This window comes from Dermacentor silvarum, chromosome 10 (genome assembly GCF_013339745.2).
Source record: "Dermacentor silvarum isolate Dsil-2018 chromosome 10, BIME_Dsil_1.4, whole genome shotgun sequence".
Classification (NCBI taxonomy): domain Eukaryota; kingdom Metazoa; phylum Arthropoda; class Arachnida; order Ixodida; family Ixodidae; genus Dermacentor; species Dermacentor silvarum.
In genome coordinates this window covers 140,870,094-140,941,541 of record NC_051163.1, presented here as the reverse complement: position 1 = coordinate 140,941,541, position 71,448 = coordinate 140,870,094, and the positions used below count along the sequence as shown (strand labels likewise).

General features: G+C 48.4%; 3 protein-coding genes across 3 annotated transcripts; 1 reads left to right on the top strand and 2 right to left on the bottom strand.

The window, feature by feature from the left end:
- Positions 1-36,564: 36,564 nt before the first annotated feature.
- Positions 36,565-44,345, top strand: LOC125941134 (uncharacterized). The gene is made up of 5 exons (XM_049658089.1): positions 36,565-36,795; positions 37,666-37,885; positions 38,196-38,353; positions 38,744-38,808; positions 44,237-44,345. Exons 1-5 carry the CDS (start codon positions 36,598-36,600, stop codon positions 44,343-44,345), a joined length of 750 nt encoding a protein of 249 aa, XP_049514046.1. The 5' UTR covers positions 36,565-36,597.
- A 2,197-nt stretch (positions 44,346-46,542) lies between these two features.
- LOC125941133 (uncharacterized) lies at positions 46,543-49,691 on the bottom strand. The gene is made up of 4 exons (XM_049658088.1): positions 49,681-49,691; positions 47,521-47,682; positions 46,728-46,980; positions 46,543-46,603 (listed from the first exon to the last, which is right to left on the bottom strand). The coding sequence occupies exons 1-4, from the start codon at positions 49,689-49,691 to the stop codon at positions 46,553-46,555; spliced, it is 477 nt and encodes a 158-aa protein (XP_049514045.1). The 3' UTR covers positions 46,543-46,552.
- A 19,666-nt stretch (positions 49,692-69,357) lies between these two features.
- LOC119431882 (uncharacterized) lies at positions 69,358-71,423 on the bottom strand. Its single transcript, XM_037699325.2, has 2 exons — positions 70,878-71,423; positions 69,358-69,950 (listed from the first exon to the last, which is right to left on the bottom strand). The coding sequence occupies exons 1-2, from the start codon at positions 71,017-71,019 to the stop codon at positions 69,496-69,498; spliced, it is 597 nt and encodes a 198-aa protein (XP_037555253.1). The 5' UTR covers positions 71,020-71,423; the 3' UTR covers positions 69,358-69,495.
- Between the last annotated feature and the right edge of the window lie 25 nt (positions 71,424-71,448).

Below are 71,448 nucleotides of genomic sequence, written 5' to 3'. Positions count from 1 at the left end.
AGCAACTAAAACATAAAACAAAATGTACTGCACAGACGTTCTGCGAGAAAAACTGGGCGTCCGCCAGCGTCACCGTAGCGAACGCGCGCTCCCTAGCAGACGACGCACTTGACAACAACAGCGAAATTGAAGACGTCGCGTTGTATAATTCATGCCTCAAATATATATGTTTAGCAAAATGGTGTAAACATAAATTTTCAGTTGAAATAAAGCACTATTTTAAGAGCCTACTATGCGCAATCATCCTCGGCGCCCGCAGCGAAAGTACGTTGAATATGCCGCGGAGCACGTCTCCGCCTCAATCCAGTTCGCTCGCAGCGCCCTCCCGCTATTTTTCCACACGCGGAGCTTCAGCGGGAGAGTGCCGTTCGGCCCACTCGACCATTGTCTAGTACACTCAAGGAGGTTTAAATAAAACTTGCTGGAGTGGAGGGGACGCCCCTGAGCTGAAGCCGCGCGCCGCAATGTTGGCATAGGCAGAAAGAGCGCCTTTTGCCACGGCAGCTGCAGTGCGTAGTCAGCGTGGTGGCGTCCGGACGTTGTGATCGTTGCATCGTGTGTGGCGTACGGCTGCACAAATCGAGCGAAAAAGGACTCTGGGATTACGTTTCACTTGTAAGTAGCGCATTTTGAACTTCATGAAAATTTCTCTGCCTGTCGCAACACATGCTGACAGCTCGCAATCTGTCGGCAATTTCGCATCTGACGGTCATTGTTTTTTCCAAACAGGTTTTCTAAGGACCAAAATGTGCGAAGCACGTGGGAGCGGGCTGTTCGGCGGGAAGGCTGGAAGCAAAAAGACGGCGATCACATGTGTTCGAGGCACTTTCGACCGGACCGGGCATACGATACGGCTGCGACCCGGAAGTTATCCGACTGTGTTTGAAGCATTTCCTAACCACCTGCAAAGGCCAGTTAGTACACATTCTTGTACTAATTGACATCACCAGTGCGGAGCGTGAATAGGAAAAGAACGCACCGTTTGCTATTCGCTGAAATTAAATAGCTGACCCCCTAGATTTCGTAATCGGCTGCTGTGTTGTCTTAATAGGTTTGCTCGGCACCACGAGGTGTTAAGTAGCGTCGTCTGGGCAGTATACGAGCAGCTGTTTTGTCTTACATTTGTGCCTTTTCTGTTCTTATATTTGTGGTTGCTTTACGCAATGCCGTGAGTAACGCAGACAACGTTGTTGAGGATGTGGCAGTTGCATCACCTACAAAGCAGCATTAGAAATAAATGCTTCATGTTTCTCAAGAGGAGATAACAAGCCTCAAGAAGATCAAAATTCTCAGCAGAGGAAGCGGATATTAACTAAAAAGAACGAGACTGCTCAAGAGATAATAAAGCATATCAAGGACCAAAAGTTCATGTCTGAGGAGGGCATGGACCTAGGTGCTCACTGCAGCCTTTTCCCCTGATATACAGCAACTCCTCAACAGGGCAGGAATAGACCACAAAGGCACGTATCCAGCTGCGTGTATTTGCGTTAACGCTGCACTTCTATGCTCCGTCAGCTTATGAGTATGTATGTACGCTCCAAGTTTAATGGAGCACTGCCAGCAGAGCGCACTGTACGAGAACGGTACAGTTCCATCAACGGGGATCCTGGCTTCACAGCTGAGTCACTGTGTTTCTTGAAAAAACTTGTCCACTGCCGCACGGAGACTCTGTACTGTACTTTGATCGTCGATGACATGTCAATCAGGAAACATGTTAAGCTTGTGAGCTACAAAGTGGTTGGATATGGGGATTTTATGGGATATATGGGCGTGGAACGCGTGATGACAGTGTGCCTGAAGCCAAGAATGCATCTGTGTATATGCGCCTTGGCTTGAACTTGCGAATTAAGTTGCCACTTGGGTATTTTTTAATTGTTTTTTTTTTTTGACAGGAGCAGAGAGAGCAGAGCTAACGAAACAGTATATTGAAAAGCTGACGTCAATAGGTGTTGATGTTGTTTCACTGACATTTGATGGCGCTGCATCAAATATCACCATGGCGAAGTGGCCGAGCTCTACATAAGCATCAGACTCCATCACGTGACGAAAGAAAAGAAAAAAGGAAATGAGTGCCGCAAAAGTGAGGTCTGCTGTTACGAGGCTAAAGGTTAAAGACCAGTGATACAGATTCTTCACCGGTGTTCATGCTTGCAAGGAGAACGCCAAAAGAAACAAAATAAAGTTGATTGCATTGTTATCTGCCATTTGAGTTCGAATTATTGACTACTTCCCCCTAAATGATCACCATAACCGTTAAAATACATGGTGGGGAGAAGCAGTCTGCGAGGCGGGCGCGCTGCGGCTCCCGTTTCTTGCCCATGGCAAGATGGCCGTCGGGCGCGCGGTGCGCGGGCGGGTCCGCATGGCACCAGTTTCCCGCGCGCACGTCACGGAAGCGGGCCGCTGTCATTGGTCTCCTTAATCCGCGGCACGCGGCAAACCGCAAAAAATCAGTGCAGGAGCGGTCCCTCCCGCGGCAAGAAAAACCTGTTTCGTGGCTGCTTTCGCGGCGCGCGTCTTGCCGCTAGTGTGTACGTGCCATTACACTCTCTCAGCAATCACGTGATGGCACAGCGGCGCGCGCGGCAACGCTCCTTCGTCAGACATCTCGTTGCAGCAGTCGAGTTAGTCGGATGGCTCCCAAGCGGCCCCGAGATGATTCCACGGCAAGCGGCTCGGAGAAGCGCCCCAAGAATGTGGTTTCCCTCGATACCAAACGCAAGAAGAAGAATGAGCGAAGCGCATGCGGCGCTAGTCAGTCGAATGGGCACAGGCTTTCGCCGAACACACTTTGGAATTTACAAAGCGTCCTTCAATTTTTATGGCCCTTGTACTTTATAGGGAACCTCACGGCGACGACGACGACGGTAGAAATCCGCTTGGAGTGTCTATATAATTGCTATCGCAATAAATGTCAAGTGAGCCCAAGTGAGCCAATAGAGGCAGGTGATGGCGTCAGTTAAGGCAAAGTTAATTAATTGCGAGTGAATTGAGGCACTAGAACCCACGACCTTTGGTGGTAGTCGAACCCTCGACCTTTGGTGGGAGTCTTAACACCGTTGGGTTGGTGTTAAGGCAAAGTTAATAAAGCCACAGTTAATTAAGGTAGTGTTGATTATGACACAGGTTTGATTAAGATAAACTTCATTATGGCACTCGAACCCACGACCATTGGTGGGAGTCGAACTCACCTTAATTAAGGCAAAGTTAATTAACGTGACAAAATAGCAGACAAAAAAGATTCAGTATGCGCGGCTGTGAAAGATACCGCTGATTATCGAATGTGTTTTTTTTTTTTTTGCGAAGCGCTTGTAAAGGTTGTGAGAATTTCACGAGGACTCCAAACTTAAAGGGTGCCTGAAACTGTTCGGACAAATTTTGCAGACGCGCAGGGTGCAGCTACAGTAAAACATTCGCGTCACAGTTTAAGAGAAGCGTCTCATATTAAGAGAGCTACGGATGATTACGAGTTGCCCTCCTCCCAAGCCGTGCATTTCCTCCTCAACTCGTTCGCCGAGTGATCGGGGCTAAGCTGCGCCTTCGCTGGCTCTACGTCATGTTGTGATGTACGCTGTCGTCTACTTCCGGTTGTCTTGGAGCCAGCGCGCGAAGGCTCTACAACCTCTCCGCTGGCCGCCCTCCCGTCGATCCCCAGTGAGAGCGATCAAGCAGTGTGCGTTGCGAGCGGTCTGTCGCAGCGCCGAGCGTGTCCGGTATTCCGGTAACCACAGGCGAGCTGGGTGTTTCGACGGATAGCCAGAGGCGCAAACTAAAGCGCCTTTATGCCGCCGTGATGAAGGAGCTTCGTAGATGTACGTGAGCGACCTGGTCGGCATGCACGGTCCAGCCATCTGGTGGCGCAGAGCTTAGCTAGCCAAATACAGAGCTAATATTACTGTAACCAATGTAGAACACTTTAAAAATATAAAAAGACAACGTGTTCAAGATTACGCTCCTGCCGAAAATTTGAGTCAGCAGCAAAGTAGAAAAAACTTAGTTACTGTTATTGACCCGTGGGCGCTGCCATGTTTGATCACGTGGTGACGCGTCCATTGCTTGCCTCAACTGCCTCCGTTGCCTCCTTGTTTACAATGGAAATGTATGACGCCGGCGCGGCTTAGAAAACCTCTGTTTTCGGAGATATCGTAGACGGTGACTAAGTGGACGACACGAAGCTTTGATCACAGCTTCAGAGAACAAGCAAAAGCGCTTTCGGAGCTAATTAAGCTGTCACAGACCCCGTGAACGAGGCGCAGACGCCGGACCAAATTCCAAAGCCGACTTATCAGCTTCCGAAAATAATCCCACGAAAGCAACGACAATTATGAGTGGGCCCTCTGATGCGCCAGCGAACGCCGGTTGCTGTCCAAAGACCGAGTCAGAGCCCAGAGTTGTCAAAACACAACAAAATATATTCTTCACACAAGGCAGTTACACATACATTGCACACTTAGGCTAGACACAACACAATACAAATAAGATGGGTATTAACAAACACAAGAAAATAATTCACGAGAAGCACTAAGAGTCCAACACGTAAAGTACAAAATAAATAGGAACACTACGTGTCCAATTGTATTCACCGTGCTGGTTGGTCTTGGAGTCAGACGATCTCGGCGTAGCTCGCGCAAATCTCGAAGAAGGAACTCCTTCCGGAAATGCAGACGCTCGATGAACCCGTCGACTAGCTTGCCGGGGAATCCCCTTCTTCCGCAGACGCTCGGTCTTCTTCCGCAGACGCTCGGACTGAACTCATTCCTGAATTCCCACTAAACGATTCTCGCACGGCGGTTATATAGCTGCCACAGGCGTTCTCGAACATTCTTATCGGTGTCGTGATCTCGTAGCATTGCCAAAGCTTGGGAAGCTTCTACTCTTTTCCGTACCTTCGACCGCCGCTGTCGGAGCCTACTCGAGGGGGGTGATGACTCATGCTGATGGCGCGCGTTCACGCTGTAGTTATCTCTTTCGACTCGCCGGGTGAGAAGGTGTCTCGGCGCGCGCGTGTGCTCTCTCTCTCTCTCTCTCTCTCCGGTAAACGTCGCTTGGTCGAGCCTCTTCCAGACGTTTCGGCGCCGTTGTTAGCGTTGTTGCTTGAGGCGTATGCGCTCTCCCCCTCTGTTGAAGTTGCCGCGGGGCCGGCGTGTTCTTTCGCTGGCTTGCGCGACACTCGGCGCGCGCTTGGATTACGCGCTCTTTTGTGAAATAAGCTATGTCCAAACGGCGCAAGCAGCATATATGGTGCTTGTTCTAAAAGTGGGGCTAAGCTATCCAGTATTCTAAGCTATCCAAACATTCCGCTCATGAATTCAGTCAGGATTAGTGCGTTTTGCTCTTTATTCGGCAAATATTTTAAAGCAGTGGCTTGTCTGTTTCTGACTCAGTGAAGTTCCTCGGTGCGGCCACTATCTGATTATTTTCTGCCTAATCGCTCGCGGGTGTGCTCAGTTCCGATAGATTTGTTCTTGCTGCGCACACGGCTTGAAACGTAGCTGTTTTGTACATTGTAATCATCATCATCATCATCATCAGCCTATATTTATGTCCACTGCAGGACGAAGGCCTCTCCCTGCGATCTCCAATTACCCCTGTCTTGCGCTAGCGTATTCCAACTTGCGCCTGCGAATTTCCTAACCTCATCATCCCACCTGACTTTCTGCCGTCCTCGACTGCGCTTCCCTTCTCTTGGTATCCATTCTGTAACCCTAATGGTCCACCGGTTATCCATCCTACGCATTACATGGCCTGCCCAGCTCCATTTCTTCCGCTTAATGTCAACTAGAATATCGTCTACCCCCGTTTGTTCTCTGATCCACACCGCTCTCTTCCTGTCTCTTAACGTTACTCCTAAGATTTACTCCACAATGTGGTAAGCTCCTGACTAGGAGCTTACCACATTGTAATACCGTGTAGCAAATATATATTACAGCTAGTAACTCGCTTACTCTTGTGGACCATCACGAAACATTCAGCTTCGACCATTCGTGCGCCATCGGTGCAGTCCGTCATTTATTGTGCGTATACAGTGCGCATATATTCAAGTGTGCGCACATGCACTTATTCTTGATACGTTGACGATAGAGAGTGGGCGTAAGTTTTCCTGCCATTTGGGCCAGATGTGTATATATAAAGAGCGCAAAACTTACAATGACAGGAAGCAGCGCTAATTCCTTTGTCATTGTTTAACGAGTGGAACTCATTCTTGCCGACGTTCTGGGGATGAAGCCCTTTCTTTGAAGGTTAGCGATACAAGGCTGGCGGATGAGCAAATTTCTGTATCCTCGAGGATACAGAAATCACGAAGTGCGCCGGTAACACGTTCGGACAGTTGCAGCAGCGGTCCGCGAACTTGGCCACACAGATTCATTCTATTTCTTAACATGCCAGTCACTATTTTTGCAGCCAACTACTGCGCACGTCTTCAATCCACATGATTCAACCTAGCATGATTGGAGCACAGTGTGTTAGCGAAAACTCAGTTGCATTTCCGACAGCTGATCGCACAGAAGCAAGGTAGAAGCGGTAATGGTTTCGTATTCGTGCGCGGTCGCGTGAACTACGGTTGCTGAGGAGATATATGGCGCGCCGCCATGAGCGCCATCTCGTTTCTCTAAAGGAAACTGCTCCGCGAAAAGGGTCAATAGAGGCTAGAATGGCTCTCCTAGTGTCGTGAAGGCGCGAGCCGAGGTGAAATACTTTGCTATGCTCCGACAGATGGCGCCGGCGCTCGCGAGCTCCGGCGCGCTCTGCAGCGGGCACTCGCAAGTGACAGGGTGCTTTCCGCAGGTCGCTACTCTTCGCAAGGGAACGCTCGTTCAGGTTTGAGGTCTCGACAAGCTTCCAAGCATCACAAGACGGTGCGCTTGTGATGTGTATCTTGTCTTAATCCCTGCTGCGCTGCCGTTTTAACCAGAGTGATGAAAGCTACTCAAGCAGCCGCAATAAAACGGAGTCTTACGGGAGAAGCGGCACCGAACAGCCCACAAATGTGAGGAGAAGAAATTGAATGCAATCTGTTCGTCTCGTGCACATACTTCATTGCATTTATTGCAGCTTTACAAAATTGCGCACTATGGTCTACAAAAAGAGTTTATGATGAGCGCTTTCAAATATATATGTTAGAAGTTTTTTTTTTTTGCACCACGAAGGAATGTATGTACAAAAGCAAAAGCATTTTCGCTAGACAGTGTCGTTCTACTGGAATCGCCTCATTTTCCAGAGCTTCTGCTTTAAATGTGTGTTTCGTTCCATGTTCTTTGCTTTTGTAAAGAACAGTGCAGGCCAGTGTTTCGACGGCTTCAGCTGGGTCGTTATTCGGAGCTCTGCGCTTCGCTGGCGGGGTGTGGCTGTTGTCCAGGTTTCTATCTGCTCCCTTTTTTGGCAGTTTCTTCTCGAAATAAGATGGTGTGCCCGGAAAAATTGTAGGAATGGCGTCTTCAGTAAGCGTCGGATGTTCGCGGTCGAGCTGAACAGTCTGGTCATTGATTACGTGCTTGAACGTTCTTTGAACGAATCGCTCGCCGAAGACAAGTTTTACTAACCACTTTGTCATCTCTCTTGATGCTCCTAGCCCATTCCTTCAAGCGCACAGGGTCGGATGGAGTGCGGAACAATGAAACCGTTTCTGTAGATGACTTGTAAGCGCCCCTATACAAGAGGAAACAAAACACGTCCTCTCTCTTTTTTATCGTGGTTACAGAAGTTGCAGCGCATCAGACCATCGCACTACGGTGTCAACGTAAAGCAAGGCACGGTAAACTCCGTCGCCGCACATGCTACGCAAAACTGTCAACGACTTGTGTCAGCGCATAGGTCTGCGTTCCTTCGGCTCCATGCCAGTGACCCGCCACTAAAGTCCCTATATAAGTACCGCCATCCTTTGATCAACGCCGCTTCTCTCTCTCTTGTATCTCCGATTGGACAATGATAGCGCGCGCTTTTCGCTTCTTTATATTTTGTTTTTTTCCGCCTCAGAGCCATGTTGAAAGTCCTCTGCGCAGCCGCAGTCGCCGCCGGCGGCGGCGTCGGCGCGCGCCCGGCCTGAAAGCTTCAACGTAGACTTTCTAGGTGCGCCACCGTCGACTTGGCTTTCGCAAGCAAAAAGTAAAGAAAAAAGCAAGCGCTTTAAGAGAGGAGGCGGCGGAGGAAAGAGTAGATGGCGGTACTTTTCTTATATAGGGACTTTACCCGCCACCGGAGCGCAGCGCCCTCTTCGAACTACGCCGCTAAACATCCAAGCTGATTTCTCCTGCGCTTTGGGAAAGGGCGCCTGCTCCCGACAATAGGAGAACCCTTCTAGCCTCTGTATTACTGCTATATTAGCTGTGTGTTTGGTTGAGCTTTGTGCCGCCAGGTGGCTGCACCGTGCAAGCAGTTCACGTTTGCTCCTCCGTTCATCACGTAAAACGTGGTAAAACGGCCAGTGCACTTGCGCTTGCGTTTACCCGAATACCGGACAAGCTAAATTCTAGTGTGGCAATTATTCGATGTGAAGTGACGGCCGCAAACGCGTAGATGCTGGCGCCGTTTGGATACCGACAGTCCGATGCGCTGCAGCCACTCCGCTCGTCTGCTGCCTTGCAGCGGGGTACGATGTCGCAGCTTGACATGTCGCCGATCGCTACGTTTGCAACCCACAACGCAAGGGCGAACCATGGTGCTTGCGAAAAGAAAGAACAAGACCAACACTGACCGCGCAGTTCTCGATCGTCAACACGGGGCACGATTTAGCACAAGCAGACGACACTTGCTGTGAACCGGAAGTGCTTTTAGTGTAGTGATACATGTCCTTTTCCATTCTCTTTCTGTTACTTTCTTTTTACATAAAGAAATTAACTAACATCTAAACTATTCGAACAACATTTGTTCACCATAGTGTTGGAAAAATTATCGATGACGCGCCCTTGGCAGCCAATCGTATAGCTGGCCCAGTGACATGTTATGGTCAAATCGCGTCACACAATCACAAAACTCAGGCGATTGGCGTGCTGCGATCGGTGGCGATGTACATTTTTAAAACCTTATAATAAATTACACGCTTTACGCGGAGCGCTTAGATGCCTTAATTAATGATCAGAAGGACTCAGTACGTTTGTACAAAATCCCCTTACTAAAATGCCTATTGACATTATGTAGACCTCCTACCAACTTTCTATTTACTTTACTGACATTCTATTTACATTTACATTCTAGTAACATTTGTGCATAGGATGTCAAAATACTTCTTTCTTACTTTTGTATAAATAATATTTTAAATACACCGTTAACAGACTTCCTTTTTACTTTTGTATAAAGAATGTTTTAAATACACCGTTAAAAGACTTCTTACTTTTGTATAAAGACTATTTTAAGTACACCGTTAACAGACTTCCTTCTTACTTTTGTATAAAGAATATTTTAAGTAAATCGTTAACAGACTTCCTTCTTACTTTTGTATAAAGAATATTTTAAGTACACCGTTAACAGACTTCCTTCTTACTTTTGTATAAAGAATATTTTGAGTACACAGTTAACAGACTTCCTTGTTACTTTTGTCTAAATAACATCTCTAATACTCCGTGAAAGGTTTATTACTTTTGTGTAAAGAATTTTTCACCATACACCATCAAAATATTTCTTTTGGCGAAGGACATGCATCTTAAGTACGCCAGCAGCTCGTGCTGTTTGCCAAAAAAAGTTTAGAATGGGAACTTGAGAGCTTTTTACAAATTTGTCTAACGCGGATATACAACATAGTTAGAAATCAAGTTCTTTGTTTTAAATTGCAGTTCTAACCCAAGTAGGTAGCGAATTGTTGACGGAGTGCTACTAAAATGTTCAAAGAAATATGTTAGCAAACTGTTATTAGAACATTTTTTTAGAGGTTCGACTAGACTAAGTGACCCTGCAGTGACGTCAGCACAGTTCGAGAAAATTAGCTTGCGCTACACCAACTGAACGGTGTGATGATAGCGGAGTATTATGCAGGCCGCGCACCAGTTGCACAGCGTTAGCCCGGCATTATAGGGCCGATTAACGCTCGAGCCGCACCGCCCGCATGCCGTACGCGTACAGGAAACTGCACATTTCGCACACTGGTGCACAAATTTTGATTTACACTGGGCTCGTACATGCAGTGTAAACCAAAATATGTGTATCAGTCTGGCGAATTGGGGAACTTTTCACCCGACAGCATGCGTGCGGGGTGGCGTGCGGCTCGAGCGTAAATCGGCCCTTACCACGCACTGCTATTGAAAGGCCACTAACTAGCTTTATAACAAAATAATCGGGTCCGTACACTCCGAGATATAAAGAGTACGCCCTAAGCTGGAACATGTCAGCACAGTAGCATCATGGTCTCTGTTAAAAAGAAGAAAAAGAGCCAGAACTAAGAGTAACACGGTGCTGGAACGCTGCCTCTCAAACATCCAAAAAGCTGCAAAATACAGCTGCTGCTTAGTGAGAGCAATTGTGTTGACCTGAGAAAATGCACAAGTCGAAGACAAAAAAAAAAAAAGTGAACTCTGGAAATGTCTAATTCCTACAAAATTATTCTGAGAAAAAAATGAAATGATCCTTACTGTATAAAAAATGCTTCCCTATTCGCACGCTTTCGTCCCTTCATCCTACCGACGGCTCGCCCAAATTAAAAAAATAATAATAAAGAAATGAGATCTAATAGGACGTTCCATCAAAGTGAAGGCAAAGTAACTAACTTTCAACTCATCTGCTTCACGGTAATTGTTGCTTGCTGTGGGAAAACTGGTCGAAAAGTGATAATTACGTACTCATAATATTAAGTGATTTCGCTTCATGACACGGCGACAAAGTTCTGAACTCCGATAAGGTTTTGCCGTGGCCATACAACATTCGTAATTACGGCATTCCGCTGTACCAAGAGCCAGAATAGCTAAGGCATGCTTTTGCCGTGCTTCGGGCGCTTGAATAATGGTAACGTCATTGCCGCCACGCTTTAAACATCTCTAACTATAAAAGTAATACGACTTGACAAGAATACCTTTCAGCATTGTCTTGTGCTGGGCGCTATGAGGCAAATTTTCGTCTTTGAAAGCGGCAAGTACTATCTGATGTTCTTGTGCAAAATACAATAACCTTGAAATAACAACTTACCCTATGGGATATTATTTTTCTTTTAATTTTAATTGCATTTGGAGAAAAAGCCGTCTTCATAAGAACAGTTGTCTCGAAAAATAATATTATACAGCCCCTAACAACATCACAAAATTAAGCTGGCTGTTTGTAAGGTTCTTTTTCGACCTCGGCCATAAGGAACGTTCCTCCCTCTAAGTGCGCTCCCCCATGAAGGGGATGCGCGCACAAAGGCCCGTCACACCTAATCACTGTTTTTGGGTATTTTGGGTAGTTAATTGGGTATTTTTTTACGAAAAAGAATTATTTTGAGACAGGCGCCGTCCACTGTGGTTTTGAACGTTGTTTCACAGACATTGCATAGAACCACATTATAGGAAATTGGTAACACACAACACAAGCAAGGCAACGCACTTCACACAAACATGAGAACACTGGGAATCGAACCCGGGTACACCGCATGAGAACCAAACACGGCGACGACGACGGCTATGACGACGGCGACGCCGACGGCAGAAATCCGGTTGAAGTGTCCATATAATTGCTATCGCAATAAAAGGATTGCCGTAGTGGAATGTGAAATTGTATACACAAATAAAATTGCAAATAAAAATGGCTATATTTGGCTACGAAATATTTTGCACTTTTTTCTGTTTGGCTACATTTGGGCTACAACTTGTCTAGCTTTTGGCTATGCCACCTCATCGTACCTGGCAACACTGGCGTGATATACATATAGTTTGTGTAGCTGTTACCGATGCTTAGGCGGTTGGTGATAGTAAATGTATTTAAATGAGTAGCAGTATACGAAAAGCGCTTTCAACAGCTGTGATGGCGGACGGAAAGGCTAAATGGGGTAGGATTACGGAGCATGGGAGCTGCACGAAAAGAAAAACTGCTTTGCCAGGCAAATGTTGTTCTTTAATATTTTGTCTTTATTCGCAATGATGCGGCTGCAGTCGCTGTTTAACCGGGAACTCGGCTTTGTCTGAGAAACTTTCAACCTTGTTCAGAAGGTTCAGTTAAAACTGATCCACGCTGTTGCGCTGCCTCGACGGTGTAACGGCAATACGGCTCCTATATTCCGACACGTCGAATAAGCGGGCGGGATTTTACCGGCCCGTCTAAGTTTGTTGAACCGACAAATATTTCCATTCACCTTGGCTGGCTTTAACACGGATGCCCTGGCCGAAAGACTCACATGCATAGCTTTTGTGAGTATCAAGAAGAATGCTCTCGAACCGATCCTATTATGCTGCCCCGTTGTAGTTAATGATTCAGTGTTTATTTTGAAGCAGCAAGGCGCGTCGGTATCTCCGCCCGTGAGCCTACCGTAACAGCATTGCAAATATCGGAAGCTTCACTGCTTTGCACACGCTAGCTTGTTTTGACCTCTTCACCTGCCAGGCGCATGCAGGCGACGTTGCAACGAGCTACCGTGGCCATACCTGTAGTGCCGTCGAACTTAAAAGGAACGAAGGGAAGTAAGAAATCGAGGCGTCATTAAAGAATTTATATTATGCGGCTTAGCGTCTCGAAACTGCAGTGGATTACGAGGGACGCAGTAATGAAGAGCTACGGATTAATTGTGTCCACCAGGATTTATTTAACGCGCACAGAAATAACGACACAAGCGTTTTTGCATTTCCGTCGGAATGCGACAGGTGCGGCCGAAACGCTAAGGTCACCTTGTTACTGCGGTGACTGTCGTTGAAAGAACGAATCAGCTGTTTGAAATTTTGTATAAGAAGGCGGGATTTGCCGGCGCGTGGAAGCTTACAACGGCTCCATTCCTACCCTTGCAAGTCGATGGCTTCGACGCAAAATGAACGTGGAATAACCGCAATTTGCCTATTGTATCTTGCGCTGCATTTGCATGATCAGCACCACCGCAATGAGCACTCTTCTATCTGGAATGCAAGTGAATCTCCGTGCGCAAGACGAGCCGCATTCATGCACGAACTACTTTTAGTTATCTCAAAAAAAGCACCGTGAAGACTGTATTAAAGTGCACGCGCTATATTAAGTGGGCATACACTATTGTGCTGTGTCCGGCAAAGGAAGGTGTGCCATGAATTGGTTGCAAGCAGTGAGATGGACTGCCCGCTAGCCTACCTAATTATCTCGAAGGAGAGATCGAATTTAGGTATCGTGCACATTAGTTGAGTGCCCTCTGCCTTCGTTATATCAACTGTGCGCGTCATTAAAAGCATACGTTTTACTCCTAAGACGTTAAGTATGCTTTTGGGAATGCCCACTTCATCTGTGTACGCTATCTGAAAGCATGCTGTACATTCATGCAGAAACGTATGTTCATGCAGACACAGACAAAGAACATATTTTTTCAAAGGAGGATGATTTATTTACAATACAACAAAGTGAAAAGTGTCCAGCATAGTTTCACTAGGTTTTTAACACAGGATGGGCACTTATATACCAAGCTCTGACAGTAACAAGTAAAAGGCAAACTGCAACAGGAAATACAAAAGCAGATAGGCAATGTTAGTGCCTGCAGCTTTTAAAATGTGAAACAAGGATAATGCATTAACTTGCATGAACTTCATGCAGTTGCGACACACAAGAGTGGGGCCTCTCAGTTTACCGTTTTCTCGTTCATTAAAGTTTTGTTTCTAACCAAAACTACGTAAAATAGCAGATAACTACAATATGAGGAACATAACACACATATCTACTAAACTTACGGTAAGGTCACATTTTCGATAGATAAGTTATCTAATGAGGAATTTAGACAGCTAAGTGCTCGCAGCTTTAATGAAAAAATAGCTATTCATGACTAGAATGAAAAAAAAAGAAAGAATGAAAGCGCTGCATGAAAATGTCGCTTCCGTGCCATGAGTAGTTTGAGCATTTTGAACAAGGCAGAATGTCGGTTGGTGACGATCCCAAGCCTGGCCGACCTTCCACATCAACAGATAATGACCATGTAAAGAGAGTGCTTGCTGTGATTCGTGGAAGTCGTCGTTTAACCGTTCGAGAACTAGCTGAGGAAGTGGGCATCAGCATATGATCATGGCATCCTATTGTGAGTGGCCAACTTGAGATGCATCGTGTCAGTGCAAAATTCGTGCCGCGTTTGTTGACAGTAGATGATCCTATGTTGAGATAAAACACACAGTCGATGAAACACCTGTGTTGAGATAAGCCAGGAACCGCTTGCCACTGGCAATGATAATGAAAACTTCCGTAGCAACATCACAACAGGTAATGAGACGTGGGTTTATGGCTCTGATATTGAAACGAAAGTGCAGTCTTCTCGTCCAAAAAACCATGCATGAGTCGGCAAAAAATCAAGGTAACGGTGGTGTTTTCTGACTGGAAAGACATTGTCTATCAGGAATTTGTCCCACGTGGTCTGTTGATAAACAAGGCAGTCTACCGAGGAATTCTAGCGCATTGGCAGGATGCCCTGTTTAGTAAGAAGCCTGAATTGTGGGAAACCCAGACCTAATTGTTGTAACATGACAATGTGCTAGTTCATGCGTCGCTCCTTGTGTGCACCTATCTAGCAAAACATCACACTCTCGTCTGAGCACGAGGTAGCGGGATCGAATCCCGGCCACGGCGGCCGCATTTCGATGGGGGCGAAATGCGAAAACACCCGTGTACTTAGATTTAGGTGCACGTTAAAGAACCCCAGGTGGTCCAAATTTCCGGAGTCCCCCACTACGGCGTGCCTCATAATCAGAACTGGTTTTGGCACGTAAAACCCCATAATGAAAAAAAAAAATATCACACTCTCGTGCCTCATCCACCATACTTTCCAGACCTAGCCCAAGAAGTCTTTTTCCCCTTTTCCCGAACTTACAACCACGTTGAAAGGACGTCGTTTCCAAGCCATAAAAGAAATTTCAAGACAATGCGACACGAGACCTACGCGTCATCCCAGAAAAAGCGTTTCAGGAGGCTTTTCAAAAATGGATGATATGATAGGAACAATGTATTGCCTGAAGAGGGGAATACTTTGAAGGGGACATGCTTAAAATGTTGTACAATAAGCACTAAAGATGTTAAAGCAAAAGTTTAGTTTCTTTTCGAACACACCTTGTGCGTATTTGAATTGAAGAACTCTTTTGGGAGCCAAGCAAGATAAATTTTTTGTCCTCTGGAGCACACTGTATACATGCCGCAGTGGTTGGGTGAATGCAGAGAGATCCAAGTGAAGTTTATTATGTATACATTGCTAACAAGAGAAAAAGAGCATTTTTCAATATGTGTTTCATTTTGACATAATTGCTCCGTCATCACAAACACATTAGATATCATTCATATATATATATTCATAGTTATTTGTCCTGATGACGCCTGCGCCTCCAGGTGACCGTTGTACCTGTAAGGAAAAAGAAATTCCACTCAATGTTAGACAATTCCAAAAACTGCTTCACCTTGGCCTTCTTAGGGCTATGTTCGTTCAACAGTTGCTTGAGGCCAATATGGCAGTGATCTTGCACGAAACAGATCTCAATGTTAACAGTAAACTACTGAGGCTGCGAGATAACGATTTAAGGTCTTTTATTTGACTTCCCTCATTTTGGTGTGGCTAAAAAGCCACACTTGACTGCGCTTAATTGCACCTTGTTGGGGGAGAGAACAATTGTTCAGACTGCGTTCAACACCCTTGCATTGCCCTGCTACTTGACATGTGGGTTGTTGCTGTAGTGCTAGGCATTGCATTGATGTGCACACACTCTCTTCCTTTCTGTTTTAAATCTCGGCTCTCCTGCTTCCTTTCAGTCCCTTTATACCCCTTCCTCAGTACAGTCACTTGTATTTACGCTGGCGAACCTGCCTGTCTTTCCATCTTTCTAGCTCCTTCCCCCAAGAGCATGTGTCAGCATTATAAAACTAGGTGTCCATGATTTACCACAGAAAGCTGAACATTCTATATAACACACTTCACATGTGAATAACTCTTAAGAGATTGTGAACGACATGCTAATGTGTCCAACCTTCGAAGTTATGGCATTGTATTTGGAATTTCACTGGCATTATTAGCACTAAAGTCCATCCCTAATTATTCTGAATACAGTGTAAACAAAGTAATCAAGCCATGACATTATACACAAACACATAATGCTCTGGCAAGCAACTAAAGAGAGAAACATACGTTCAGTTGCATTCTTCACGTTATGTACAAACACATTTCACCCACTTGGCCTCTTCGGAATCGTCTCAATGTGCTTGGGCTTATGGTTTATTTCACAGTCATATTTACTCACACTTGCAAGTAATTATTAATTGGCCCACATTGTCAGCTGGCTCTCAGGGGCACTCGTTTATGTCCCTTACACTTACTGCCACTTGCATTTACACTTGCCTGATCTCAGTGACTTCCCACTCTTGTGAAATCAGCAGAAATTATTGAAAGGTTCTCGAATGTGTGTCTATCGCTAGTGATATTACAGCTTGTGTAAGTGCTTCAATGTCATCCGCATGCGAGCAATATTGTAAACACTTGTATCTTTCTGAGCCCCACACCACTTTTGAGCTGGCAAGATATGAGCTTTTTCTTCGTGTGCTTCATCATAAGCATATATTTCCGCACTGCAATGAACAGCCATTTTTGGCGTGATTTTCGCTTACCGGTGCGGTGGTTCACTCTAACGTTCCAATGGAGAGCCCGGAGTTGTGCTTTCTTTGGTGGCATCCTTATTAGTGTTGACTTCCCATTTTAATTGACTGGAGATTGTCCGAGCGCGGATGCGGTAGGGCCCAAGATAGCGGGCCAATAATTTAGACGAAAGGCCAGGCGTACTCGGAGGAATCCAAAGCCAAACTAGGGCACCGGTCGCGAAAGTAGTGAGAGATCGGTCGGTGTCAGTGCCTGAGCTTCTGGTGACCTTGGTCCTCGGTTGTCAATGAACGGGCCAACTGTCGACAATCTTCGGCGTACTTGGCGACATCAGAAATTGCAGCGTACTCAGATGAGTCAGGTGTGTAGGGAAGCATAGTGTCCAGCGTGCATGATGGCTCACGTCCGTACAAGAGGAAGAACGGCGAGAATCCTGTAGTCGCGTGCGTAGCAGTGTTGTACGCATATGTGATGAATGGAAGGACGGTGTCCCAATTTGTCTGGTCTGACGCCGTGTACATCGTCAGCATATCCCCCAGAGTGCGATTAAATCGCTCAGTGAGGCCATTAGTTTGCGGATGATATGCACTTGTCATGCGATGAACGATGTTACACTGCACGAGCAAGGCTTCAATAGCATCTGACAGGAAAACACGTCCCCTGTTGCTTAAAAGCTCACGGGGAGCACCGTGGCGCAGTACGAAGTTGCGTAAGATGAAAAACGCAACGTCTCTTGCTGTGGCTGTAGGCAAAGCTGCAGTCTCGGCGTAACGCGTGAGGTGGTCCACGCCGACAATTATCCACCTATTCCCAGAGGTGGTCGAGGGAAGCGGGCCGTATAAGTCGATACCGACGCGGTCGAATGGACGGGCCGGGCAAGGGAGAGGCTGAAGTGTACCGGCCGGGCGTTGAGGTGGAGTCTTGCGCCGCTGACAGGCAGTGCAAGCATGTATGTACTTGCACACAAATGCATACATTCCGCGCCAGTAGAATCGCTGCCGCAAGCGATTGTAGGTCTTGAGAACGCCGGCGTGAGCGCTTTGTGGGTCAGCGTGGAAAGCAGCGCATATGTCCGTGCGCATGTGGCGAGGTACCACTAGAAGCCACCTCCGGCCATCAGACGCGTAATTCCGGCGATAAAGGAGATCGTCGCGAATAGTGAAATGGGCGGCTTGCCGACGCAGAGTTCTTGAGGCGGGATAAGTGGATGTGTCAGTGAGAAAGTCAAGGAGTTGACAAATCCACGCATCCTTGCGTTGCTCCGACGACATGTCTGCAAAGTCAATAGGCCACAAGGGAGCCGAAGAGGCTGACGGAGAAGCCGTGTCAGACGCTAGCGGCGAGCGGGACAGTGCATCAGCGTCCGAGTGTTTGCGGCCGGATCGGTACACAACACGGATGTCGTAATCTTGCAGGCGAAGCGCCCAACGACCGAGGCGTCCCGAGGGATCTTTCAGCGACGAGAGCCAGCATAGAGCATGATGGTCCATGACGACGTCGAAAGGGCGGCCATAAAGGTACGGACGAAACTTAGCCAAAGCCCAAATTATAGCGAGGCACTCTTTCTCAGTGACAGAATAGTTACACTCGGCTTTCTTGAGCGTGCGACTCGCGTAGGCAACGACGTATTCTTGGTATCCTGGTGTTTTTTGAGCCAATACCGCACCAAGGCCAACACCACTGGCGTCAGTATGGATCTCCGTAGGCGCATTAGGGTCAAAGTGACGGAGTATTGGTGGCGATGTTAGTAAGCGCCGTAGCGTTCGAAAAGATTCGTCGCATTCTGTTGACCAAGCAGACAGGCCGTTAGAGGCGGTCAGAAGGTTGGTAAGAGGCGCGATGATGGTAGCAAAGTCGCGCACAAATTGACGAAAATACGAGCACAGCCCAATGAAACTTCTAAGCGTTTTCAAGGAATTGGGCTTGGGATATTCGGCTACGGCACGGAGCTTCGCGGGGTCCGGAAGAACTCCCTCCTTGCAGACGACGTGGCCTAGTATCGTCAGCTGGCGTGCAGCAAAGTGGCACTTCTTTATGTTAAGTTGAAGGCCAGCAGAGGTGAGGCACGTGAGAATCGCACGAAGACGAACAAGGTGAGTTGGAAAATCGCGAGAAAAAATGACGATGTCGTCAAGGTAGCAGATGCAGGTATTCCACTTGTAGCCACGAAGGATGTTATCCATCATCCGTTCGAAAGTAGCTGGGGCGTTGCACAATCCGAACGGCATCACGTTAAACTCATACAGTCCGTCAGTGGTGACAAAAGCCGTCTTAGGTTGGTCAGGGTCGGCCATTGGAACCTGCCAGTAACCCGAGCGCAAATCCAGTGACGAGAAATATTCTGCCCCTTGCAAACAATCGAGAGCATCATCGATGCGGGGCAACGGGTATACATCCTTCCGAGTTATCTTATTGAGGCGGCGGTAGTCAACACAGAATCTGATAGAGCCATTCTTTTTGCGCACAAGTACAACAGGAGAGGACCAGGGGCTCTGGGATGACTGAATGACACCACGCGTAAGCATATCATCCACTTGTTCGTTGATAATACGCCGTTCTGCCGCTGAAACTCGATATGGTCGTTGGCGTAAGGGCGCATGGGAACCGGTGTCAATGTGGTGTGTGACGCTTGTTGTACGACGTAAAGATGGTTGAGCGCAATCGAAGGAGGAGCGGAAGTCTCGAAGAAGGGCCAGAAGTTCGCTGCGTTGTGTTGACGGTAGATCGGCAGCAATAGAAGGGTGGAAACTGTCTGGACCCGAAGGTTTGGGCACAGGTGATGTCATGGCATTCAGTTCAAGATGGGGTTGGTCCTCTGCAAACTCGAGGGAGCGCAGGAGATCGGTACCTTGAATGTGACCCAAAGATTCTCCACGAAGTAATGTAACGGAGGATGGGAGCCAGTTGGAAACTAACATAGTAGTAGCACCCGATTCAACCGTAAGTACAGCAAACGGCAGTCGTAGGCCGCGACGGCGGAGAAGTACCTCCGATGGGGCAAACAGAACAGTTCCGTCAGGGGCGGCCGTACAGGACAGAGGCACAAGGGTCGACGTTTCAGGGGCAATATCTGTGTCCGCAGCAACCACCAGTTTGTGAGCGTCGGGATGATTATCCACCGAAAGAGAGGTTTGCAATGGCGTAAGGGCCACTTCTGCACGGGAACAGTCTATGACGGCGCGATGACGTGAAAGGAAGTCCCATCCGAGAATAACGTCGTGGGAGCATGACGCCAGCACGAAAAACTCGATGACATAATGTTCACCTTGAATAGCGACACGTGCGGTGCAAACAGCTGAAGGCGCAATGCACTGTGAGCTGGCAGTGCGGAGCATAGTCCCGAGAGCGACGTGGTCACTTTTTTGATCTTGCGGCATAGGTTTTCGCAGATAACCGAAACAGCGGCCCCCGTGTCAATAAGCGCTAATGCGGCGGTTCCTTCATCGGCGACAGTGGCGGGCGACGTGTCCAGCGACACCACAGGCGAAGCAGATGGGCCTATTGTCTGGCGTTCGCCATGCGTCGGGGCGGTGGAGGAACGGAGCCGAAGGTCTCGCGAAGGCGAGCGGCGCAGCATTCGCGGTCGTCGCCAGGCATGGGTCGGCATCGCAGGTCGAGCATACGGCGCAGGATGTTGAGGGGTTCGAGCCGCGACGGAAGCGTAGGTAAGTGGCGCAGTGACGGGTGGTTGGTGAGTCACAGGCGGGAGGGCCTCAGCAACCTGGGTCCGAATGACGTGTTGAAGGTCCGGAGCCAAAGACTGCGAAGGCTCGTGCGTGAGAGGCAGCAATGAAAGCTGACGCGCTACCTCTTCCCGGATAAAGTCCTTGATGGTAGAGAGCAGCGGCTGTTGATCGGCAGAGTGGGCAGCTAGCTGCAAGCTCGATAGTGTGTCTGGCGTCATAAGGGCTTGGCGGGCGATCGTGCGCTGCCTACGCAACTCGTCAAAGCTTTGACACAAGGAGACGAGTGCCGCGACTGTGGTGGGATTTCTCGCGAGCAGCATCTGAAAAGCGTCGTCCTCGATGCCCTTCAGGATGTGCTTGATTTTCTCGCCCTCTGTCATGGTAGGGTTGACGCGGTTGCAGAGATTCAGCACATCCTCGATGTAGCCCGTGTAATTCTCCCCTGGATGTTGCGCACGTTCACGCAAGCGCTGCTCTGCGCGAAGCTTGCGGGCCGTAGGCCGACCAAAGACGTCCGAAATGGAAGTCTTAAAAACGGACCAAGTGGGTATGTCGGTTTCGTGGTTGCGATACCACAGTTGCGCGATGTCCACGAGATAAAACATGACGTGACTCAACTTCGATGAATCGTCCCATTTGTTATTGGCGCTGACCCGTTCGTATGTCGACAACCCGTCTTCAACATCGGAGTCACCTGAGCCGTTGAAGATGGGAGGATCCCGCTCACGGTACATGGCGCTGCAGGTGGCAGGCGCTGCCGAAGGGTCAGTCTGAGTCGAGGTGTCGTTGACCATCATGGGTGCAGGAACCGAAGGGAGCGTCCGGGAGCGGAGTTCCAGGTTGGTGCGGGGGACCCACGCAGCCTCCACCAAATGCAAAGCGATTTATTCACGTGTAAACGTCAAGGAATGCGAGAAACGTCAGGCGAACCTCAAGAAGCGGCGAGGTGACCAGCAGCCAAAATCCGGGCAAGCGCAAGCTCGGGGCGCGTGGTTAGCACTGACACTGTGGCTTGCTTGCTGACTGCTTCGTCGTCGTCTTGTCTTCTTCAGAACACTGTACAGAAAAAAATTCAGTTAAGCGAGAATAAAAAGAAAATGCAGAAATTTGATAAGTCTGGAAGCGTAAGCTCATAAGAAAGGTCTTATTAGGCCTATTTTGGGGCTAGTGGGTACTTCATAGTCGCAAATCAACACAACATAGCAATCGCCACACAAAATCAAAATGTCCAACTTGTAATGTTCTTTTGCTTCTTTCATAGTTCTTTTAGCTATGCATGCAGAGCTTTTATCGCACAACATTATGGAACGACGCAAGTACTGAAAACCAGATTTTTCTGTCTGCTATAAAACTTGAAATTGCTACAATCGAGGTGACATGTCGCCTTGTTGAAATTTTGCCAGTTGCATAGAACTTCGCCCCTTCGACAAGTGACGAATGTACTGCTTATCTCCAAGAGATAATGTGGCAAATCCTGCGGTTAGTGCAAACCGTGACTTCGGAGCTGCTGCGTCGTCGGAGTTATTTGATTATGGTCGCGTCACGCAAGCTTCGAGCTAAATCGGCCTTTGAATTTTAGTTAACTCATTAAATAGGAAAGCCAGAAATCTACGCAAATCGACAACACTACACAGAGGAAAGTGCGAAACACACCAGAAATTTTTTTTCAAAATATAACCGTCGTTTGACAGACTAAATTAAGCAAATTAAATGAATTAATCACGCAAAGCCCACGAAAGGCACATTTCATGGTTAGAACGCTACACGCGATTACCAGCGCCGCTATAAAACGCAAGCCCTAACAGAAATTCGCGCATGAAGTTTGAAGAAATGGACACCTGACTACGCAAGAAAAAAAATTGCCTGCAATCAAACAATTGGGGGAAACCTAAACGGAGCTACGCCTGCAGTTATAACTACTTCACACACCAATACTTCCAATGCGCGTGTTCGCATTAGTACTACACGTTCAGATATTTAAATCACCGAAATTCGTAATCTGCTGGCTCATAATAATGCAATGGTAGTAATTAAGCATTTAGTAAGCGTAGCGATAGGAAGTAAATATCGACCTACCAAATAGGCACAGGTTCGCAGCTCTACAGCACGCACTCCTGGGCCCGCCGATCCAGCGCACATGGCGGCCCGCCGCCGCTGATCGCCGGTGTGGCCGTTGTACTCGCACGAGTTGTCGAAGTTGCACTGCTTTTTTGCAATTTCCGGTAACAACGGTGGATTTCAACATCACTGACATCATCGAGAGCGTTCACCGACGTGGCCAGATATCTTCACAACACGAACACATTCGCATAACGTCGCCGGTACAAAGATATGACGATAATTTGCGCCGAAAACAATCGCCTCGTATACGCCGGAATACGCCATGTTCTCGCTCCTTCCCGGTCCGGTCGGAGCAGCCTTTCCTCCTCCATCGCCACGAAAGCAACGTGGAGGCGTCGACTTGTTTCTCTTCGTTCTCTCCTTTTGCCTTTCGCTTTACTTTCTCCCTCAAAGCATTACCCTCACTACTCCTTACAGCTTTTGCTTTGTAACGCTCTCTCAACGCTTCGGCACGCTTTTTGCTCGCCAAATTTGCAAGGCTGCATATAAGCGTTGCGTCCACTCGGGGCCGCATATAGTGAGCCTAGGCTGCCGCCGCAGCCATTGTGACGCATAATATTGCTTGAAAGTCCGTTTATATGCAGTACTTTAAGCTGGAACGAAAATATACCGCATATGTGCCGGACATTATACGGTACTTGGCTTTGGTTATCAACGGGATCGGCCGGCCGTGAGCGGTTGATGGTAAGACTAGCGTAGAATAAAGCACAAAGCATTGCCACAAAATACCGGCCCAGGCGTGCAATTTTGTCCCAATGCCTTTTGCTTCAACCCCGGCTGATCCCATTGATTACGCGGGCAGAGTGTCGCTACGATCGCGCAGAGTGCGAGAAAGAGTAGCGTCGGCCAGAGGCGAGCGCGCCGCCACTTGTAAACACGCCAGCCACGCACGGCAGTGCCTCCAAGGTCAATCCAAATAGGTCGCGAAGCTTAGGGCGAAAAGTGGTTCAGAACGAATTGTCACCGACATCAGCAAGGGTTGTTATGGGAGCAGGGATTGAAGCGCCACTACATTTGGAGGGAACATTGGGGAATAAAAAAGCGTTTTTTAGATGCGAAACAGCTTATGGCGGGGGCTTTGTCCTTCCCTCCCGCGGCGTCCCACACCCCCACAGCGCATTCGCGTCCCCTCCCCGTCAGTCTCCTCTCCTACGCTCCTCCCCTTTCTCTCCTCTAGCAATCCTCGACTGTACGGAGTGCCGCCCGCGTGCCACACCCTCATAGCACACGCGCGTCCCCTCCCCCTCTCTCTCGTCTCCTACGCTCCCACCCTTTCTCTCCTCTAGGGATCCGGAGCGGCACGCGACAGGTGGTGTGACAGCTGCATACTCCGCTGGGGGCGCCACGGTAGTTCCGCGGTATGAAAACGACGGAGCGCGCGCGCCGCATTCTCTCTCCTGTGCAGCGCCGCGATGAGCGCTCGGACCGCTGCCGGGAAACCATCTCCCGCTCAAGCTAACCATCTCCCCGCTGCTGCGCATCCACACATTGTTCCCTTTAGCGGGAGAAGGAGTAATTTTTTATTAAAGCGAAACAGAGATTCATTCAACGAAAATAAAATTGCTAATCAATTTTATATACGCATGGCGAGAAAAGAAGAGACAACTCTATTTTACTTGATCATTATCAATAAATTCCTTTTTTCAGCTTCCACCGTAAGAGAGCCCACCGATAGCGGCGGGCGTAGACGCCTTTATCACTTGCAATGCAATGCAGCTCTTGAAGTGCGCCGAAAGGCGCGCTCCTAGACTTGTCCGTTTACAATACGCCCCCCTCACATGTTGTGTTGTTTTTCTTGTCGACGCTTGTCTGAGAAGCACCTCGCAGGTGCTTTTATCGATAAAGTTTTTTTCGTCCGTCCGTCAAGTCGAATGGAGGGGCATTTGAATATACAGCTCTAATGGCAGGCCTCCGAAAACAAATTTCGCGCCTATGAGAACATAATGACGTCACTTCTCTTTTTAACTGATATGACGTCACATTATTTTTTCTTCCTCCGGAAATGTTCCCTCTTCACACAGACGGCACAAAGCCCCATGAACCGCCGATGAACCGCCACGTTTTGAACATATGGGCTTCTAGGGAAGCTTCGCTACCAGGTATATTTACCTTGGTGCCTCGATGCCCAGTGCTTGGAAGCAGCTGTTGCGCGTGGCTGCTCTGGCGGTGTTCACGTTACTAAGCAGGACGGTGGCGAGCGCTCTCCCGCGGCGTTTACTCGCAACGTGGCATGGCACTTTCCTGAGATCTTGAGAAGAACGCTTTTCTCGCACCGAGTGCAGGCCAGCATTACGAGTTTCTTTTGTGAAAAATAAATGACTCGAGAATCAACTGGGCGTCGAGCTGAACTATTGAAACCGCGTCGCACCTGCCGTCCGGTATGCACCCCTTGTTTTAAGGGCCGTGATTTTGTAGCGATGGCTTATCCGGTGCAGTTCGCGCTTTGTCAGAACGACGTTCTGCGGAGGTTATTCTCGGTCGAAAACTCCGGGGAACCGAGCACGTTCGCGAGATTTAGCATGACTCGGTTTCGAACACGGTGTCAACATGCATCTGCGGTTGCGCTTATATTTGCGAAGTTCGCCGGTGCCTATATGCGACCGACGTGTCGGTTGCTGGGTCGCACATAATATCGAAAAAAAAATGACATACTAAAAGTACCGCCCCTGGTACATTGAGTTTTTGTGAGGAAGTCGACGGTTACCGGTGGCATATTGGAGAGACGTCATGTTGGCTTTACGCGGTGGTTGTGCTTACATTTTGGTGAATTCGGCTATCTTGAAATTTTTTCCGTTTTTTTTTACTACTTCGAGTTAACGGGGTGTTACTGTAATTGGGCTCACGTATCTATCTGTCTGAAACTAACACTCACACTAAATTTGCGCAGCTGCTCAGAGTAGACACACATTTTTCTGTTACCCGCCGCGGTAGCTCAGTGGCTATAGCATTGCGCAACAACGCAACCACACTCGTGTACTTAGACTGATGTGTACGTTAAAGATCCCAGGTAGTCACAATTAATCTGAAGTCTCCACCTTCCTTCTTCATAGTCTTGGCAGGAAAAACCCTTTGATTTATTTTGAATGTTTTCTTTTTTCTCAATTAACGCGGTTAAAGACCTTAGGTCTTGTATGTACGCTCACTTGCGTCTGGCGCTATTTTTTACGCTTGCTTCATGTTTTTTTTCTTCGTGAAATATGTATAGACGCTACGACTGGACATACAGCGCAACTACACATGTGCGGCTAATGGAAATGTGTACCTTTCAGGATGGTGAAACGATAGACCAAAGGAAAGGAAGTGCATGTACGTGTTATTTAAGTGCAGGCTGTGTGACCAGTTCGGGCGCTAGATATCTAACAACCGTATAAACCAGAGGAAAGCACTGAAATGTCTAATTTGCATCTGCATCTGCATAAGGATCTGCACAGATATCTTCTAGACGTTTTTACAAAACGTTTTCTAACTGTCTTAGCAAGATGTTAACCAAAAACCGCTTTCGTAGAACGTCTTCTATACGCGCGTAAAAAGACGTTTTCTAGCCGTCTTGAATAGTTGTAGACGTTTTAGTCCACTTTGGCTGCCCCAAGATGGCTACAAAACGTCTTGTGTTCCGCGGGTTTCAGGTTTCACAAGCACAATGCGTTGATACTGTCACGAGCCTCTAGAAGTAGACTTGAAGGTTTAATAACCCGTAGAGCAGCTGGCTCTCGGAAGACGCGACCGTCGGGGCTGGCTCGAGCAGAGAAGGGGCGCGCGATCTTCTTTCTTCTCTTGGGCTCGACCCACTCTTGCCCTCGACCCACTACCTACAGGTGGCAATATCCCCCCTTCCGAACAAAAGCATCGCCTCGATGCTAAAAAAATAGGCGTAGAAGACAACGAAGAAGAAGGCAGGCAAAGCGAAAGTACACAAAAAAAGTAGCCGTCACGCCGGCACAGTCAATGAACGAAGAAGCAATCTCCCAAAGATAAATGAAAAGTAGAAACAAAGAAGGGAATGAGAGAACAAAAAAAAACGAAAGCAAAAAAAGTTACGGACGCGCAATGTACGCCTTCATGCGCACAACATGAACTATGTCTGAGCTCGGTTGTCTTTGTGTCCTACTCCGTGTCTGCGATGATGTGTCCGGAACAACTTCGTAGTTTACGTCACTGACGCGGCGGAGCACTTTATACGGACCGAAATACCGGCTCAGCAGTTTTTCACAGAGACCACGACGGCGAACGGGGGTCCACACCCAAACTTGGTCCCCAGGGTTGTAGGACACGTCCCTGTGGCGGATGTTGTAGCGTCGTGCGTCTGCCTGCTGCTGCTGGCCGATATGCAGCCGCGCGAGCTGCCGGGCTTCCTCAGCACGCTCTGCAAATTCCTCGGCGTCAGTTGTCAATAGGTCAGTGTCTTGACACGGCAGCATAGCGTCCAGCATCGTCTGGACTTCGCGACCGTAGAGAAGGCGAAAGGGCGTGAAGCGCGTCGTCTCTTGCACGGCGGTGTTATACGCGAAGGTCACGTAAGGCAAGATTCGATCCCATGTTTTGTGTTGAACGTCGATGTACATGCGAGCATGTCTGTGACCGTCTTATTCAGTCGCTCGGTAAGTCCGTTGGTCTGCGGATGGTACGCGGTCGTCTTGCGATGCCTGGTGTTGCTCAATTCAAAAACCTCTTCCATAAGCTGCGCTGTGAATGCTGTCCCTCTGTCGGTTATTACAGTGGAGGGAGCACCGTGACGCAAGACGATGTGGCGCATGAAGAAGTGCGCTACCTCTGAGGCCGTGGCTCGTGGGATCGCCTGCGTCTCAGCATAGCGTGTTAAATAATCAGTCGCGACGATCGCCCATTTGTTACCGTCGGCAGAAAGAGGAAACGGTCCAAGAATGTCCATGCCGACTTGGTCGAAAGGCGTGTGAGGTGCTTCAATTGGCTGAAGTAAGCCAGCCGGTTTAACGGATGGTGTCTTGCGGCGCTGGCATTCACGACAGCCTTTAACGTACTGTTTGACGTTTGCCGAAAGCCCGGGCCAATAGTACATTTCGCTTACTCTAGCGAGTGTTCGTGAAAAGCCTAAATGACCAGATGTCGGTTCGTCATGGCAAGCGAAGAGGACGTCGTCGCGCATGTCCCTTGGAACCACCAGGAGGTAAGCACGGCTGCTCGAACGAGCATTCTTCTTATAAAGCACGTTGTCTCGCAGACAGAAGGACGTCAGCGAGTGGGACAGATGGCGTGGTATGGTTGTGTCGCGACCCTCTAAATGCTCGATGATCGGTCGAATCTCAGCGTCGTCACGCTGCCGTCTACTCAAGTCCGACGAACTAATGGCGCCCAGGAAGCCGTCATCATCCTCTGTTTCCTGACTGGCAGGATCAATGGGTGCGCGAGACAGCGTGTCAGCGTCTTCATGCTTACGGCCAGACTTATAAACGATGGTGATGTCAAATTCCTGTAGCCGCAAGCTCCACCGTGCCAGTCGTCCTGAAGGGTCGCGCATGCTTGCCAACCAACAGAGGGCATGGTGGTCTGTCACTACTTTGAAGGGACGACCATAGAGATAGAGGCGAAACTTGATGATCGCCCACACGACCGCGAGGCACTCCTTCTCCGTAGTCGAATAATTTGCCTCGGCACGCGACAGGGAGCGGCTGGCATACGCTATAACTCTTTCCACTCCATCTTGAAGCTGGACGAGCACTGCGCCAAAGCCAATGCTACTGGCGTCGGTATGCACCTCAGTATCAGCATCATCGTCAAAATGTGCAAGAACGGGTGCTGACTGAAGGCGCTGTCGTAATTCAGCAAAAGCCGCCTGTTGCTCATTATGCCACACAAATGGCGTATCGTCTCTTGTAAGGCGTGTCAGGGGTTCCGCTATCTTCGAAAAGCCTTTAATAAACCGGCGATAGTAGGCGCACAAACCCAGGAAGCGCCGGAGGGCCTTCTTATCGGCAGGAGCTGGAAACGCGGCCACAGCGGCAAGCTTGTCTGGATCGGGTCGGACCCCTTGGGCGCTTACTACATGACCGAGGAACTTCAGCTCTTCGTAACCAAAGTGGCACTTTTCGGGCTTAAGTGTGAGGTCTGGCGATCGGATGGCTTCTAGCACACTCCGTAGGCGGTGAAGATGCTGCTCGAACGTTTCAGAGAAGATGACCACATCATCCAGGTACACAAGACAGGCCTGCCACTTCAGTCCAGTAAGGAAAGTGTCCATCATTCGCTGGAAAGTAGCCGGGGCTGAACACAAGCCAAAAGGAAGCACTCTAAATTCATAGAGCCCATCTGGAGTCACAAAGTCTGTTTTCTCGCGTTCGTCTACCTCGATTTGCCAGTACCCGCTTTTTAAATCGAGAGAAGAAAAGTACTGGGCGCACCGTAGTCGATCTAACGAGTCGTCGATACGCGGCAGGGGGTACACGTCCTTTTTAGTCACATTGTTCAGCTTGCGGTAGTCGACACAGAAGCGTAGCGTTCCGTCTTTCTTTTTGACAAGAACGACCGGAGATGACCACGGGCTGTTGGAAGGTTCGATGACGCCATCGTCAAGCATCTCCTGGACTTGCGTACGTATGGCTTGGCATTCTCTTGCCGACACGCGGTAAGGCTGCTGGTGTATCGGGCGTGCGTCTTCGTACGTGATGATCCTGTGTTTAGGGATGGAAGTCTGGCGTACCTTGGAAGAATGTGCGAAGCAGGTCCTGAATTCAAGCAAGAGCTTGCGCAGTGCTGTCTGGCTATCGGTGGACAGTTCAGAATTGTTGTCAAGATGGCCCAGAGACGTGTCTGCTGTCTCCACTACTTCTGACGTGAAACAGTTGTTAACGTCTGCTATTGCGTCTGCAAACGCTAACGAAGTGCCACGGAACAGGTGTCGGTGCTCGTAGCTAAAGTTGGTAACAAGCAATTGCGAATGACCAGCACGAATCTGTATAACACTGCGAGCCACACAAACACCTTGCTTCAGTAGGTGTTCCAAGTTACTTTCGGCCACCGCTTCGCCATCGCGTAAGCCACAGCATGTGACGTCGACGAGGACACTGGCACGTGGAGGAAGCGTTACACTGTCAGCAGAAACACGAAGTACGTCGTCGGCCGTCTTGCACGTCAATTGCTCGTTCGGCAGAGAAAGTGATACGACGCTCTTGCAGATTGATAATCGCGCCGTACTCCTGCAGGAAGTCAACCCCAAGGATAACGTCGCGGGAGCATTCGCGTAAGACAAGGCAGCTCACTACGAATGTAGATCCTTGAATCTCAACTCTAGTCGTGCAGGCGCCCAGCGGAGTAACGATGGGGCCGCCAGCCGTCCAAATATGCGAGTTATGCCAGGGCGTGATCACTTTCTTCAGCTGCGTTGCTATTTTGCCGCTTAGTATCGTGTAGTCTGCGCCGGTGTCCACTAAAGCACTAACGGCATAACCGTCAACAGTAACTGGTATATCGAGCGAAAGCCGGTCGTCCCGTTCAGTTGCAGGTGGTGTCGGGTCGGTATCTTTCCGTAACTGCGTCCGTCGGAGGTCTTCAGCGCTTCGACCGTCAGCGACCTCGCCCCCAAAGATCACCTCAGTTAGTTTTCCCGGCGGGGACTGGTCGACCGCTCGGGAGAATACCGCTGGGGCGGAGGTGAAAATCGTCTCGGAGACGGCGAACGCGACTGCCGCCAGGCAGGCGGTGGCAAGCGCTGCTGGGACAGGTATTCCTGAATGTCCCGGGGTCGTTGGCCGTACCGGGGCGGCGGCGAGTATGCGGAAAAGCCGCGAATCCCAAGGCGCCGGTATGGGCACTGGCGGTACAAGTGGTCAGCTTCACCGCAGTGGAAGCACAGAGGCCGATATTCGGGTGTGCGCCAAACATCCGACTTCCGAGGGGGCGGGCGTCTATCGTCGACGTAGTGAACCGCTTGCTCCGTACGATGGGCAAATGGAGCGGCATGAACAATGGGCGGCGGCGTGTACCCAGCGTCGTAGTACGGTATCGGCTGCACTGACTGAACTGACACCGTAGGAGGAGCACGAACGAATAGCGGCGGAGAGGAAGCAGGGCGCTTCAGGGCTTCCGCGTAGGTCGCACGGGGGTATTCGGGAGGTACTGCCGCAGCGTTAGCAGGAGGCAAGGTATCACGAAACGCCTGGTGCAGTTCGTCCTTGATAATGCTCGCTATGGAGCTTACCGTAGGTTGCGGTGTTACAGCGGCCTTTTGCAACTCTTCACGCACTACAGAGCGGATGAGTTCTCGCAGTGAGTCGCCGTTGCTTCCTATGGCCGTGAAAATGTCAGCAGCAGACATGCTGTTCGCTTGCCGCTCATACAAGTTCGAGCGATGCAGAAGCATCTTTTTCGTGGTTACGGCCTCGGACAAGAACTCCGCGACCGTCTTCGGAGGGCTCCGTATGAGGCCAGCGAAGAGTTGCTCCTTGACCCCGCGCATCAGATGACGTAACTTCTTCTCCTCCGTCATTCTTGGATCCGCTCGTCGGAAGAGACGCGTCATGTCTTCGACGTACGTGGTCACAGTTTCGTTTGGCAACTGGACACGGGCCTGAATCGCTCGTTCCGCTCGTTCGTGGCGATCAGAACTGGTGTAGGTCTCCAGGAGCTGACGAGAAAACTCGCGCCACGACGGCAGTTGCCCGTCGCGGTTCTGAAACCACGTACGCGCGCCATCCTCCAGGTAGAAGTAGACGTGTCTGAGTTTTTCCACGTCGTTCCATTCGTTCACGGAGGCCACGCGCTCGTATTCGACCATCCAGTCTTCGACGTCTTCGAACACTGTGCCATGAAACGTCATTGGGATCCGTGGGCTCTCAAGTGTGTAACGGTTCGACATCGTGCTTCCCGTACCGGTTGGGGCCGTTTGAAGGGAGGCGCTGGTCATACCGGTCGATGTGGTGGGAACCGTAGCGTCGACGACTTCTGGGGACAGTCCCCTGATCCTGCGGCTGGCCCGATGCACGGGAGTGTCGACAGGCACTGGATTCGTAGCGCGGATTCTTGGAGGGGTCTGCAACATCCGTGAGGACGCTTACCCAGCACCTCCACCAGTTTGTCACGAGCCTCTAGAAGTAGATTTGAAGGTTTAATAACCCGTAGAGCAGCTGGCTCTCGGAAGACGCGACCGTCGGGGCTGGCTCGAGCAGAGAAGGGGCGCGCGGTCTTCTTTCTTCTCTTGGGCTCGACCCACTCTTGCCCTCGAATAGCCGTCTTGAATAGTTGTAGACGTTTTAGTCCACTTTGGCTGCCCCAAGATGGCTACAAAACGTCTTGTGTTCCGCGGGTTTCAGGTTTCACAAGCACAATGCGTTGATACTCAGCCAATATGCCGACGTGTTTCGTGCCTAGCTGTACGAGCGGGTACAGAAGCAACCCAGGCAAGCGGCAGTTCCTTGCGCCACCATCGGACCCCAAGCTTATTGAAGGTGGGCAACAGCTATTCCCCATGCCGAGAAGTTGCTCGGCAAGGCATGCTAAGTGTGTGACATTCACTTGCAGTCGTCAGACATAATCAAAACAAACAAGCATGTTATCAGTGGCGAGGTTGTAGAGATTGAAAGGGGTATACATGGACCCTGAGAAGTGGTGCCATTCCGCCACAATTCCCAAACTTGCCTGTCTTTTGCATCTAAAAGGCGGCGGTCACCGAAGAAAAGAGCAAGTGCTTATAGGCTTGCAGAGCCTGTGACTTGCCAGCTACCTCACGAAGATTAAAAAAATTGGCCGCATACGTGCTTGCTTCGCTGCAAATGACGTCGAAAGGCGATAGTGTTCTGCCACCCCTGCTAGGTAACACCCTCTCTTCTTCCCCTGCCCACCCCTCTCATTCTTCCCCTCCCCTCTCGCTCCTCTCATGATGGATGCAATGAAGGTTTTGCTGAATTCAATTCAAATTTGCCGCGTTCGCCCTGCTTTCGCGCCATCTGTTGGGACCTTTTATTACTGTTGGCTCAAAGCCGGCTATAGAGCCGCGGCTTCAGTCGGCTTGTTTTTACCGCGTAGTGCCTCCGACAGAATTTTAACGCGTTCATTTTTCATCTACTAGCGTAAAAACCAGTCCAATGTGTATTCTTAAGTAAATTAGCGCTGCGGATCACGGTTATGTACATATATTTGCCTCAAATAGGCCTGAGGTTTCGTGCGCACTGTATAATGTTGACGTGTATGACCCCGTGCCACCAGTGCTAGTAGGTTGGTTGGTTTTGGCCGGGCGGTTGAATCGAGTGAAAGACCGACAAAGTTTTTCGCCTTTAGGTAGCCCAAGAAATACTATCGTTTTTAAAATTGGCTGTCAAGGGCAAATGTGTGGGCGCCGCTGACCAACTCTAGCTAAGCTTTGCACCTGAAAGCATTGATGCCAAGCGTCGTGAGGCACTTAATCAAAAAAAAAAAAAAACAGTCGAGGAAGAGGTGTGCAAGCTACATAAATGTGTACCATACAACGACTTACGCAATCTGCCCGATAATCACACCTATAACGTGTTGGCACCAGAAGAAACTGCACTGTATTATTCAGCTGGTTATGTGGCACGTAAAGTTAACAGAACTGCAGACTGTGCCGATTGCAAAAAGGAGTTCCCAAGATGCCCTTCCTGCTAGTCATTGAGCGTGCTCATGTTTCTGGTTGCCTTGTATATCAATCGAGAAAATTATTTGCATGCATAAGTACCGTTCAGAAGACAGTAAGTCAAGCAAACAACGAAGCTGCATTTGGAGATCTTTTAACAGCGAAGCTGTGCCAGCCGTAATTTGTGGTTCGTGTCAAGAAATAAAATATACATTCTTGCCGAGGCGGGATTCATAAACCCCCGGTCCCAAGGCGAGCGTCCTAACCACTAGGCTATAAAGCCACGCTTGCAGAAGACGCACTTATGCGAACCATATGAGCGTCGCCGTCTTCGTCCACAGCTTGCGCTTTCGCACGCTCGGGCTCTGCGAGGTGAAGCGGTTTTTCGCGCCATGAGAGCAAGAGAGAGAGACACGTTCACGGAGTGTCGGCATTGCAACGCGGTGTCGGTGTTGTAACGCGGTGTCGGTGTTGCAAGCTGCGCTCTGCATCGCGCAGAGACGGCCGTAAGTCCGAGGCGCGTGAAAAGAAATTATCATCATCATGAGTAATAAGATAAAAAGTTCGTGCGCAGGTCCGAAAAATGCTGGGCTACGATCGCCCAGCTTCGCTGTTTCAAGCGTTTCGCGGCCGAGTGCAAAGCTAAGCGTTCTTTTTTTAAAGTTCTTGATAGTCTTATTCAAAATGGCACCAACACAGTCTCTTGACAGCACGGCAATGAATTCTCTGGAAAAGTGATTCATTTTTATTTAGTTACTCGAATGCATTTGTTTGCACGAATAAAAAAGTGTCATGAGAATCACTGTGCAGTGAAAGCACAAAGAGAAAGAAAGAAAGCAAAACTTTCTTAAAGTTCACAATATGTTAAAAAAAATGTAAATAAAGTGCTTTACATTTTGAATTTTTTTACCCGATTGTCTCGTGTCGTTTATCCTAATTTCGTGCGTGCAATATATTAGTGTTGTCTAACGTGCAAAACTCCCACTACAAATACTAGCAAGGAATATATAGAAAGCGTGGGAATAAATGCTAGTGAGGACCGTAAAACAGAAGTGAGTTTTGGCCGGACATCAGGTTGGCGGCGAAAAGATTCCACTTCCTATCATGGTCACTCGCGTACTTGAAGTCAACGAAAACGAGGACCAAGTATGCAGGGTGCACAATGCTAGCATCACAATATTGGCGCACATTTCACAGATAAGATGATGATGATGATGATGATTTAATGGCATCCCCTTTGAAATCGGGGATTTCAAAGGGGACGAATTTAATAGTCACCTATCCTGCTTGATTTAATCAAGTATACTATACATGTTCTATATCTAGCATTTGTGTATACCTCTCAAAATCTTTTTCTCTCCCCCCCCCCCCCCCCAAATTTACCTTGCACCGCTACCTATGATTTTAAGGGATCAGGTCGTATCAATTTTTCCCTGCTTTTTTTCCACCAGTCCTCTAAACGTCTCTTGCTTATTTCTACGGCTGATCTGTTGATGTTTCCGTCCACTTTAAATCCAAGCGCTTCTGGAAGGTGTACGTTACCTAGGGCTCTCGCTAGGTGAATGGCGTCGCATTCCATTAGGATTTGCTGAGTGATCTCTGGATCGTTACTGCAGCATACACATGCCTCATCTAGTTCCGAATATTTGCTCCGGTATGTTTTGGTCCTTAGGCAGCCGGCTCGAGCCTCAAATAGCACGGCACTGCCCTTTGTGTTATCGTACAGATTTTCGCTTCTAATTTCTTTCTCCTCATTCTTGTAAATCTCCATGGTTCTTTTGGAACAGCATAAGCATAACATAATACAGCGGCACGTTGCGACATGTATTTTGAGCATCAGCCATAAGCTAAGAGCACAACACCGAATACATACCAGCTGCAACGCGCGTGGTCAAGTGCGCCACTTTACTAAGCATCACGCACATTAAGACCTCAGGAGAGCAAAATGCACGTCGTAGCACGCACATGTATAAATGCGCACCAGTAATAAACACTGCCTTGGCAAACGCGCCGAAGCCAACATTCTACTTTGACGCTGGCACGCGTGAACGTACTTACGAAGTAAATAACAATGTTCAAACTTTAACTTGCATGATAAACTCGCAGCAAATTTTGAAAAAGCGAGAGGTACCTGCTAAAGAGCAGCTATTGTAGGAGCTCGCCACGCAAGCGCAACATTGCAGACGACGCTTGTATCGATAGCTCAATCCTCGACTGCAGCGCCGTGGTGGCAGGAACGGCTGCTCTCAATGGACGCGGAGGAGAGTTTCGAAACTGAAGTATATCTATAAACGCTGCCTCAAACGGCAGCTGGAAAGGGAATTTCTTTGTGTTTGAATTTCCGGGTATTTTTTGTACATTCGAATTACTCAGAGAAATAAGAGAAAGTCTAGAAGAACTGAAACAGGAAAGTAAGGACCTAGGAGCCTTGAGCGAGTAATCCAGGCTGTTGTAACAGAAAACAACGAAGTGCCAAATGCTAAGCTGACGCGAAAACTAGAGGAGCTTGAAACGTACCAGCGTTCCAACAACTTAGAAATCAAGGGTTTTCCACTTGATGCTGAGCCAATAACTATTGTTACGAAGATTGGCGAACTTGTTGCAGAAGAAGTGCAACACTCTGATATTGATGCATGCCATAAAGTACCGACAGCGAAACATAACGAACAAAACAAAATTGTTCGTTTTGTGCACTGCATCAAGAGGAACTCTCGCCTTGCTAAAACGCGAAAGAAAAAAACTGTCAGCTCTTCCACTGGGGAGCAGATGGAAGACCAGCGAAGCTGTACTAAGGTGGAAATTATGTATTTCCAATTATGACTGTGAAGATGTGATGGTGTAATTGGTTGTTTGAACTATTAAAGAATGAGAAATATATATGATCCGGAGGTTTTGATTTATTTAGTGACCGCAGGGACCATGGCCTGATGGTCGCTACGGTACACCACCATAGGGTGTACGGCAAAGGTTGGCACGTTCTTCATAAACACGTCACCAACGCCGCGCGCGTTCGGTGCGAACGCGGGCAAAACGCCGCCGCCGTCGACAACAGTTGTGCGCGTTGTTTGTGTGACCGCACACAACCGCTGTCAAAACGCTGGCTATACGTGACGGAACGGCCAAACGCCGTTGATGATGATAAGTGGTTCTTGAGGGAAAGGTTGGCGCTATCTTCTGCAGCCCTTGAGGGAGCACGGCTCAGCGCCACACTGTTAGGGGAGAGGCGAGCGACAGCCCAGAGAGAGTCTGCGGCACTGGCGGCAGAGGCCGGCAGGGCTGCGCGCATGCGCCGCAGTGGGAGAGCGGGCACGCACACGCTCAGTCACGGCCGGGTTCGACTGGCGCGCGCGCTCGCTTCTTACGGCCTTCGTATCGGGGCTAGTTCATGCCTATAGACAACAACGGCACCGCCGAGTGGCGCTGGCACGCTGGCGTGAGCGCCGCATGCGGTGAAAAATCTCAACGAGCACCCTCTCCTGTCTCTCCTTCACACCGCCTCGATTGCCTGCTGCACTGAACGTGTTTGCGCAGGTCTCATAGCGCGCACGTGCACGATGTTCACGCTTAGATCGGCCTTCAAGAAGATCTGTGTGGTGGACAACTATTTTCGCGGCTGCAATGTGGCGAAAGGGCAGCTTCTGCTTAGCCATGTAGTTGACGCTGTGCAGTTCGTCGGAGACGACATCGTCCTCGCCAAGGGGAAGTGCGTTTCGCAAGTCAAGGACGACGTTGTTTACGACGTGGAGTTAGAGGTAAGCACAATGTTCCGCACATTGATAATTACATTCCTGTTTTGTTTCGTTTGCTGTGTGTACGGCGCACTCTCGATTTTGGTCTCAGGGGCTCCTAATTAAATACATAAAAAGGAGAAATCGGTTTTCTCGGCAACTACTGCACCAAATGTGATGAGGTTTGTTGCAACTGCGATACCTGTTCTTGGCGCAGAGCTACGAGTTTGCAAACTTCGTGCTTCTATTTTTCTCAAACTTGCATATTGCCGCACTTGTACCTTATTCATCGAAGTACAGGCGCGGAAATATTTTAATTTCTTTAAAATTCAGGCGCTTAATCGAAATTCCGTTTGCAACACATTTCATTAAAATCGACTCAGGGGTTATCTCAGAAAAGCGTTTCCGCGTTTTACATGTACTTAAATAAGCGGCATCGGAGTTGGGCCCGAGATAAAGCTTCCTCATAAGCGTCCCTGACGCCGTAACTGCTTTTAGTTGAGATATTTAACCTTACTAGCACCCATCCAAGCGCATATGCGATACGCCGTCAGTTAGCCTGTCATTTTTTCGATAACGTATGGCACACATCGGTATCATGATTCCGTATGTGCTATTTTACGGTCACACTTCTTTTTCGCGAACTTGATTGATAGCCCAGTCACCCGGCGCACTTTCGATAGCGATCAAGTTCTTCAATCGCGATTGGTTAATTTGCGCCATCAGCGGGAAAGAGCTAATCGCTGTCGAGAAATTTTATCTTGGTCGCGATCGAAAGTGGACCGCGTGACTGGGCTACGACTGCTCACACAGTAAGAGCTAGTTCACTGTGTCTTTGTGCTAGAAAATTAATATGCGTACAACAACGGCCAATGCATTTTTCCTTTTTCGCAGCTGTCATGGTCATGCCCCCTGAAACGAGAGCTTCGCATTTCCTGCGGCAAGTGCACTTGCATTGCTGGTGTACGGGGTCAGTGCAAGCATGCAGTGGCCGTATGCCTCTACATCAACAGCTATGAGGAGAACAGCTGCACAAGCCGACCTCAGCAGTGGGGAAAGCCCAGCGCAAAGCCCCGGATGCAGAGATCGCAACACTTATCAGACGTGGTGCCTCGTAAGTTTCTGCATGACAACATTCACCAGCAATGTGGCGCAACATAAAAATACCTTTGCTCACAGTAGGAAAAAGGCTCTGACTGGAGAATACAAACACGTCACTGACCTATAATGGGGAATATAATTTTGTTTTTGGGTAATTTAGAACATTTCTTTTATTGGTAGACATTGCTATGCTCAGTCTAGTCACACCTTAAGGTATCTTAGTGTTGAGTTTTATAATATTCAACTGACTTTATGTACACATCGAAATTGGAACCAAAATGTGTCAATATATGCTACCTGTTGTTTCTTAATCTGTGCAACAGGTAAGAAATCAAAAGCTCCAGACATCAAAATTGTGCCAAGAACAACACTGATGAGCTACACCGAGATTGACTGCCCCCTAAAGGAAGTGCTCGAGTTGATGCAGCTCAGTGCTGATGAGCTTACTTGCAGAGAGGTGCTCGACACTGTTGTTGAGCAGGTATCAAAGGCCGCAGAAAAAGACACCCTTGAGAACCTTCTCAAACAAATGTCAAACCGGCCTGTGTACCATCTTCTGAATGTGATGGAGGATGGGACAACCCAGAAAAGAGATTTTTTGGTGGAAATGAAAAGTGATCACAGAGAAAAGTATCAAGAAAAGGTCACTCTTGAGCAAAGCCCATGTCAATTAGCTTTATTGACACAAGGACAATCAAGCTGTACACGGTATTTAAGGAATTAAATTTTAGAGTTGGAATGCACACAATGGGCTGGAGTGACATATTTCATGTTTCACAATATGCAGATACACAAAACCATTTCACAATATGTTATACACAAAACCATTAGCACTGATTTTGTATTGTACTGTCAAAAAATATCATTGCAGGAATTACAACTGAAGGCACAGCACGAGAGGACCTGGAGAGAAGGCTTGGAGCAAGAATTGTGCAGGTAGGACTCCTTCATTTTATGTAAAGCACTGAAGGCGCACAAATTATATTCTGCATATAGCGTTATTACCAAACCTCATTGTCATATCTGTATTCTCTAGACTGGACTGGTGATTCTTCCTGACCAACCTTGGCTGTGCTGCAGCCCCGACGGACTTGTACAGCTTGCTAATGAGACTGTCCTGATTGAAATCAAGTGCACATATAAATTCAAGGATGCACCATTTATCAGATACGAAGAACGGCATTGTGAGCTTCCATATTTGATATTCATTGATGACATAATTGAATTAAGAAAGTCACACCAATACTACACTCAGTTTCAGGTCCAAATGTATGTTCTTAATTTGCAGAAAGCTTTGCTCTTTGTGTACAGTCAAGACCAGTGTGTAATAGTTGCTGTAAAGAGGGATGAAGCGTTTTTGTGGGAGCTTATCCCGAAAATGGAGTATTTTTATTTCAAGTTCTTTGTGCCTGCTCTGTTTTAATATTATTTTAACTGTTTCCATCGCATGAGTTTTCCTTTTTAGGTCCACAATTTTAAAGAGGTATTCTGTGAAGTATTGCTGGCATCATGTCCGCAAAATGTTTATGTTCTCACAATGTGATATTTTCAGTTCGCTTTAAAAAAATGCTAAAGGCCGTTTCACATGGCGCGATTGGGGCGAAAAAAATCGTTCTGTCGTGCACGTCGCAGAGCGATTTTCGCTGGAAGCTTTCACATGCGTCTTTGACCGCGCGATTTCCGTCACAGCGACGCCCAAGGTTGCTCCCTGCTCACAAAGTATCCATGCCTGCACCGTTAAATGAAAACAACATGGAAACTAGTCAAATATTACAATTTCATATTATTATTATTATTATCATTTATTTGAAAATAGAATAGTACACAATTTTTCAGCCTTTAAACGCGTTGAGACTGCGATCGCTTAGTCCGCAGTTGCGGCTAGTGAAAATGCTGCACAAACCGCATAAGCGTGCGGCGTGGTGGGGTGGTTTTGTTTTGTACACTCTAGTTGTGTTGTTGCGGTACGATGGAAGCCACAACTCTTCTCCTGCAGGAGTATTTGCCTCTCCAAAAGAAGCTACTATTAAGTGTGCAAGTGTCTGGCACAATTTGTGCAATGAAGACGTTGACGACGGCGACGATCGTGAGGATACGTGCCGTATGTTGAAGGCGGCGTCAGCTCCCGACCTGGATAGCATGCAGCTTCTCCTTTTAAATGAATTTTGCGAGCTGGAGAAAAAAAAATTGTTGATGAAGCTCCTGAGCCACAGGCGCTAGTGGGTACGCTCTGTTATAACATAATTGAAACTGGTGCGCGACATTGTTCCGCTGAGCTTCCAACATGCGGTTTCGACGGCGCTTGCTGTTACGTCACGTTGCTCCGCCCACATCGCGCCGATCGCTGCGACTCGGCGACGGAAATTCCAACATGTTGGAATCCCGTCGCGGAGAGCCTGCGACGTCGCGGCGGTCGCTGAGCGACGGAATTCGCTGTGTCGCTGTGTGAAAATCGCGCCATGTGAAACGGCCTTAAGGGGTATATGCACTTTAGAAGTTGGAATGTTTTAAAGTACAGTCATTTATTGTCAGAGCTTCGAAAGTGCAGTGCTTTTATTTTAATTTGTATGTGTGGTGTGTTTAGTCTACAAGCAATATTTTAGTGCCACGCAATTCTGGATATGAAACATGCATTTATTTATTTCTGCCATGTGTGATGTTTTTTTGTTTGCTGCATACTGGTAGACGAAGTGTGAGAGTGTGTTTTCTACTGTCACTACCTACGAGTTGGCATGGGACATGCCCGAGTTTTGAAAATGTGAATACAGTGCCTTCATAAAGATTTGTGAGTCTAGTCTACATGCAATATAGTTGTGTCACACTGTCCTGTAGAAAACTTTAGTATTTATTTTATAATTTCTGATGTTTATAAGGTGTACTGCATCCATATAGTGCTTAGGTCTAGATTAATACCGGTTGAGATGGCGTGGCTATGCCACAGCTTTGAAAATATGAATACAGTGTCTCCAATATGGTAACGTGTCTAGCCTACATGCAATGTTTAGTAGCCTCACGTGGCAGGAGAAAACATGTGCAGTTATCTATTTTATTAGTTATGATATTTTTAAAGTTTATACCTGGATGGACAATCCAGGTATAAAAACTCGAATAATATGTGTTTATGCTTATGTTACTACCTGTTCAGTGGGCCAAAGCTTTGAAAATGAAAGTACAGTGCCTGTTTGATTTTACTATGTATCTAGTCTATATCCAATATTTTATTACTCTTTTGGACAGGGCAGTTGCTTTTGTATGCTATGTTTTAATGCAATTTAATGTTTATGAATGTACTTAACTTTATGCGTTTAGTTTGAAATATGTGAAATCAATAAAGATGTGGTGTCGTGAACTTATGATGCTGGGCAACATACCATGCTTACATGCAGTATTTTTAGTGCAAATATGTTGTTGCGGATGCCAGTTTACATTTGCTACCTGCGCGTGGCATAGTTTTTTTATTCAAGTAACATAAACATTTGCTTTTGTCTTAAAAATCACATTACTACACATATTTAGCATGGCAAGAATACACTGTGCTTGGAATTCTACAGGTTACAGCATTTCATAAAACGTTCTTTCCTATGACAAAAATAAAAACGTAGATCCAATAATCCCATTATTTGTCTATTCTAGAAGCTTGCCAATACCTGAAAAACAATACATCAAGGTACACGCAATGTGATTTTCAAGAGGGTTAAAAGGATAGCAGATGACAAGCTGGCTAGTTTTGTTCAATGTCCACCTCGGGGTTCGAGGTACAATATCTGGCAAAGGTTAGAGAAGGACTGGGTGACTGCACTGGTAAATGAAATCTTTATTGAAGGCATAAGCGCTACATATGCAAACAAAAACAATTGTGTATACAGTAGAGACAAAGTAATATTGCAGGGAACAACAACCTAACTCAATTATGCTGTGCACCCAGCACACAACTAAAAACGCCTCACAGATGAATGAACTACATGAGAAATCGTTGAAAATTTAGAAACGGAAATGTGCCGGTACATCACGATGCCACATTTGTCACTTTATACTCGCCTAGGAAAAAATGGAGCTGGGCAGGCCACGCATTGCGTAGGATGGATAACCGGTGGAGCATTAGAGTTACAGAATAGATACAAAGAGAAGGAAAGCGCAGTCGAGGACGGCAGAAAACTAGGTGGGATGATGAAGTTAGGAAATTCGCAGGCGCAAGTTGGAAGCAGCTAGAGCAATTAGACAGGGGTAATTTGGAGAAGGCAGGGAGAGGCCTTCATCCTGCAGTGGACATTAATATAGGCTAATGATGATGATGGCTCCACTAGCATGTGTGCAAGACATAACACTGGTAATCTTGATTTATGTGTTAAATTCCCTTTGCATGCAAAACTCGCTTGCAAAGTATTACAAACAATGCACTCATTCTTTCTTTCGAATCATCGGTGGCTGCATGTTGACCAAGGCAGCACATACCGAGAACACTTTGTCCATGTGCGGCACCAAAGTCAAGGGCACTGTGTTGCGCAGGATCCTGTACACTTTCAGTCTGCGAATAGTTAACCCGCTCGACATGGATACGCACAGATGCAATTTTATATGTTGCATCCATGTCTTCTTGAGAAAGTTGGCCACCTCCCGAGTTAAAGGGAGGCATCAAAATGACACCACCTTTGCCCTTCACATCTGTCCGGATACGCGGAAAACCTTTATCGCTCAAGATAATGTCGCCTTCTTGTACAATGTTCAGAAAACCAGAGTCCTGGGTAATAAAGGAATCAGTCTGCCGCCCACCATATACCGCTGACATGAAGGCTATCATTCCGTTTGGAATTATACCAACAAGGACTTTCAACGTATAGCCTCCCTTGTAATTAGAGTAGAGTATGTGCTGGCAGTCGGGCTTTGATGGCATTTCAGTTCGAACTTTTGTGCAGTCGATAATAAATGTACAATCTGGGTAATTATCTTTGAATGGCTGTGGCATGCACTGCTTGATGATAGCCCTTGGTGGCACAAATATCCACTCCTTCAAGGCTGCGCTAAGTATGTCAAGTGTTTTTATAAATGAACTGGATGCAGTTGATGCAGCCACTCCGAAAATCACAGCTAACGCACTGAAGCTTATCTCAAGCTTAAGCTTGGCCAAGAAAAGACAAAGCTTGTCCTCACGGGTCATGTCTGTGTTCGGTAGCTGGGCTGTGGCAGAACATTGAGCAAAAGACTCCGCATATATCTCGCAAAGCAGTCTCCTTTTGCTTAAGTGTCTCAAATCCAAAGAATTCACACTTCCTCTTCCAGCTTCCATCAGTCCCAGTGACCTACAAAAGCAACAGAAAACATTTCAAATACTGCCTTAATAAGCAAATATTTTACAAACTTCTAAGTGACTATTTTAAGAACAATGTAGCCTTTCCAGCCTATGCACAGAGTGATACAGCTATCTTGAAGCACAGATCATGTTCAAAAATGTCTTCATAGCTGCTAGTCAATCTGTTATGCCTTTGACCATATGGTCGCTTAGCGCAAGTAATGAAGGAGGGACGAGGTCAAGGGGAGCGCCAACTTTCGACTGTTTATTCATTTCTTGTTTCATTTATAATCTATGCACAGACATGCTCAGCATACAGAAAAAACATCATACGCACATCGTGCGAATCCCAACCATTTATCAAAAATTTTTTTTCCGCTTCCAAGAGAGAAACTGATGTATCACTGATATATGATGGCCCACGTACCTTAATATGAAAGGCCTCTAACTTAAACTCACGTGCCATGGCCTCCTTGCTTTTACCCAGACTCCGCACTTTATCCAGACGTGGCTCGCAATAATGTAAACACCAGTGGGACGGCAAATGTGCTCCATGTTTACCTTCTAAAGATAGTGCGTGTTGCAGTTTATCTACAGGTCACCTTCATCAATTTTAATGGAGATTTTTATGTACAACGACAAGGCATATGCATAGGCTCGTGTGCCACTCCAGAGCTTTACAATTTGTTTTTATCAAGTATCGACTGTGCCTTGCACGAACATTTTATCAAGGGGGCGGGGGTATTTAAAAATTTTAGGTACGTTGAAGATTTTTTAGTTGGTTTAAAACCTCAAATGACTACCTCATGTCAGCCAATTATCGATGACATTTTAGCGGCCTTTTGCCGTCTCGGGAAGGGTTCCGTTTTTACTCACTAATTACCTGTTCACAATTCTTTACCGTTTTTAGATTTTAACACCCCTTTGCAGAAGGGTCGTGCCTGTTGGCTTTACTCGCCTCAGACCACTAAGGAATTGCTGCCTTATGATACAGCCCATTTAAAGACTGTTAAGAGGGCCATTGCTAAACACTGCCTTGAGTCTGCTTTTGTACGGTTGTGCTCTCACGCTTTACAGTGGAGCTTTCAAAACCAACTGGATCGCCAGTGTTTGGCTGGGTTCCCCCGCACGCTACTTGTCACCGTCTCAGAGTCCCTGCTTCCGAAATTCAAGCACGATCAACTAAGCACAAGGGTGCAGCAAGCGCAGAGTATGGTAAGACCAGTGGGCATACCCTATATGCACCGAGTTGCCCACAACCTGAAGACGGTTGCAAACAGGCACGGGGTGCCAATTGTTTTCTCTGCGCCACGCAAGCTCAGTCAGCTCTGCCTGCGCATACTGTCTGATGGGAGCAAAAAAAGTGGCTGCAATAATGAGCACGTCATGCCATATATGAATTGTGCCACAGGAGTCGTTTATGAGATTCCCATTTCTCATGGCTTGACTTATGTCGGCCAGACGGGAAGGTGCGTTAACAACCGTGCAAGGGAACACGAACTTTCTTTAAAAGGTAAAGATGGAGCACATTTGTCGTACCACTGCAGTTCACATGTGTGTTTGTTTGCACAGTGTACCTACCATTTTTGAAATGTCGTTTCCATTGGTCAATACGTTGAATTTTTCGCTGCATGACGTACCTCACCCCTTATGTAACACCTCTGAAAAGGGGCCTTTAAGGAAATAAACTGAACTGAACTGAACATGATTGCCAGCCGCGTCTGGATAAGGTGCGGATTCTGGGTAAAAGCAAGGACCCCACGGCACGTGAGTTGTTAGAGGCCTTTCATATTTAGGCACATGGGCCATCATGTATCAGTGATACGTCAGTTTCTCTGTTGCAATCGGAAAAAGATTTTTGATAAATGGTTTTCTGTATGCTGAGCATGTCTGTGCATATATAATAAGTGAAAAAAGAAATGAATAAACAGTCGAAAGTTGGCACTCCCCTTGACGCCGTATCTCCTTCATTATTTGAGCTAAGCGACCATATGGTCTAAGGTACAACTGAGTGACTAGCAGCTATGAATATATTTCTAACTTTCTGAACATGATCTGTGTTTCAAAATAGCTTTATCACTCTATGGATCACTCTGTGGATATGATACGGTCTAAGGTATAACATGAACCGACTACCCCAGCAACAAGCTTTATTAGTCAATCTGTGTTGTCTCATGTTATGTAAATATTACCAGTCATGTTGTTATACTCAACTTAGTAAACTTTTTCCATTAAATTTCCTGTAATTGTACATGGAGTTTACATTTACAGGATTTAATGCAAATCTAGACTTATAAAGCATGCAGCCTTGACTTCCATCTTATTTATACATATCGCCGTGTTTTAGACGGCATAGCAAGCAAATGTACCGTAAAAACCAAGCGTAGGATTACGTCGATAAAGAGAACAAAAATGCTACAACAGAGCAACCCTTAGCCAGTGACAAAGTTTCAGAGGCAAACATCCCTTGAAAAAAATTGTGTGCTGTTCTCTCCATCCCCTTGCTCTTAACAGCCCATCATTGTTGGGGGAGAGAGAGAAGCAGAGAAGGATGCTTCTAGGGGTGAAGTGGCAGAGGTAACTCGGCGTTCGGTGGTACAGGTCCTCTCCTGTCCCTCTTCCCCTAATGGATGCTTGTACAGCTGGGCTTTTTGACAAGTTAGCTTACAGGCTGCACTTCACGTGTACTTGCCGCTGCTCTTGACTTCACACAATCAGCACAAATATGAGCAGGTAGCCTCTTTAGCAAATATGCATGCAGTAAGCTGCACTTTCAGGCCATATTTAATAATTGTATAGTTGTAATGATAATTTTAAGAAAATAAAGTTGCTTATAAGTGGCTATTCTTCATGGGCGTAGGAGGTCGCATATAAAGGCCCACGTCATTGATCGGTGTAGCAAGCCCATGCATTATTGCTGCTTCATTAACAATGGTATGTCATGTGATAAAATATTCTTACATACATCTGTGCTTCGATAAGAGTCGCAAGTGGTGGCTGCATGACGGGTTAGAACTTTGTTGTAGTGGTGATAAATGATGCCTATCACCACATTTTGTACGAATTCAGGCAAGTTAACGCAACATGCATGGTGATGTGACATACCATATGAAGGCATTAGCTATAAAGTGTTATGAAATCATCGGGCATGTCGGTCACCAAAAGGCAGCTTTTACCCATTATGAGAGTGATCTAAATATTTTTATTACTAGGAATACATACTTCAATGTGTTCATACGAGGTCTGCCTATAGATAAATTACTGCTACAACAATTATGATGTAACCCAACACCACAGTATGAGATAAACCCAGCAAATGTGTAGTGATGACTGTACTTTGTCACATTGTTCGGTGTGGGAAATTTGAGTTGATGCCTCAGACCCGTTTGTTGTTCACAGGAGGATGATCAGGTTTCCTCGGCATTCTGGCTTTGTTTGGCATGCCTGCGGGGTTTGCAAAAATAAAAGAGACTGTCAATTATTTAACGCAATGCTCAGTGTAGGCAGCTTGAGTGAAATCACAGGTAAACACAAAAACAAATTCGATATCTCAAAAACGTATGCTTACAGCATCAGCTTGTGTAACTGGATGAGCCTGTCCCAGTATTTCACAAGGTACTGCCGAAGGCTGAGGGTCATCATCACTGATGGGTGCAAGAGGCATCTCTGGTGATTCCGAATCACTTAGAAGTGTGTCATCGAAGCCCAGGCAAGCAGTGGTTTCTTGATCTTGCACTGCTGGATCAACTTGAGGAGTACTCTGCGGCACAGCCTGCTCCGCAGAATTTGTTCTGGCTACCCTTTCAAAACGCCGTTTCCACCTAAGAAAAATAAAAGAGTGTGGCACTGGTTACATCAAGCGATTCATTGCGAGGTTTATGTTTCGTCTGTCCTTTCATCAGCTGTATTGAAGTCAACTTTAAGCATATCTATCACAGATACTTTACCATGGTGACACAGCCGCAGGGGAGTAGCCAAGGGGTGATGAACGTGCAGGGGGGGGGGGGGGGAGACTGGGTATTCTATTCTCGAGAAAATTTCCTGTCTATAAAATTCTATCCTCGAGAAAATTTCCTGCACGGCCCAGCTTTTTAGGCACGGTTGTTCTTGTGCACCGAAGCAAAAATTGCATTATGACATCTTCTGGTTTGAAATCTAGCTGTGTGGACTGTCTCGATTGCGTTTTAACGACCGTACTCGCTGAAATCCAGCGACTATGCGGGCTGAAGTCAGTACTGCACAGTTTCTATTTTTTGCCTTACTTAACTATCAAGGACGCGCGCGGTAGAAATTCTCGCAGGGCACGGAGGCGAAATGATTTAAAACGCGCACTAAATCCTGTGCACCCCAGGCCATCATACCTCTGCGCCACTTCTGGGTCAGGTGTCCGTTTCTTGTACGCCGCCGGAAAAATGGTCGGCACATACGACGGGTGTTGGTTACTGTTGTTGTTGCAGTTTCCAACAAAATGTCTGCTACAAATCCGTGTTGTCTCTGTTGGCGACCACGGAATTCCATCAGCACTATGCGGAAATATACAAAATATATCACCGCAATGCACAAATACGACATACGTACACAACTTTAACAAGTACGTCCACTACAGTATAGAATAGCGGCAGGAGCGAAAATAGCCTAGTAATTTTGAGCAGTGGTCAAGAGAAAGAAGTTAAAAGCACTAGTAATTGTTTCTGCTTCACCAATGCCGGCGCGACCAAGACGCGGGCGTGTATCTCCTAGTAGCTCGGTCGTACGGTGCAGTGGTGATGCAGGAATGAACTCTAGTCATGTTCAACGCACCGCGCACACATTCAGTTTCTCGGCACGCGTGAACTCCGACCACTGCTAGCGCATGCAACAAAAGTTGTTTATACAACGTAAACACGCAACACACCAAGTTAAAGACAGGCGAAAGGAAAAAAAAAGTTGTTTACTTACTTTGTTCGGCGCACTGCGGTAATCCATGCCTGTCGTCTGCTTTTTTCATACCATTTAGTTGGGAATCGGTCGAATCTCACTGGTGGCATCAACCCTTTCGTGTGTACATTGCAGGAAATGTACACCCGTATGTACACCCGAAATGTACACCCGTAAATGGTTCATCTAGGCTTCTTATAAATGGATGCCATGTAACCGTATTAATACATAGAGCTTTTTTAATTTCACTGGTGATGCATGCGCCGGGAGAACATCTCTCCGCCATCAAATGCATTTTGAGGAATGAAAATAAGTATTTCAATCAATCAATCAATCCCTATTTCGCATTCATTCATTTACAAAAAAAAATGAACGCTGGGACAAGAACTAAAAGCTGCTTGTTTGCAGCTTGACAAGGTTCTTGCCCATATTCATGACAACGGGGGCATAATAAAATAAAATTTGTACACTTTTAGTGTGCGCAATGTACAATCAATGACAGAGTGTAAGTGAAAATGTGTAAGGTGAAATGTACAATCAGCGTTACAAAGCAGTGTGTTTAGTCAGTACAAATGACATATATGAATATACAGTATATATCAGATATACATAATTATTTTTGATTGCTGAAGGGTTAAAATTTGTTGCTCGTATGCACGTACAATGGTTGGCAAACCTTCAGGCGAAAACTCTTGCGGACACAGTAGCTCACAAATGTGTCTTGTTCACAATTACATTCTAAAGTGTTTCCTTGGCGGCATGTGTACAGAGGCCGAAGGCTCGTCGGTTTTGTCAGTCAGTTGGTTTGACTGATTTACAAGGAGTATTCTCAGAAACTTCTCGGCAATTAGATTTGCGGATCGTATCGCATGACTGTCGTCAATACCTTCAGGGTAGCTTAAGATGGGAGCACGTTGTAAATAGGGCTGGACTGCTCTATCGAGTACTTCTAGTACATTCCTGTGTGGCAGGTATTCGGAGGCTTTATCGAAAAAAAAAACGCTATTATTTATTTATTTTATTTTATAAATACTGCAATCACCATGCGGTGATTTTAGCAGGGTGGTACAAGCATAATGAATACATTGGTATGTACAGAAAATGCACACGTTAATAAAAAACTGTTATTGGAATAAATACAAAGCCTACAGGTTGGACACACGCAACGTTACACTAAAGAAGTAAAGCACTGTCACTGCAAACATGGCACAAACAAAATAATGTCACTGTAAACATGATATGTTATGTCTTTATGTTATATATTATGAGATATTATGACATAATATGTCAGGCTTTATTATGTCCATCTTATAATTCCCCTTTATTAGTTGATGCTACCTTGTCCAAAAGCGCTATAAACACGGCCTAGAAACTCATTGCTAGGGAACTAGTGAAAAGAAACACCGGGTGTTTTCCCGGAACGGGACTTGCAATACGGAAGACTCGTCCTTCGCTCCTCGAACAGGCCGGACGTGTTTCGAGCGAGCTCCTCAACAACGACCCACCACCAAGGCCAGGAGCAGGGAAAGCAGCGTCCGTCTCGGCTCCCTTTTTTCCTCGACCTGGCGGCCGGCCAATGACTCCGAGTTCGTCGCCGTTTTTACGAGACGTTCATCCCTCCACGCTAGCCTAGCTCTCCGGCATGAGCGGAGGATCGGAGCGAGACGCAGGTGGCGTCGGCGGCGCGCATAGCTGGCGTGAGCTGCACACCAACATCGCCCGTCGTCATCAACAACTCTCGCCACCTACCATATCAGCAGCATCACCGCCGCATCCATCCAAGAAATCACCGAAACCTCCACCATTGCCTGCCAACGACTACAAAATCATTGTCAGGATCCGGGGCGGTCTCGACTGCAGCAAAATTCACTCCTGCGTCCTACGCCAGATCATCCTCAAGGCGGCCGGCCTACCAATCAACGAGCACACTGCTCAAGACCAACTTCGCGTCAACGAAATCAGCAATACTATCCTGGTGATCACTCCGAATATGGACCGGGCCGATTCCTACAATACCATCCGCACCCTCAACTTCAACGGAACCACCTACGAGGTGGCCACCCACGTAGCTGACCCCTCGGACACCTGTCGCGGCGTCATCCTCCTACCTATCAACTCACCCGAGCAAGCCATCCACCCCACCCTCATCAGCTACAATCCTGACCTCACAGTAGGATCCGCCAGGCGATTGTGCAACACCGAGTCCATCCTCATTACCTTCCAAGGGAAGCGCGTCCCCTACTACATCAACTACGAGGGTTGTGCCCTCCGCTGTATCCCTCACCGGCAGAAGATCGAGGCTTGCACTCGCTGCGGCAAAGTCGGCCATCGCCAGGACGTGTGCCCGTTCTCCACAGACTCACGCTGCCCGAATTGTGGAACCCTCGACCCCTCCATGGACCATGACTGCAAACCGGTGTGCATCGTCTGTAACGGTGCACACCCTACGGGCTCGCAGCTGTGCAAGCAGCACTACAAGCCCCAACAGACTCCCTCCAAGGCAAGGAGCCAACAAGCACCCATATTCCCGGCCATAGATCCTGCCCAAGCCCGCGCCAGCAGCAGCAAGACCCCAGGGCCACACTCTACCTCCCAGGGCGAAGCCTGGCCCGCCCTACCACCACCACCGCCGCCTCCCTCAAAGCAAGCAACACCCCCACCCCAGGTAAGCTGGGCTAGGGTAGCCTCCACCTGCTCCTCGCCATCTCAGCCCTCCAATCTGGAAACATCTCTCCTTCGAGAGAACGCCACTCTCAAGGAGGAGATTCGCTAGCTAAAACTGTCGCTTCAGTCCACCCAGCCACCCTCCCCCTCCCAACCTTATACTCTCCCATCATCGGAACCTCTCACACCATCACTCCCATCACCTACCCCTACGTCCAACGAACCGCCCTCTCCCATGAATGTTGCTCCTGAATCTCAGCCACGGTGGAAGAATATCTAGGTGTTGACACTGCGCGCGAACGAGCGTCCAGATTATGTTCGGCCGCGCGCGGGCGCACCGAGTAGCTCTGCTGCGAGCAGATAGATGGCGCCGCGGCCAGCGGTCCCAGCTTAGCGGCGCCGGCAGCTTGGCATTCCTCTGCCTCCGCTAAATTTTCGTTCATAGTGGCGCCAGTAAAACTCAAAGCGCGAAGAAGACGACGACGAAGCTACCTTTGGCTCCTGGTGATGCATCGGCTCCGTCTTTTTTCTTGTGTTGTGTCCAAATTGTTGCCTCGACTTTTGTGATTTTTGGACCACTGATGCTGTAAGTCTCCCGCTGTCGAACGACACCTTTTCAGCGGAAATCGGACCTGCCATCTTAAATTCATCGCCGATTCTTCGCAACATCCGCACCCCCGCGCCCCTGCCGTGCAGTGCCGGCAGTGTGCGTCGGCGGTAGCAGCTGCAGCAGGCATGAGCCAAGACGACGTCGTCGATGCTGTCGACATGACTCCAGAAGAGATCATCGATTGGCGTGAGAAGTTTGTTTACGCTGACACCAAGGCGAAGTGGGCCTTCGCCCACTTCGCCAAGCACCCTCAAAACTCGGCCGCAAGTAAGCCACAATCTGCCTCGTCCTCCTCCACTCCCTGCCGCTGAATACAAAATCATTCTTCGTGTACATGGTGGTGTCAACTGCGCTAACATACACCCAGTCTGTCTCCGTGACATCGTCATCAAGTCCACAGGCCTCTCCGCGGCTCCAACATCGATAGATCGACTCCGAGCCAACGAGATTAACAACACAATCATTATAAGCACCCCCTGCATGGACAGAGCTGATCGCTACTTGAAGATTGCCACCCTCACCATCACGGAAGAGAGCTACGAGGTCTCCACGCACGTGGCAGACCCCAAAAATTCGTGTAGGGGCATCATCAAGCTGCCGGCCTCCCTGGTGGAGGGGAACGTGCTGGTTAAACTTCGAGACTCTAATCCAACAATCAAGATCCCAGCTGCTCGAAGAATGGGCTCCACGGACTCCATCCTGGTCACTTTCGAAGGCTCAAAGGTCCCCTTCTATATTGATTACCTCCGCACAGACCTCCGCAGCCGACCATATCGGCAAAAAGTGGAGGCGTGTGCGAGGTGTCGGCAGCTTGGCCATCGTCAAGATGTCTGCCCTAATGTGACAATATGTCTCTGTACAAAATGCGGTACGCCAGATCCTCCTGAGGACCACAGCTGCACCCCTATACTTGCATCATCTGCAACGGAACACATGAGACTGGTTCATCAGAGTGCAGACTTCGTTACAAACCATGGACACCGCCCCCCGCACCACCAGAAACTAAACTTACACTTCTGGCCAGGAACAATATCAAGGCCTCCAACCAACACCCAGGACAAGAGAAGCCGCAGAGCAACTCTGGCCGCAAGAACTCTGCAACAGGGGCCCAGGTTCTATCATCGAAGCAATCTTGGCCTCCGCTGACTCCACGCAACGAGGAGAGACCGCCCACCGACCATACAAAGGTGAGCTGGGCAGGGGTAGTCTCCCACAATAGCAGCTCCTCACTAGATGCTGATAACTCTGTCATCAAATACTTGCTTAATCAGAACGAAATTCTCAAGGCCGAAATCAAACAGCTCAAGGCAATGCTCCACCCCCCCCCCCTATCTAAATCAATGAAAGTCCTGCCGCTACTTCCAACCCACTGCCACAAAAGCTTGCGCCCACACCCACACGCCCTCCGAGAGAACACATGGATATAGTTGCACCCACACCCATAAGCCCTCCGACAGAACAAATGGACACTGTTGCACCCACTGCTACCACTGAAGCAGCAACTCCAAGGCCACCTTCACCCCACGTGCAGCCCCCACCGGCAAAAAGGAAGAATGCCGATATAACAGACACCGACCACACCCTTAAAAACGCCATATTTGTCCTCAGTGAGCGCATGACGACCCTGGAAAACAAAGTTGTTGCCCTTGAAAATCGGCTACAAAGCAAGCTTGATTCCTTTATTTGTGAGGCATCTGCGCAGTTCTGCAGATTCCAAGAGCTAATCGAAACCTGGGGAAGACCCTCCACGACGTCACAAACTCCCATCCTTCACGACAGCGACAATAATAATGAAGCCAGCACGTAGTCTGGTGATCTGGCAGTGGAACTGCAGGGGGTTCCGCAACAAGCGCGCCAATCTTACACTATTTCTGCAGAATCTTAACGAGCTCCCTGATATTATAGCCTTGCATGAAACACACGGGAAAGTAACTATACCAGGATACAACACGTTTCAAGACCCTCACATAGTGAAGCCCAACACTGCCGTACTTGTAAGACGGCAACTTTCTGTTAAATGGGAGACATTCAGCAGTACTGACATCCCCCACGATTTCATCGAAATTCTACCTAAAAGCCTCAAACAACCCACCCTATACGTGTTGAATGTTTACAGCCCTCCCAATGCTCGACAACACCGCTTTGAGCCCATGCTTGCTCAAGCCAAAGCTAACGTCAATAAACAGCCGCTAGTTGTAATGGGCGACTTCAATGCCCCCCTTCAAATGTGGGGCCACTATGCATCTGCCTCTAAGGGAAGAGCTCTGTGGCAGCACATACAGAATCAAGGTTTCACCATCCACAATGACTTTACTTTTTCTACCCGGCTAGGAAATAGCGTCAGTAGGGATACATCCCCCGACCTCACCCTAACTCACCGCATCACTCAAGCGACGTGGCAAAACCTCCAAAACAACTTAGGAAGCGACCATTACATCCTAGAGCTCCGCGTAAATTTCAAGCGCAGACCACTGGCCATGAAACCACTAAGGCCGGAATTCAGAAAATTCAGAAATTGGACGGAATTCAGAAAATCTCGCTCCAACACCAACGAAGAAGACATTACCGACATAGAGCAATGGGCGAACGCTTTACAAGCAGATGTAGAGGCTCATACCACCACTCTCCCGTTAGATACACCCTTGGCAAGAATTGATTCGAAGCTCCTGCACATGTGGGAAGCGAAGCAAGCCTTACTCAGGAAAAGGCTAACAGCCCGTTACAATCACAAACTCCGAATCAGAATCGCTAAATTGGACTTTCAGATTGAAAAATACGCTATCAAATTGAGGGCACAGCAATAGACTCAGGTTTGCGAAGGAGCGCATGGTCATCTTAGCACTAAAAAGACTTGGCAATTGCTCCGGCACCTGCTCGACCCCACAACATCTAGGACGCATAATAACCACCAGATCAATAAACTGATACATGAACATGCAGCGGACCTGCCGACAATGTTCAGTAACTTGGCTTCCAAACATATGCCCCCTCTTACGCAAATCCCCATGCCCGACTATACTGCTGAACCCAATGAGGAACTTTGCAGCCCCATCACAGAAGCGGATGTTCGACATGCCCTCAACCAAGTGCGAACTACCACGGCACCAGGTCCAGACTCTGTGACAAATAAGACGCTTCGCAACCTCGATGAGCAATCCATACGCAAACTCACCGAGTATTACAACCACTGTCATGAAGAGGGCGAGATACCCCAACAATGGAAAGCAGTCAAGGTGATCTTCATTCCCAAGCCGAATAAGCCAATTCACATTGATAACTTCCGTCCCATCTCTCTCACCTCATGCATAGGGAAGATCTTGGAGCACGTAATCCACCTACGCCTTTCCAAATACATCGAAGATCATCGCTTGTTCCCCTCGGAAATGACTGGATTTCGCAAGTCTCTTTCTTGCCAGGATGTCATGCTAAGGCTCAAACAAGATATCATTGAACCGAGCGACGCACGTGACACAAAAGCGTTGCTCGGCCTCGACCTCAAGGGAGCCTTCAATAATGTGTCCCACTTGGCCATTCTACGCGAACTTAACAGTATAAACTGTGGAGAGCGAATCTACCGTTATATATGCAGCTTCCTGACGAAGCGCACTGCAACACTCCAATTAGGCAGCGAACAATCAGGTCAGATACGTTTAGGAAGCACTGGTACGCCCCAAGGGGCAGTACTCTCCCCCTCCTCTTCAATTTGACTATGCGACCTTTAGCTTTCGCTCTAAAGAAGATTCCCGACCTCCGATTCTCACTGTACGCGGACGATATTACGCTGTGGATGACCGGAGGTTCGGACGGGCACATCCAAGACACCCTCCAAGCAGCCATTGACCAGATCCAACAAGTAGATCACGACTTGAACCTTAGGTGCTCCCCCACCAAATGAGAGCTTCTCCTTCTGCCCCCCACGAGACGCTTCAGGACATCGCCCCCGAATATGGACGAAACAGAATTAACCGAAGCACATCTATCATCGCAATATCCCAGACTCTCCACCACTGAAGCTGGGCGTGAGATCCTGAGACAACTTCACTACGCCCCACCACTCAACGAGAACAAGCGACATCAACTTCCTCTGAACATACACGGCCAATACCACATCCAACCCCTACCCAGAAACATGCACCCCGAATTTCACGTCGAACGCCGGAAACTTCGAGCTAAGGCGCTACAACGCAGCTATGGACAGGCGGAAGGAGTTTACTACATGGACGCCGCAGCCTATAAAACTAAACATCGTTATGCTTTAGCGGTCGTAGACAAGCAGGGCAACACTGTTCGTTCGGCATCAGTCAGGACCACGGTGTAAGAAGAGAGAGGTGATCCGACGGTGCGCCCGCGCTGGGGCGAGAGAGCGGCCACTTCGTGTGACCGGAAGTAAGCGCCGCAGCTAGGGGCAGCAGGTGTTCAGGGGGCCTAGGGTGCCTCGATGCCAGCGCCGCCGTTCAGGGTGGTGCCATCCTTTGACCGCACCCGCGCCGCCGCTTTCACGCTGCGACGCCATCTTGAGTCACAGCGAGCGGTTGCGAGTGCTTGGTGCCGGTGCTTAGTTCGAGACACAGTGCGCGCGGATGCTTCGCTGACGCTTCTACTTGCTGGACAGTGTTCAGCCGCATGAATGACAAGCTTGTCAAGTGCATCGAGTCCACATGACGGGCTGTTGTGTTCCCAAGTGCACCGGATCGACGCGTAAAGGGCTTCGTTGTTTACGCTTCCCCTGGGACCCAGAGCGAAGGAAGAGATGGGAAGCCCAAGTAAAGCGGTATCACTGGAAGGCAACGGATAGCTCCTACATTTGCGAGGTAAGTGTCAAGAAAGTTTAGAGTATCGCATCGTGTTTTTCATTGAAATAAGAAAGTATTCTCTGATCCTCGCTCACGTACCTAAGTTCGCTCACGAACTAAGCACTGCACCGATGCTGAGTAGCCTATGGTTTGCGAGCGCGCGTCGCATAGGCTTTTGCCGTTTTGATCGGCACAGTCTATGCGAGTAATACCCTTATTTTAAGAACTGACGAAAATGCTTCGCCGCGAAATAGCCTTACATTAGCTACAAATCGTCATGTAAACCACCTATTTTACTTTTTCACGGGAAGCACACATCGTGTGTCTCTTGTTTTTTTCCCCTCTCTTTCTTTTTTCGCTACTGGTTATTTGGGACTAAAGAACGCAGTGTTCCTTCTGGGGAGAGCGGCTGTTGTGTACGTGGCAAGCGAAGAATTGTGATTTTATTTATTCTCAGCAGATATCTTGCGGATCTCAGGTTGTTACGTTATATAGCTGATTTTTTACACGAATATATTTGTAGCGTAGTGCTCGTAAGCCGACGGTCATTCGTGCTCATTCCCGATCGTACTGGGTACTGTGACGCTCTTTAAATGCCTGTTGTTGCGAATGTCGATGGTCCGAGCGGCCACGAATGTTCCATGTATTGTGCCGTGCTAGGTGCCAAGAGGAGGAGATATCCAGGGAGATTAGAAAACTGTTTTATATACAAAATGTACATTATTTTACAAGAAGGGCTCCATGATATTGGAGCCGTGTACGTGCTAACATCTTTGCATGTGGTAGCGTTTACATCTCCGAGCATTCACCATGGTCGAGCGTGCTCTACATCGTCAAGCGTGCTCTACATGGTCAAGCCTCAAGCGTCACCACAACTACTAAGTCCCCTGTTTTATCCCTTCCGTTTCCCTCTTTCACTCGACGAGGGAATACACTTGAGTTCCTTTAGCCAATGACAGTCTTTGATCAGGAGGCCATATCCCGCACGTGATGTGTCGTCGTTTCCCGCCGGGCTCCGCCTCCAATCTTGCTAGGTCGCCCCCGAACACAGGCAGCGGTTGACACCTTGGGAAACGAACGTTGATGTCGTTCCCCCGGGATTGCCAGACACGGGCCCCTTTCAAGATTCGCCTCTCCATAGCGGTCAGTTCGCGGAACCAGGTAGGGCGGTGGTTGTCTCGAAAGGCAGCAGTCGGCGTAGCGTCGTCGTGGTTCGGGTGGCGCTGGTAATTCACGGGACCGCACCAAGGGGCGACGCTGCCGTTTAGCCACGCATGAGTAGCCCGGAGACCAACTGCTAATCCCTCAGTCCCAGGTGACAATTCTCGGCCGCGAGAAAGGGGCGCCAGGTTGGCGCGTCTGAGTCGGCGCCGGCCTCCTGTGTCCCGAAGGACCGCCAGACACAACAGCACCCCCGCCGCCAGATGAGGCATCGGGAGGTCGAGTTGTTCCATGCAGCTCGGCCGGTTTGATGCCTGCTTCGCTCAAAGCCATGGGGCCGCTGCTTCCAGGAATGATGACCTTCCTGCCAAAGGCCTCTTCATAGGTGGGCTCTGACTGGACTGCAGAAATGCAGGATGACAAGCTCCAAGCTCCAAGGAGCGACCTTCGTTAGCCACACACAATGCTGCAAGCGCCACTGCAAGCCACTCTCATCGCCAGACTTTACCAATTCCAAAAATCTGGCAGGCCCCTATCTACAGAAAACCCTGAAACACAAGGTGCTCGTTGATCCGGACAAGTACCAAAACACTTGCAATGATGTGTCTTCGCAAACAGACACCTACTGGGCTTATGCAATAAAGCTAAGTAATTATGAATTAGAGCTTCCACAGATCAGGAAGGCGAAGGGAGAGCTGGCCTTCAGTAATTCATAGTCTGTAACACTTAGCACAAGAGAGCTACATAATCATTACATAATACCAATATACTAAATAAACAAATGGGCAAACCATCTACGACTTATTACAAACTCGTGCAAAATCGGAGATCATTAACTTGCGCAACTTGCGCGTGACATGCCAAACTATATGCAACTGACATTTTGCATTTCACTTCTATAGCTGTCGTCGCATAAACACTCCCCTTTAAATCGTGGGTCTAACCTGAGCCGAAAAGGTTAACAACATACCAAAAAAAACTGCGGCATTCTTTACGCCTGCCAAACTATCAAAACTCAACTAATCTCGGGCAGACAGAATACAAAAGAAGAAAAATTCTACCCGTCTTCCTGTTTTCTCTATTTTCGGGCCGCAAACGCACCCCTTTCTTTCAAACGCACTCGATGGGGTCGCGCATTCCGGGGATTTCGCAAGGTGTCGTCGCGAAGAAGGCAAAACCCACTAATTTGCCTGACACACCTTGTAGCTGCGACTTTCGAACAGCCGCTTCTAAATACTGGGAGGGCGATACACTGACAGACCCGGGCGCGCACTTTCCAGTTATCTGCTCGGCAGACTCTTTTCTTTCCCCCTACGAGTGATCGGCCATTGTAACAGCCTACAGGACGCTTCCCTTTGTCCCTCTGCTTACGATGGGCTGTACTCGATGCGGTTAGGCGACTGTTACCACGCCTGGATCTTCGCGAAACCCTCTTTTTCGCGACGTGCGTCACGCCGATCCCTGATCTCAGCAAACGCCTAAGCTTAGGATTTGCCCTCCTTCGCTTATTCACAGTCTCTGGCTGGGACTTCACCTTTGCGCATTTACCGCTGTCGCAGTGGCGCTTCGCAAGTTTGATTCTGAGCGCCTCAACCGCGTCCGCCTTTCTCGCTTTGCGCTTACGTCTTTTCTTCAGCACTTGATCTGACCTATTAGAAAAATAGTCGACTTTCTCCGGCAGGCTAGCTGAAATTGCCGCCTCCGTACACACTTGGCCTAAAGGGCCTTCGGTTTCTGAAGCGGGAAAACCGCTGCTCTCTTCAGTAACTGTCTTCCCCTCGCATTCGGCTACTGACACGTATGGTTCGTTACCGCTAGCAGCTGCCTCGGGAATCGTCCCATGGTCCTCTGACCGCTGCTCAATAGGGAACACGCCTATCAGTCTCCGAGTCTCTTTACGTGCTTCTGACTTTGGAGCTGCTTCACTGGAGGAAGATTCTCCTCGTTCCTTCAGCATTTGCTCCGACCTATTAGAAAATAAATAGGGGAAGTTATCTGGCAGGCTGGCCGAAATTGCCGCCTCCGTACTCAGTTGGCCGAAAGGTCCTTCGATCACCACCCTCGCTATGGGAAGGCAAACACTTCGCTTTTCGGCCACTTGCCGAATCCAAGCGGACTCTCCTGTGAAATCGTCGGGAGATACACAGCTAGGGTGAGCTACATCCATCGTTGCCGCAGAGTCTCTCAATACTCTGTACACCCGACCATTCACTGAAAGCTCTCGTATATTAGGCCTCAACAGATGCAGGTTCTTATCGGAGTCCTGAATTGTGGCAAATACCACCTGCTTCTCACAACTCCTGGCCATGTGGCCTTTTTCTCCACAGTTGTAACAGACAACTGTTTTCCGCGTCTCAAGTGCGCGCGCACTGTCAGCGGGCGCCCTCGTAGCTTGCTCTACTTTAGGTGCGTCATCATCTTTCTCTTGATGCGTGCCTGGGAATTTTGAAGTCACCGGTTTAAAATTCCTACGGACAGACTTCCTACCCTCTGGCTTCCCAAAACTGAATCCCGCTCTGTCGCTTCTCTCTAGTCGTCGCGCCGTACTGCGGAAACTTCGGCGCGTGCAGTAATCCTCGGCGAGTTCTGCCGCTCTGTCTACGTCTGAATTTGTCATCCGATCTTGCACCCAAAGCCTTACTTCCTCGGGAACACCTCGATAAAACTGCTCGAGTGCCATGCACTGAATTACCTTGTCGTGATCGCCGTAGACCTGTGCGCCTTTAAGCCACTCCACTAAGTTGACTTTAATCTCGTAAGCAAAATCCGGGTGAGATTCGTTTCCCTTCTTCGCGTACCTAAAGCGCTGGCGAAAAGCCTCTGCCGACAGGCGATATCTGCGCAACAATGCAGCCTTCACCTTGTCATACACTTCATAGTCCTCCTCACTCAGCCGTGCAATTACATCTGAAACTTCGCATGGTAAAAGTGTCAACAACTTCTGCGGCCAAACATCTTTACTAAAGCCTACTCTTTCACATGCCCTTTCAAAGTGTACGAGGTAAAGGGCGATGTCTTCGCCCGTTCTGAAGGGATGCAGAAGGTTTTTCATCTTGAACTCGGACCTACCCGTGCGACGACCATCGTTCTCAAGTTGTTTAAGCCTTATCTCATGCTCTCTTTCTTCGCGCTTTTCTCGTTCTACGCGCTCCCTTTCTCGCTCTTCACGCTCGCGCCTCTCGCGCTTCTCTACAGCTTCAAGCTCGCGCCTCTTGCACTCCTCTGCTTTTTGCATTCTCTCAACGATGGTTTCCCAAGCCTCGTCGGCTTCCTCGACCGTCACTTCTTCTGCCTTCATGACGTCGAGAACTGCCTCTTTCCTTTTTGCGGAGTCGGCCGAAATGCCTAACTCCTCGCAAAATAGAAGTAGGTCCTGCACTCTGAATTTCTCCATAGCGATCTAGTTTGCCTTCAAAATTCACACTTCCTAAAGTTCGCTATTTAAAGAAGGTGAATTTCCCAAAATGGTGCCCGCCAGAAAACACACAGTTACTCTCCTAGCAACTAGCTACTTGTACTAGAGAGTTCTGGTGACATGAAGCGCAAACTCAGGCCCTAAGCCCGTCCTTATCGCTACCACATCGGGAGATCGCAGAATTTCCTCTCTTCACTTGCGAAACAATTTTCCTGGCCTCTCCGGCCTTCTCCCAACTCACTTCCTCATTCTGTAAAAGCTCCAATTGTTGACTTTTGCCTACCGCAGGGACAACCAAAATGCCCATCGGCTCACAACTTTTGAGGAGTTCCTGGATTTCAAACTTATCCGTATTTACAGTGCACCCTGTGTTTCTTCCCCTTAGTAACTTAGCCCACGAGACACTATATTCTTGGTCTGCGAGATGAAATCACTAACAACACCAAATCATCATTACCGACTTAGTAACCTGCGCTAATGAGTCTGGCGAAAAGAGAAGCAAACACGTAGCACTCACCACACCGATGTAGCCAACGCCGGCCGATCCCATAAGCTGCCAGCCACTGTTGCGAATGTCGATGGTCCGAGCGGCCACGAAGGTTCCATGTATTGTGCCGTGCTAGGTGCCAAGAGGAGGAGATATCCAGGGAGATTAGAAAAACTGTTTTATATACAAAATGTACATTATTTTACAAGAAGGGCTCCATGATATTGGAGCCGTCTACGTGCTAACATCTTTGCATGTGGTAGCGTTTACATCTCCGAGCGTTCACCATGGTCGAGCGTGCTCTACATCGCCAAGCGTGCTCTACATGGTCAAGCCTCAAGCGTCACCACAACTACTAAGTCCCCTGTTTTATCCCTTCCGTTTCCCTCTTTCACTCGACGAGGGAATACACTTGAGTTCCTTTAGCCAATGACAGTCTTTGATCAGGAGGCCATATCCCGCACGTGATGTGTCGTCGTTTCCCGCCGGGCTCCGCCTCCAATCTTGCTAGGTCGCCCCCGAACACAGGCAGCGGTTGACACCTTGGGAAACGAACGTTGATGTCGTTCCCCCGGGATTGCCAGACACGGGCCCCTTTCAAGATTCGCCTCTCCATAGCGGTCAGTTCGCGGAACCAGGTAGGGCGGTGGTTGTCTCGAAAGGCAGCAGTCGGCATGGCGTCGTCGTGGTTCGGGTGGCGCTGGTAATTCACGGGACCACACCAAGGGGCGACGCTGCCGTTTAGCCACGCATGAGTAGCCCGGTGACCAACTGCTAATCCCTCAGTCCCAGGTGACAATTCTCGGCCGCGAGAAAGGGGCGCCAGGTTGGCGCGTCTGAGTCGGCGCCGGCCTCCTGTGTCCCGAAGGACCGCCAGACACAACACTGTGCACGGTATGCCCATGTTTAGTAGAGTTAAGGGGCATCGTGGGACCAAAATGTTTCGGCGCTTTCTGGCATGGCGTCTGTTGTAGCCTGTGCATTTCTTCGAAACGTGTGAAGCGAGGTAATACAGCATTACTTCTGCGAAAATTTATTTTAAGCACTGTAATGGGTTCTCTGTATTTACAAGGCAACTTTTCATATCAATAATAACTTTTGTTGTTTTACTTGTACTTAGAAACACTTTGAAGAGGACCAGTACGAGGGAAATCGACAGGGTGGGCGCCGTCTGTTAAAGTCAACAGCCCTACATCATCATGGACTATATTTTCGAAGTGAAAAACATTGCTAATCTGTATTTGACTGCCTTAGTTTCATTTACGGTTTTTGTACGCGATATGTATGCAGTGTTGTTTATTTTTTAAATGTAGTTGTCAGTGTTCTAATGGTTATTTATAAAATGTTCTGTACTCGCCATCGATGTGTTTGGCTCATGCGACGTATTCGATGGTATCTGATGTATTCTGGCTGGATATCTTGATTAATATTACCCGCGGTTGCGTTTTCTTGTTTGTATTCTTGTTTTCGATTTATATTGTGTGTAATAAGGTTGATGTACTCAGTTGAACACCCCCCCCCTCCCCCATGTAATGAATAAATAAAAAAAAACTCTACTATCCTGAATTGTTTGTCGAGCCTACCTCGCGAATTTTTTTTTATCTCGTCTTTCAACATAACCTTCAGGCGCCACACAGTACATATAATTTTTCATGTACATATCTCTTTCATGATTGATTGTACTAGACATTATAAGTAAATGTATTTTGTGCATCGTTTGGTTTCTTGTGTGTACTACGCAAGATTGACACAGACAAGTTACGTTACATGTTTCTCTACAGCACTAACTAAACCTTATTTTCACATCGCAGTTATTTTTACACCAGCTTAATCCTGTCAGCACACAGTTTTGTGGGCAAAAAAAGCAAAATTGCGCGTTGATATCGTCAAATAATTGCAACGAACGCGAAGAGCACGCGCAACGCAAGGGAAACTAACCGCCGTGCGCGAGTGGCTGGCTACGGTAAAGGAGGCGTGACGTGTAAACCAAAATACAACAGCGAAAAAGAAAAACTTCCACACACAGGGGGTCGCAAACCATATATACCAAGCATCGAAGCGCAAAAAAATAGTGTGTATTTCAAACATACACACGGCATATTAAATGTAAATTGAATTAGGCAACTTAGGGCATGTTCCCGGCGCCATACATTTACGTCTTCGACCTTCGACGAGTTAACTGCTATTGGTTATAAAGATGTGCAGATGCGATACCGATAAAAAAAATGTCGCAGTTTCGCCCGAAAGGCGAAGCATCAATTGCGATAGCAAATTGGTAGAGAGCTATTCGGAGTAGGTATAGTAGAGTAGTTTTATCGGCCGCATAAACTTGGACACATTCGCTTTCTAACTGAATTGACAAGCGTGGTGTCAACGCGCACAAGCAAACATGAATAGATCACACTGAATGACCGCAGACAACGACTGTCAAAACGCTGGCGCGGCCGCTGCAGCGGGCGAAGAATCGTGCGGTCTATCGCTTCAACGGAAACTGAGCGACATTTACAAAGGTCAGAGCCGTGTGGAGATAAGAGACGGTGCGGGCGACGGCACCACAGCCAGTGCAAGCGTATTTGTTGGCAGAGTTTTTATTGCGATAGCAATTATATGGACACTCAAAAGCAGATTTCTGCCGTCGGCGTCGCCGTCGCCGTCGCCGTCGCCGTCGCCGTGAGGTTCCGTATGACGTCATTTGGAGAAGAAATCGTCGCCGCGCGCCGAACGCTGTATGTGCGAGTGAAAGGGCGCGAGGGGCGCGTCTTTCACGGGGAGTGAACGCACGGCGGAGAACAAACGCGCGTTCCGCGCCGTGCTCGCTTAAGGGCTGCAGAAGTAGGCGTCTCTTTTCTCCTTTACAATCGCCATATATGTAGAGCAAACGGACCTTCTTCCGACGCGCGAGAAGCCGTGGGGGAGGGGGAGGGAAGGGAGGCGACGTTTAGCTGCGGCACCAAGTGCCTATTTATATCACAGGCTCCGGCAACAGTCACCAACGCCGCACGCATTTTGAGCGAACGCGGGCAAAACGCCGATGGCGTCCCCCCATACCCCCACGGCCTTTTGGGCGATAATCGCGTTTGCTTTCCGCCGTGCGTTGGCTCTCCGTGATAGCGCGCGTCCCCCGCGCGCTTTTACTCGTACGGCGCGCGGCGACGATTTTATCGCCCTTGGAATCTATACGGAACCTGACGGCGACGGCAAAAATCCCGTTGAAGTGTCCATATAATTGCTATCGCAATAAAAATCCTCATCAAGGCAAAGCACTTGGACGTGCGCCGCGAGTAACACTATTTATGAACGCAAGCGTAGCTGAGTCTCAGTTCGTGTGACTCAATATGGCGGTGCCAGCGGGGTTGTCTCCACCCTGGACGGCGGCGCTGCGCATCGAGGCACCCTAAGGGGGCCTTGGAGCAGCGGCACAAGCGTGGATAATTTACGACCTCCGTCAGCATTGAAACACCCATACCTAAAGATATGCAATTTTTCGTCATTCAGACGCCAAATCCTATGCATGTAAAAGGTTTCATGCCATTTACTGTCAAAATACCGTCATTTCTGACACGAGAGAGACGGGTCGTCTGCTCGAGCAGACGGCGCGCTGCGCTTGCCGCTGCTAGGTAGCCGCTGCTCGCCGCATCGGAGTCAATCGGAGCTCGCACCGGGTGCGCTTCTTGCGAATTGTTGCTCCGTCTGGCCAGTTAAAGAGCTGTTTCGTGATATCAAATCGCCGACGCTGCCTGCTTGGGTGATAGGCAGCTTAGTTGCAGGGTGTAGGCGATGTGCGGGACCATATCACTGATTCCCTTCGACTGCGACTTCAGAGATGCGCTCTGATCCGCTGTCTGAATCTTCTGCGCATGTGGGTGCTGCATGAAGTGCTAATCGTGCTTTAATATGGGCAAAAAGTGCTTCGTACCCGGCTGCCATAGTGGCTACGCGTCCTGCAAGGAGCCGGTATCGCTCTTCAGCGCTCCCAAAGAAGAAGCTCGCCTGGAAGCGTGGCGAAAGGCCATTCTCCGTAGTGACCGTGTTCTCCGATCCACTGACCATGTGTGCGAAAAACATTTCGACAGTTGTTACGTCAGCAAGACGTGGTCTGCAGAGGACGGTGGTGTCGTGCTGGGCAGCACAGCTCGTCGTGCGGTTATTTCATCAGATGCAGTTCCAACCATCTTTCCGAACAGACCCAAGTACCTGTCAAAGTCCGTGAAGAGGAGAAAAAGACCCGCGAGCAAGAAACCAAAGGATACCTCTGCGAAAAAGACGCTGTCAGAAGGCGAAGCTTGTCAAACGACAACGCGCGAGGCACACATGGAAATGGACTCAATGCCTAGTATCGTTTCTGATCACGACACTGAAAACGCTGGCTCGCTACGACCTGGCCCATCGTGCAGTGGCAGCCACGGTGAGAACAAAGAAAGGGACTTGGATGCTAGTGTTCGCGACGCTGAGGATGCTGTATGTAGTCTAAATGACAGTGCTTGCGACGATTTCGAGTGCCTTTTTCGAAATCCGAGCCTCGTCCGGTTACCATCCATGTATTGGTCGTGGAGCAGAGTTTACCTGGGAGAGCACAGGATACTTGTTTTTCATAACATGCAAGCAAAATCAACTGCACCAGACCAGCCAGTAGATTTGTACGTGAAGAAATGCATGGAATTAGACAACAACTTGAATTTGAAAGGAGTTGTGATGGGGAAAATCATTTCTTTAGAAGAACTTCGTATTGCGCGCCAGCTGTCAACACTGAAAGATCTGCAAGATGCCTTGCAGACGCTGGACGACTTAAACGTATGTGCTGGAGGTCCTGATGTGAGTGCGTATCCTCACGTGCGCCCGCATAACGCGCGTGCTGATGTTCATGGGAAATGGCGTCACACGGAATGCTTTATAAGCGTCGAAACTAACCAAACCACGTGTAGTAGGTGTGCGGGTTTGCGGCATACGCTTCAAATTCATCAGAAAAGGTTTTTTGCAAGGAAGGAACAGCGCAGACCATACAAGCGACTTCGAGTTTCAGGGAGCCCTGAAAACGTGGCTGCCATGAGAAGTGCTAGATATGCGCTCAGAAAATCGAGAAACCGCCTGATTAAGCGCGTCCGAAAGCTAGAAGAACAAGTAAAAAAGGAGAAGCATAGGTTCAAAGCACTGACTCATGAGGGTATAGGTGGGAGACTTGACCAGCTGAACTTACCAGAAACCCAGCGAACTCTCATTCAAGAGTGCCTGTCAGCTGCGAAAGCCACTACTAAAAAGAAGCGGCGTTACACAGAGTCGTGGTTACTCTTGTGCCTTCTTCTACACATCCTTCGCCCTGCAATGTATAAGTTTCTAAGGGATAATGAGATACTTCCCCTCCCATGTGTATCGACCGTGAGAAGATATCTGAGCATGGTACGAACGAAAAGTGGGTTCAACCAAAATTTCTTTAATGCATTCAAGAAAAAGATGAGCACAAAAGATTCTTTTCGGCGGCACGGAATCCTCGTCTTTGACGAGATTCAAGTTCGCAAAGACATGGCAGTCCAGTCGAAAACCATGACTTATTCAGGCTTTGCAGACTATGGCGAGGAAGGACCACCAAGCGAAGAATTGGCCGACCATGGACTGGTGCTCATGTTCCGCTCGTTCGGAGACAAGCATTCGCAGCCAATCGCCGTTTTTGCTAGTAAAGGTCCGACCCGTGAAACCGTCCTCGCCCAACTTATAATGAAGGCAATCGTCCATCTGGAGGATGCAGGCGTGTATGTGGACGCAATTGTGTGCGACGGTGCCGCGACGAATCGCCGCATGTGGAAGGAGTTCAATATCAGTGGCAACCTTCAAGACACCCGCTACGCATTCGTACACCCTCTTGATGACAACCGGAAAGTGTTCGTCTTCTCGGATGCTCCGCATCTAATCAAATGCGTTCGTAATCGTCTGCTAGCACAAAAGGCCCTGAAGTTGAGCGGTGAGCAAATATTGTGGGCCCACTACGACAAGCTTTATGTGGCAGACACCAACGACCCAGGCTGTCTAAGAGTATGTCCCAAGCTTTCTTTCTCTCATCTCAACCCGACTACTACCGAGATGATGAGGGTAAAGCTTGCCACCCAACTCTTCAGCAGGAGTGTCGCGGATGGACTCGAGTATTACTCTAAGCGCGGCATGCTTGGCCTAGAAAATGTGAAAGGGACAGTGAAATTTACACTCATGTTCAACGACCTCTTTGACGCACTGAACAGAAGTTTCCCAGCGGAAGGAATAAAAGCGGGCAGCCGCGACATAGAAATCCTACATGCATTTTTACGGTGGCTGGATACATGGGAAAGGGAAGTGTACTAAGCAAAATACAGAAAAATGCCTTTCTTACGGAGTCAACGTTCGAAGGCCTCCGTGTCACAGTTCAGTCGACGCTGGCACTTACAACGTACCTTTCAGAAGAGTGCGAGTTCAAATACGTGCTGACATCAAAATTCAATCAAGTGTATTGGAGCGTTTCTTTGGTACCATCCGGCAAGTAGGTGGACAGAATGATCACCCGTCCATGCCGACATTCCTACAACTGTACAATATGCTGACAATCTACAGCCTGGTAAAACCTCCAAAGTTTGGAAACTGTAAAGTCCAAGATGACGGCAACGAGCAGCGAGATTTGTCGCTTTCGGACCTGAAGTCGTATTTCAGCTCAAATCAACTGAAAGAGACCAAACTGGAAGAACTTAAAAAAAACTTGACGGCCTTGTTGAAAGCGAAATGGAGTGCGAGAAGGTTCTCGACCATGACTACACAAGGCCAGAAGAAGCAGATTGCATAATTTATTACGTGACAGGATACCTCTGCCGAAAGCTTCTCAAATCAACATCGTGTGAAGAATGTCGGCGGGGACTGGTATTGTCAGACTCAATTTCTGATCGACCGGAGGCTGCTCTTGTAAACCTCAAGACACGAGGCCGGCTGCTGCACCCGGCTACTCACATATTTCAAATGCTGGAGAGATCCGAAGCAGTTTTCCGGAAACATGCTGAAAAGCCTGATGCTTACAACCTCACCATCGATGAAATGCTTGATAAGCATCGCATTGGATTTCCATGTGCTGAGCACAACGTAGATATTGCAGTGCATCTTCTTAATTCCTATGTTGCGATGAGGATGCGACAGTTCTGCAAACAAAGAAGGTCTGACAGCAGCAAGTCGCGCAACTTGAGAAAGCTCGCGAAGCTTGTGTGAGCTACCTGCGTTGTTCTGCCAGCTGAGGGGGCAAATGTTAAAACTCTTGGTGCAAACAACCGCCCGCCGAATGATCTAATGAAGGCACATCTTCCGCGACTTCTACGCGACTTCAAATATAGAGCGGCGCACGGTGACGCGAAACCAAACATCTGCGGAGCAACCGACGGCGGGATAGTCGATACGGCCCAAGCTTGCAACGTGCTTGCAACCGTGTGCATCTGCTGAAGGGAACAGACATGTGTTTCTGCGTTGCTTCTAACTTTTCTGTTTACATTTTTTGTTTTGTTTTAACCATTCAAATATATAATTACCTGTTTCCTTAAACAATCGAGATAAACGATCTGCTTATAATGCTGGGAATTACTTCTCTTACAATAAAAATAGGGAAAGCGAATGCAGTTTTCTCTGGCTATTGCACTCCTAACACAATACAGAAATCGATTATAGAACCTCTCAAATTGTGCCTTGACACTTGCCAGATTGGGCAATGCATTTGTACATGTTGGCAGCTGTGGAGGCTCAGCCACAGCTTATTCAGAGGAGTGCTAGAGCACTCCTCTGAACGCATGTTACACGATGCTCACTTTGACACTTTCAGTAAGTATGCAAATGTATTGCCCGAGTTTCCCGTAAATATCAAAATTAGAGTCTAATGAAACCATACGCTGAGATGACGGCTGCTTGAGCTCTCAATTAATACACTCATGCGGTCTCGAGTCGAATTATAGCTCGGAATGTCGGCAGAAACAGAAAGGGACGTTCCTGCAATCAAATAGAGTCGTTTTAAGCAGGTGAGCGGCAAATATGCATCTAAATAAAGCGCCTCTGCCGAGCGCACCCATAGAAGCGCCAGCAAAGCGAGCGAAAAAGGTGGCCCCCTGTAGCATAGCCACGGCACGCGGGCCGGAGAAGTTACGAGGCACAGCCAGCTCGAACATACAAAGCGTTTATTTGGGGGCGTAGGTTTGCTTTTATCCCCGAAGTGGGAGAGGATGTGGAAGCGAGGAGAAGAAAATGACACGTACTGCGCATGCGCAGAACTCGGTATGACGCAGACACAACACTGCCCTCTCCTCAAAAATGGAACCGCTGCACTGGCTTGCGCTGCCTTGTTGACCGACGCAGGACTTGCTGCGAATCTTCGGCCGGACCTGCGGTAGTTAGGAGAGGAGGGTTGCGAGGTTCAGTGTTGCTTTCCGGAGTTTGGGCAGTAGCTGAAGTACTATCCGGGGCGGCCGCTTCCAAGGGAGTGGTTCCATTGGCGGCCGCGCTTGGACCTGGCGTCTGGTTGGTCCCTGGACCACCAGCAGCCGTATCGTTGACCGGATACCTTGGTGATGAATCCGAGCGGCGGCGTACTTGGTCGACGTGCCGTTTGACGATGGCATTGGGAGTCTCTACGGTTACCATCCGTGCTCCTGTCGCCGATTTGACCCGACCAGGGATCCACTTCTCCCCCTGTCCGTAATTGCGGACGTAAACACTGCTGTCTGGCGGCAGTGTCCTGTCGTCGCTCTCGTCATTTGGACCTGTAATATTCACAGGGAAGCAGGTGTCTAGACGCGATCTTATTTGATACCCGAGGAGCATTTCTGAAGGCGATTTACCAGTCTTAAGAGGCGTTCTTCTATAGTTGAACAGTAGCCGTACCAATTTCTCGTCAAGATCGCCTCCCGTTATTTTCCGAATGCCCTCCTTTATCGTTCGCACCGCTCTTTCAGCAGCTCCGTTTGACTGTGGATGAAAGGGTGCCGTGCACAGATGCGTAATGTTGTTTTTGGCTGCAAATGTGGCAAATTCCTTACTCGTTAACTGTGTGCCATTGTCTGAGACAATTGTACGTCGCACACCAAAGCGGGCAAATATACTCCTCAGAGCCCTTATTGTACTTTCCACATTTGCATGCTTCATAGGAAACGCTTCAATCCATTTGGAGTGCGCGTCCACTACCACTAGCACCATCTTCCCGGCTACCGGTCCTGCGAAATCAATATGTATCCGCGACCAGTTTTCTTGCGTCTTCGGCCAGTTTACGGGAGGTGCAGCCGGTGGCATAGGCAAACTTGCTATGCAAATTTCACAATTAGCCGCGCGCTGCTCTATGTCGCGGTCAAGCCCTGGCCACCAAAATAGTGAGCGTGCCACGGCTTTCATAGCCGATGATCCTTGGTGGGTTTCGTGAAGCAGTTGCAGGAAACGCTCTCGGGCATCACTTGGTATGACGACGCGATTACCCCAGTATACGAGGTCGTGGGCCAAGGACAATTCTAGCCTACGTTCATAATAAGGTGCCAAATCTGGCTGTACGTTTGTCTTGCTTGGTGGCCAACCACGCAACACGTAATGTTGCACCTTACGCAATGTCGAGTCTACGGCTGTTAAGTCCTTCAGTTCACGCGTTGAGACCAAACCTTCATCTAGGCTTTCTAGTGCGAGGACATATTCCGGGGGCTCACCTTCCCCTCCATCTCCGGTCGCCTGCTGTGGTAGTCTGCTGAGAGCATCCGAGTTGAGCAGTTGTTTCCCGGGAACGTACTGAAGTTTGTATTTGTAGCCTCCGAGGTACAGCGCCCAGCGTTGAATTCGCGCAGCCGCCATGGTCGGTGTCTGGCGGTCAGGTCTCAGCAGGCCCACGAGTGGTTGATGATCCGTGACCAACGTAAATTCACGACCTAGAAGATAGTCCCGAAATTTTGTTACACCGAAGATCAGTGCCAACGCTTCACGTTCTAACTGGGAGTAGTTCCGCTCTGCTTGGGTCAGTGTCCTTGAGCGAAAACCGATAGGTCTGTCTACGTTGTTGATACAGTGAAACAGAACTGCCCCGACCCCGAGCGACGATGCATCGCACTCTAGTTTGAGTTCCTTTGTGGGGTCAAAATGCACAAGAATTTGGGCATTTTTCAGACGTTCTTTTGCTTCGTCGAAAGCAGCCTCTTGCGGTGCTTTCCATTGCCACCGCGCGTTCTTTTCCAATAGCTGATACAGTGGTGCTAGGTGCGTTGACATGCTTGGCAAAAACTTTGC

Bases quoted from the DNA above. Each gene is read 5' to 3' on its own strand.
- LOC125941134 (XM_049658089.1), top strand. From the start codon at position 36,598: ATGTTCACGCTTAGATCGGCCTTCAAGAAGATCTGTGTGGTGGACAAC. The intron at 38,354-38,743 runs GTATCAAAGGCC...ATATCATTGCAG, and splicing joins TCGACACTGTTGTTGAGCAG to GAATTACAACTGAAGGCACA. The intron at 38,809-44,236 runs GTAGGACTCCTT...CACGCTTTACAG, and splicing joins TTGGAGCAAGAATTGTGCAG to TGGAGCTTTCAAAACCAACT.
- LOC125941133 (XM_049658088.1), bottom strand. The intron at 46,981-47,520 runs GTATGATGGCCT...TATTTTTCTTAG, and splicing joins GACCCAGAAGTGGCGCAGAG to GTGGAAACGGCGTTTTGAAA. The intron at 46,604-46,727 runs GTAAGCATACGT...CAAACCCCGCAG, and splicing joins CAGTTACACAAGCTGATGCT to GCATGCCAAACAAAGCCAGA.
- LOC119431882 (XM_037699325.2), bottom strand. From the start codon at position 71,019: ATGGCGGCTGCGCGAATTCAACGCTGGGCGCTGTACCTCGGAGGCTAC. The intron at 69,951-70,877 runs GTGAGCCCCCGG...TGAATATTACAG, and splicing joins GACCGGAGATGGAGGGGAAG to GTCCAAATGACGAGAGCGAC.